At 37.9% G+C, this 72,089-nt stretch overlaps 1 protein-coding gene across 1 annotated transcript; it reads right to left on the reverse strand.

Annotated features, from left to right (window-relative positions):
- Positions 1–12,199: 12,199 nt before the first annotated feature.
- Positions 12,200–50,238, reverse strand: LOC148029424 (cytochrome P450 704B1-like). Its single transcript, XM_087688703.1, has 6 exons — positions 49,696–50,238; positions 22,113–22,328; positions 18,679–18,978; positions 18,227–18,568; positions 16,414–16,614; positions 12,200–12,443 (listed from the first exon to the last, which is right to left on the reverse strand). The coding sequence occupies exons 1-6, from the start codon at positions 50,140–50,142 to the stop codon at positions 12,267–12,269; spliced, it is 1,683 nt and encodes a 560-aa protein (XP_087544829.1). The 5' UTR covers positions 50,143–50,238; the 3' UTR covers positions 12,200–12,266.
- Positions 50,239–72,089: the final 21,851 nt, after the last annotated feature.

Raw genomic sequence — 72,089 nt, forward strand, 5'->3', positions numbered from 1 at the left:
GAATCTAGAGGAAACTATGTAAAGATACAAGGAGAAATAGGAATCCAATACTATAATAGTGTTCAATTTTAAGGTTAATGAAGACACCATGTCCAAAAGGCTGCTTCTCTTATGCATAGTACAAATGCTCATACAAACACCCAAAGACATTCATTAAAGTGGTTAGACCCCTTGGATGTCATAGTTTATGAAATTTTCTATAGAGCACAAGGAAGTAGGGGCAGATACCTAAAATTGAAGCTTAGAGAAGCGTGGCCAAGTCTATTGATGTGGCACCACCCTATCCTAGAGAATAACAATAGGACTTGGGAATCTTTTTGTTACTCTTCATGAGAAGAAGAATGAGTACATTTTCTCTATTGCATGGCGAGTACTAGGAGAATGAACATAATAGATATAGCTTCCCAAAGATTCCCAATATAAGAGCCATCCATGCTGACAAAACCTACAAGTTTCACCCCATAGAGCTAGTGCCCTTCTTTGGCTATTTTGTAAAAGAATTCACTAACTACCTCATTCCGTCCTTCATTACCTTAGAGCCCTAGTATTATTTGATATAAATGGAGGCATCAATCTAGTGGTGATGGTCTGGCTGCACCTTAGATCCCTACTACTCCCAACATTTTGTATAGATAGTTATTAGAAGACATGTTGGATAGCAATCTCACCACATGCATACACCTCTTCTATACAAAGTCATCACTTCAATTGTATGAGTCAATTAAGGAATATGTTCTCATCAAGGGATGACTTTAGTGTACACTCAGGTCATTCCCTGAGTGATGTATCTTGTATCATTAAATGACTTGTATTTAGTTTATTTATTATATCAAAAAAAGATAAAGAGGGAAAAAAAGTAAAATAGAAAAGCACATTGCACCCTCATTGTACCTAGAGAAACATCCAAGGCTACTCCACTTGCGTCACAACCTTAGTGACAGCAACCCTCCCACGAATATAATCAACCACAAAACCAAGGAGAAAGCACACAAAATTTGTATATGGCTCTGCCATTAATCTCAAAATTGAAAAGAAACCATAAATCTCTCTTTTAATAATGAACCAATTTGTCATCTTCATCATCTTCATCCATAGCTTCAATCAGTATGCAAGAGCAAAAGGGAAAAGAGGAATTTTTGCACAAAATACAGAGGAGAGAGAAGAGAGAAAGATCGGAACCGTAAAGGGAGAATGTGTGTGTCTTGGAAGAAAGGAGAGAAAGAGGCACATAATCAGTTGTGCACTCCACCCCACCTCTTCCCCAAAAGGCACACAACCCTTCATATTTTTATTATTTCTTTGATTTTTTTGATACATTTGCATCTCATGCACAGCAAGGGCAAGACATCTTGAGCATACTTGGAAACCTATCATCGTGATAATAGCACAATACCCACAACTCCACACCAAATAGATCCAATTTTATGCTCAATTCGATCCAACTTCGAGTCACACATGTACATGCACAAACCATTGTCACACAAGTAAGCTAGACAAACCTTGAAGGGAGAGCAAAAATGACTTAATAGGTGCAATGGATCCCTCACAAGACTTGCAAACATCGATGGCCTACAACCATAATGAGTCCTTAACCTCAGGGGGTTCACTATACATATATACTCTGTCTATATCATGTGTGTTCAAAGCCTATTTATAAATACCCTTATCTCTGAATTCTCCTTAAATAAAATACAACCCTTTTCTATCGAATCTATAAATAATCCCATTATATCATATCCTTTTATATGTAAAAAATATTATTTTAAAAATCCTTTATGTTGAACTCCACATGATACACATATATATATTCATAATTAAACCCCCCTAAGCCATCAAACATCAGCCAATGACTATTTCTTTTCTCTTTGAAAAAACTTCCCAAGCTTCAAGTTCTCTAGCATTACCATTTCAAGCCTACTTTCTAGCCCCTTTGTATCAACACACCATCCTTCCTCTACTACCAAGATCCTTCAATTGGTCATCCTAGTACCTCTCTCTCCCAGTACCAACATGACACCCTTGGTGTGAGTACCATGGGACTAGCACTCATCTAAGAGGGGGGATAATGTTAACTGCAAAAGAAAATGGTTTTTGTACTATTATTTTGTTAAGGGCAAAGCTTCCTCCCATGAAAATTGTATTAATAGCACTTCAAAGTTGTGTTAGCTAGATTTCTAATCAAGACTAAGATATGGGCATATAGAATAGGGGTTATGTTAAATCAAAAGGACACAAAAAGGGGTATAATGTCCCAGGGGCATGGGAAAATCCTAAACCTAAAATTTATTGGGGTTAAAGGTACCTATGCCTATCCATCATATATTACTACACTGACAGTACCCTCACACCTATATAGTGCAGGTGGGGAGTGTCCATCATTGTCACTTTATTCTTTATTATTTCAGTGACATTTGAATAAAGGGAAGGTCAGTCACACATTGTGACAATTAGAGTTCCCACAACTTGTGTCTTTCTCTCTCTTGCTCTTTCTCCCTTCACCATAGCTCTTGCTTCTACTCATGTGCTTCCACTCAAGGCTCACTTCCATCAACTAGTATCCGAGCAAGGTTTCCCAAAAGCTTGATCTTTCTATCAACCCGTCATTGCTTTAGCTTCCATTTGAATACCTACAGCTCAATATTTGTGGTAGCCATGGTCTCTTCCATTTGAGGTGATCATTGATGTCCTGCTCCTTCCTAGCTTCTCAAGGCTTATCCTGGGGCTCCTTTGGAGTGTATTGAGCATTCCTATCACCACCATAGTGCTCAACATAACCAACATGCCATCAACATCATCTCACACTATTTGCACCATTATTTTATGCAGTTTGGACAGCACAAGGACAACACAACTCACTCCTTTTGACAGCCTACTACTCATTTTGCTTGCTCTTGACACACTTGGATGATCATTGGGCAACTTCTTGGCACTCATAGCTAGTGTTTGAGCTTCATTGGATGTGGCATTGATAAGCCATTGCTAGCTAAAGTAGACATGTTTCTTGTAATACTCCATGAGAGTCTATCTTTGAATGTCTATGTCTTACACCCCTTGGGGGTCCACCTATAAGAAATCATCTATATAATGTGTGTTCAAAGGACATAAAGAAATACCCTTTCTTCACATGCTATAAGGCCTTAAAATGACCCCTTTTACTTTACTAAACTTATGGATTTTCTAAAATTATAATTAAAAACTCCTCTTATAAATATAATCATGTAGCTTTTACTAAATATACTACTCTTTCTTTTGAACTCATGTGGTATCTTATATATTCTATAAGGTAGACTCCTCGAGCTCACACCAAGCTTATGTGATATGATCTTGATGGTGGAAAGTTATGAGGATGTACTAAGGGTGACATTGGATTGATTTGAGATTATATTGGCTTGTTTATAGAAGGGTTTTCATTGATGGAATACAATGATCAACGAGCTATTTGACTATGAAGGGCCTTTTCTTCAAAACTTGAAGCTTGCTTATGCTTGTATTCATCCCTATTAGTGCTAGGATCATTGCTAGATACTTGGAAAATATATTGAGAATGTCTTGTGGATGCATTGAGCTAATTTAAATAAGATTTTAGAGGCTATTTTACTATTTTACATCATGGGTAGCAAGCACTTATCTAGAACAAGGCTATGCCTATTATGCTTTGAAGCTACACAGGTACATCACTCGGATGTATTGGTGTCTATCATTCATGTATGCATCATGATATGTCTATGGTGAGACTTGAGCCTCACATTTGAGCTTGGTTGCATATCTTGCTTGCTTTAGTGGGCTATGTAGTTACAAGCTTGAGACACATATTGAGTTTTATGCTTTCGGTTGTATGCTCTATGGATCTTCAATGTCTGGATGTCATTCACGTGATGTTTTGATATCTTCTTGCTCATTTGGCATTTGACTTTTGCTTTAGTGGGAGCTACTCAACTTTTTTTTATTGAGCCACACTGGCACTTGGATGTTCTAAAGAGCATTTGGTTTAGGCAGTTGAGCCTTGGGGAAGTTACTATATGTATATTCTCTACATCATGTGTGTTCAAGGCTTATTTATAAATATCCTTATCTATGAATTTTTCCTAAATAAAGCATAACCCTTTTCTATTCAATCTAAAAATAACACATTTGTATTATACCCTTATGCATGTAAAAAATGTATAAAAAATATATTTTTAAAATACATTTTTTTAAACCCACATGATGCACACATATATTCATGAGTAACTTACCCGAGAGTTGAGCTTGAGCAAATCATAGTGAGATAATGGGACTCACTGTGACATGCACATGCTCTCTTGATATTTATTGGATGCAGTTACCCTATCATGGGATGATTTGATCTCTTGTCTTGGACCTGGTACTTATGCATGTCAAGGTGTTTTTAGCGGTCGTTATATGCTTCTAGGTTATGTGTTAAGCTTTGCTCAATGGGCTATGCATTGGCAGTTTTGTTCATTTACATTTGAGACCTACATTGTGCATGCTGACTATGTCTATTGCATGTATGGTTTTTGACACACTACAGTTGTGATAGCCTTTGATATTGGTTGTTCTTGGCTTCTTTATTCTTTTTTATTTAAAGTTGGTTGTTGGCATATTGCTATAGTTTACTACAACATCCTATCATTTCAATTTTATACATTCTATTTGAGGGAAATCACCTAGAATTGATAATCTTTTGCTAACAAGTTGTGGATAGCTCATTACTTTGGCAATATCTCATGTCTCCCATTTGATTTAGTAGTGGTTTTAGGGCTAATTTGTAGGATATTAAAATAATTAGTCTTGCCCTTTTGTGTACTTACTTGGTCTCATTATGGCTAGTGGTTCTCATGACAATGCAATCTTCAATATTGAGAAATTGGATGGGATAAATTATAGCTATTGGAAGACCCAAATATGGCAATTTTTAGTGTAAAAATTGTAGGTTAGACTACTAAAAAATGGGAGTGCTAGATGTGAAAACATTGCGATTAAGGATTGGGATGAATTGGATGAGCTATCCAAGTCCACAATCATTTTATCACTCTCTAAGTAGGTTCACTATAATATTGTAATTGGAAATCATGAGCTTTGGATATATATTGAGAATCTTTATGACAAGTAGAGTCCTGCATCTCAAATGTATTGGTGGCTGAAATAGTTGATGGACCTTCCCATGAAGGAAGAGATCTCTATGTCTATATACTTGAATGAGTTTCACTCCATCATCAGTCATTTAGCTTCATGAGAGATTGAGTTCAAGGACACTTTGCATCCTTTATTCTTTCTTGGTACTCTATCTAAGTCATGGGACACTTTTTTTTACAACTCTCTATAGTGTTAAGGATGGGGTGAAATTGTAGGATGTTGAGAGTTCTCTCTTAATAGAAGAGGTGAATAGAAAGAATATGGATGCTTCCCTATATCACATGTATTGACAATGAGAGGCCATTAGGATGGAAATGGCCATAGTAGAGACTCTAATAGGTCTCTAGTGTAAGACATGTGGATAGTTTCACAGTAAGTGTGGTCTTACTTGCCATTATTTGGAGAAAGTAGGTCATATTCAGTCACAATGCCATAAAATGCATGAAGATAAGTGCAAGCAAAAGAAAAAGAGTAAAGTGTAGGACAAGAATGATGATTGCAACATTGTGCCTAGCAAGTCTAGTGTTAAAATTGAGGAGATTAATGTAGTATACGTGGTATATATGATTATCTTATCTTGGCAGCTTCTTCTTTGGATGCTTTATAGTTGATTGATGCTTTGTCAAGATATATGTAGTGTTGGTTGATATATTCAAGAGCTTCCTTTCAAGTAGCCCCTCATAGAGAGTGTTTTTCACTCCTATCACATATGACTAGATCTATCTATTTAGGGCTTTGCAAATAGTTGGTATTGGTGATGTCCAGCTCCATTTTGGTTTATGCAACATGTTCACTCTTCATGATGTACGTCATGTGCCGGCTCTCATGAAGAGTCTCATCTCTGTTGGCACCTTGGATGATGTAGCTTATGTTGTCTCTTTTGGCAATTCCTCATGGAAGATTACCTGTATCAATCTTGTTATTACACATGATGCTAAGCCTAGTATCCTCTATCCTTTACTTGTATATGGGTCAGTTGACCAAGTTTTGGCTATGGCTATAGTTCCACATGTATGTCTTTGGCATCATCACCTTGGGCACATGTTTTTGGAAGGAATGAAAATTCTTACCATCTTGCAACATCTTCTACCCTTACACTATAAGTGTTTTGAGCCTTTTGATCATTGTTTCTATAGCAAGCATACACATAGTATGCATAAGAATTTTGGAATGAGGGACATAGTATTTGGCTCCTTCTCATTTGTATGTATTAGGTCCCATGCCTTGTTAGTCGCTAGGTGGTGCAAAGTACTTTGCCACATTCATTGATGATTACTCACATAAGGTCTAGGCTTACCCTATTAAGTAGAAATCGGATGTCTTGTGTCTACCTTTTAGCATTGTCTTGGTCTTATTAAGAACTAGTATGGTTATAGGCTGAAATACCTAATGTTAGATGATGGAGATGAGTATGTCTCAAAAGCTTCTGAGTAGTTTGCAATGAGTGAGATTAAGTGTCAGTTGATCGCCCCTTGTACCCCTCCTCCCTAGAATGGTATTGCCAAAAACATGAATAGGGAGATTCAAGAGAGATCCTACAATATACTTAGCTAGGCAGGCTTACCCCTGTACTTTTGGGTTGAGGCTATCACAACTGTCATAATCTTAATTAACTACTCCTCTTTCACTACTATTGATTAGGTTGCAAAGGAGGTAAGGATTAGGAGACCTCCATCATATGCTTATTTGCACGTTTTTGGTTGTGAGGAATTCTGCCATGTTCCTAAGGATAAGTTCAATAAGCTAGATCCTAACTCCATGAAATACATCTTTCTTGGTTATGGGGATATAGGTCAAATGGGATATCACCTATGGGATACATAGGCTCACAAGATTATCCATAGCCATACATATGCTTAAGCAACCCGATCAGGTGGTTGACGTATGCAAGGTGATCTTTCAAGAGAAGCATCCTACTCCCATTTAGCTAGTTAGATAGAGCCTTTATGGCCTTAGAAAAGCACCTAGGAAAATGTACCACAAGTTGACACTTTTATGCATTCACATGGATATAGCTATAGTGGTATGAATCCATAAAGGCTCATGATGACAACCTTATGATTTTGGTACTCTATGTGGACAATATGCATTACTGGGAGAGCTCATGGTGAGCTAGATGCCTTGAAGACTCAGCTCAAGAAGAGCTTTGAGATGAGGGATATGGGACGAGCCTCACATATTCTTGGGATGCACATTACACATGATTGCTCTAAGAGGGAGCCTTTATTTTTCATAGAAGGAGTATATTCAAAATGTCCTTGAGTAGTTTCATGTGCAATATGGTAAGCCTATTGGTGGTTCTCCTCTACCTTCTTATGTGAAGGTTAGTCAGGCCAATTGTCTATAGTTTGATGAGCAAAATATTGAGATGACCAATATCCCTTATCACCATGGGCAATTTGATGTATGCCATGATAGCCACTCGTCTTGACATAGCATTTGCAATGGGAGTTGTGGCATGCTATAAGGCTATACCTAGCAAATGGCATTCAAATGTCGTCAAGAGCATCATGTAGTACTATACCTGAAGGTCACATCAATTATGTGCATGTATTAGGGTGGCCAGAATATAGAAGTGGTGGGGTACAAAGACTCTAATTATGCAAGACATATAGATAGTAGGTTTTGAGAATAGCAAATGATGCTTGCCCATAGAGGCTAGATGTATGCCTTGAAGAGGCTAGAAGATTGACAAATGATGTATGCTCTAGGAAGGGATATTTAGAATCCCATATGCATAGTAAGGAGAGTGGTACTATCCAAAAAGCTATAAAGACATGTACTTTTTGATACTTATAACAAGATAATAGAACTATCAGTTTGAGTCATTGTTAGTGTCATTGTCCATCTTACACAAGAATGTGTTATGAGTCCAAGCTAATCTATCTTGAACCTAATTCACTTGTGTAACAATTAGTCTATCTAAGTCTATGCCATCATGAGTTGTATATTCATCTTCCATCCTCCATAGCTCTTGCCATGCTCTAGATCCATGTTTTTGACATGGTATCAGAGCTTAGCTAAGCATGGCCTAGCTCTCTTTTCACGCCTCGCAGCTCCTCTTCATCTCAGTCCATCTCAGTTTGAGTGTATGACCCCCATTCTTCACTTGAATCTCACAGTCACCTTGTGGTAGCCATAGCCAGACTATACCTACCTCCATTAGAGCTCTCAAATCTCCCTCTACAAGGCATATCTCCACAAGATTCCTTCTAGGTATATCTTCCTCGACTTCTTACGCTCCTCTTTGGCACCTCAATCGATAACACTGCTCCGGCTTTGGCATTGATGAAATTCATCGCACTGCCCTGAACTGTGCCTACTAGTTGTTTGTACCCTTGTACTACGTGCACACTACACAATCTTTGCTACCACCATAGGGCTTTGGTAGCCCCCCAAGTGGGCTAACCTCACCCAAGAGGGTTTTCCAAAATTATTTGTCTGATGCTCACACAAAGCAAAACCCTAACTGTGATCTGTGTGGGCAGCCATAGCCAAAGCTTCAAAGCTTGACATTTTCATTGTCTCTTCTCACTGAAGCCTCTGACACTTAGATCTAATCAATTTCCAACAAGTCAAACTTGAGAAATAAGATTTGGAGCAACCCACCTGAATTCAAGTAGTCCACTTGAAGATCAAGAAGACCACCTGAAATCAAGCAACATCAAGCCTGATATCAAGCTAGTATCTATTGATACTATTTTGCATGTGTCTCTTGACACATTGAAGTATAACTCTTTTTTCTGGATATTCTTATTTATTAGAAGATTATTTTCATCATGGAAATGACAAAAATCAAGTCTTTTATGAGGATGGTTATCATGAAAAGTGACACAATCATTGTTGCTCACTTCAACTACATGGAAGACTTGTTTGACCCACTTGTAGGAAGACATGGAGCTGTCTACATAAAATAACAATCAATGATTTCATTAGAATACCTTGGTCATTAAAAAAAACTCAAAGTTGGTGGTACCTTTGCTTGAGGGGGACAAGAAGAGCAAAGTCAAGGTCAAAGAAGCTGCAAGCAAAGTAAAGAGAGACAAAGCAAGCAAAATGAAGGACAAGATGTTGTATGATCTTAGAAGAAAATCCAATGTAAAATCCCAAAATCTATGTATCCCAAGATTTATGTAATAGTTCAGCAAGTCATGTCAAGTCATAGCAATGTACCCATCTCAAACTCACTGAGAAAGAAGACCAAAAGGACCTCACAAAGAAGACTCGAGCACAAGATAATGAAGAAAAAGTCAAATATGAAGAGCATGAAGACCAAGGAGTCTAAGAAGATCAAAGACACCCAGAAGATCAAGAAAAACAAAGAATGCCAAAGAAGCATGAAGAAGATAAAGAAATTTCCACTATTAGACAACAAATAATTTTTCCCATAGTAGATCTCTATTTCCCGTAGTGGATCTTGTTTTCCCATAGTGGATCTTTATTTCCTGTAGTGGATCTTGTTTCCCATAGTGGATGTAAAAGACCCTACCAAAGATGTAAAGTTTCAAGCCTTAACTTGGCTAGCCTGCCAAAGAGCTAGTCTCTCATGCCATGTTTACATGTAGGGGGGGCAAAAGCCAGCAAGGGTAGAGACTTATCATTGGGGGGGTGTTTAGAATAGCAAATGATGCTTGCCCAGAGAGGCTAGATGTATGCCCTGAAGAGGCTAGAAGATAGACAAATGATGTATGCTCTAGGAAGGGATATTCAAAATCCCATATGCATAGTGAGAAGAGTGGTAAAAAGCTATAAAGGCTTTGACACTCATAATAAGATAATGGAACTATCAATTTGAGTCATTGTTAGTGTCATTGTCCATCTTACACAAGAATGTGTTTATGAGTCCAAGCCAATCTATCTTGGAACCTAATTCACTTGTGTAACAATTAGTCTATCTAAGTCTATGTCATCATGAGTTGTATATTCATCTTTCATCCTCCATAGCTCTTGCCATGCTCTAGATCCGTGTTTTTGACAGTAGGAAGTCCACCTCTACCTATGTCTTCACCTTTTCTAGGGGTACTATTTCTTGGATGTCCAAGGTGTAGAAATGCATGGCCCTCTCTATTATCAAGGCCGAGTATGAAGTAGCCTCTGAGGCTTTCAAGGAGGCTCTTAGGTTAGGTGATTTGGTGGCAAACCTTGGTATTATTGATGTGGTCTCTACATTATATTCAAATTCTATGAGTGTTATCAAGTTAGCCAAGAGTCTGGTCTTCCATGCGAAGACAAAACACATTAAGGTGCATTACCACTTTATCAAAGAGGTTATTGAGGACAAGTGTGTTAATCTTATCAAGATCTCAACTAAAAAAAATCCTATAGATCTGCTCATGAAAAGTCTCTCAGCAGAGCATTTTTCTTCCCTTACAAAGTTGATGGACATTGGACGAGATGGCATCTTTCCTTATCCTATTGTACTTATATATATTTTTACTTTGTCTTTTTTTCTCATTCTGTCCTCATTAGGGATGTATTTTCCTTTAAGTGGGAGGTTGTTGGGGTAAAGGTGCACGTGCCTAGCCACTTGTGTATTACTACATTGGTAGTACCTACATACTTGTGCATTGTAGGTAGCAGGTGCCCATCACTATCACTTCATTCTTTATTCTTTTAGTGGCATTTGAATAAATGAAAGGTTGGTCACACATTGTGACTATTGGAGTTTCCCACATCTTTTGTGTGTGTCTCTAGAGCTCTCTTGCTCTTGCTCCTTCTACCATAACTCTTGCTTTTGCTTGCGTGCTTCCACTCAGGCCTCTCTGCGTTCAAAATTTATATATTAAAGAAATGAAAACTAATGGAAGAACTTATTCATGTGTGTGCAAAAATTTCTATGTTGATTTCTTGCAAATATTGTGCCTCAAGAATGATAATGTCAAGGAGAGGGAGTGTGAGAGTATGTGTTGAGTGAGAGACATTTCTTGGGTGAGTTCCTTCAAGAGTAAGAGTGTGTGAGTTGAGAGTGCAAGAGGATGAGTGACATGAAAGAGAAGCATTATTGTTCTATTCATATCCTTCAGCTCATCATGGGTATCCCCTCTCCATCATGAAACAAGGAAGCAAGATCGAAGGCGAAGGAGCATGCACTTGGATTAAGAGCCAATACAAAAAATATAATGTGGTAAGTATAGGTAAGCATGTTCTCCCATTGGTCATGGATCCATTGTATGAGTAGATTTTGTGAGAGCTAGCTCCATGTTTCTTGTGTCAAAACTTTGGAAATAATAAGAGTGTGTCTATTGGTCCTAACCTCAAGGTCATAAAGCATGACACTGACATTTGTTTAGAAGGGGGAATGAGTAGAAAGGAGTCCATGGCTGCATTGAGAAAGAATAAGGAAGCTGGGTGACAAATAGTGTAGCCAACATGATTGAAGCTCTTGAGAACAATAATAGCTCCATTCAAGGTCTCATTGTTTTGCATAAGTGCCCGATAACTTTTGGTAGGTCTAAGAATATCATATTTATCTTTGTTAGGTGTTGATATTCTCTTTGAGACTTGAAGCACTTTCAAATGCTTAGTTTTGTATCTCAAAAAGAAATATCCTAGACATCACTTTCAAGACCACTTATACATACTTTCACCCACCTAGCTAACTTCAATCAAGGATATTATTGCAAAAAGAAATGTAATACATCAAATAACTTTTTCTTGACTTGAAAATTCCAATTTTCTTTCAAATTTAAGAATTGCACTAATAAACATATATATATTTTCTTTGTTTAATCACTTTCTTCATCTATGAGTCATGGCCAAAACAAATGACGAAATGACCCCTAACCACATTTCTTGCAACTGGCACAAGGCATACAAATCATGAAGAACACCTCAATCTTCAAAACTAAAGATCAAGTCTTTTTAATGTGTGGGAAAATAACCAACTTGAATCCCTCACCATATCAACCCTTCTTCCCTATCCCTATTCTAACACTTATTTTGCTCCCTTGAGATATAAAGAAGATTTTCAATTTACTTGGGGTTATGATTTATAAAAGAATAGGTTGAAGTTTTTGCATAAAATAAAATGATTTAATTCTCCATAATCACATAAGGTGCCAAAAATAAACATGAAACAAGATTGTTATATACAATTGAACCTTATCACTCCCACTAATAGTAGGAGGAACTCATCGCAAACATACATGTAGAAGAAGGCCAAATTCCATTGGCATGACTATCAATACTCGATATTGAACCACATGCCTAGGAACAAGGGAAAACTTAAAGAATTGTAATAGAAGTGCTCCAGTCATCATCATTTGCAAGTAGGCTGATTCTTTTCCCAAACATATTCGTGGACCAGCCTACATGTAAAATAAAGGTATTATACATGAAGCCATAGTGCTCCCTAGAAAAGCCTAAACCATTTCTTTTTTCCCTAAGAAATTTTCATAATTCTTGTGCTCACAATAGCAAGATTGATGCCTTATAATTGAAGATTCATATTTGCATAAGGATGTACAATCATTAACTAGTCCTTTTATTTACTAATGACTCATTTTTATGTTTGAATTGTGAAGCATTCATTGTACTTTTTAATGACATAAACACAATAATTCCCCCGTAAATGATCTAAATTGTGGCATCAAAGTACTCCTCTTATAGTTCTCTCTCATGAGTGACATGTTATATTTGGCTAGTTATACTAAATATTGTTTTGAATACACAAATAAGAGTTTCACATTCAAATAAAACCATTGTGTATTTCATTTCTATTGTAATATTTCCACGCAATTAAAAGTTAGTTGGCTAGTTCAAAAGTTAGTTAGTCAATCAATAAGTTAGTAAGATTACTAACTAAAGACTAACTAAAATAAAAACTAACTAACGTTAATAATTTAAAAACTTTTTTAATTAAAAACATAATTTTTAAAAAAATGTGAGCCATAATACGATATTTTTCTCGGATTGACAAGGACTGTAGCCACCCTTCACGGAAGTTATAACGTGAACAAGAGTTATGAGCCATATTAATCACTAATATTAATGAGTATATTATGGATGGTCCAAAAATATTAGATTTTTGGGCAAAAACTAGCATATTTTAGATGTTTTAGATATTATCCTAAAAAGATTTCTAGAACTGGATGTCATTTTTTTTCAAAAAGGCAAGTGTTGTTTTAGTTAGTTTTGGAGATGTTATAAAAAGAAAAAGAAAAAAACAGAGAGATTGGCAAAATCACGCATGTCGCGATCGCAGTTTTCAAGCAGTAGACAGCACTTCGAACAGGGGAAAAAAGAAGGAGTGTTTCTAACCAAGTGTCTTGAAGTTTTACCCCCCTTTCGAAGCCAATGGAACCATTAGATTTATGATTTGAATATTAGATCACTGATTTTTCCAAGATCCCCTCCACAAAGAGCTCTTTTTCTTAGCCACAGCCCCTCTTCTCTAATTCATTATAAATATGAGGCATGGGGAGCGACAAGGAAGCACAAGAGACTCTAAGAGGTTGCAAGAGAGAGAGAGAGAGAGAGAGAGAGAGAGAGAGAGAGAGAGAGAGAGAGAGAGAGAGAGAGAGAGAGAGAGAGAGAGAGAGAGAGAGAGAGAGAGAGAGAGGAGTTATCCCGAGAGGTTGCAAGGGAGAGAGTAAGCTCAATTCCCCCTATCCCAATCTTCGACCTAAGCCATCTTCTCTTATGCTCTTCCATCTCAAAATCCACTCCTTCCTTATCTCTTGAATCTACTTGTGAACGATGGCCCCAAAAAGTGAAGAATGTCGAGTGTTGATGGCAATCCTACAACCAGCAAAACGAAGCTTCGGGTAAAGGCATCACTATCAATCCAACTATGGTACCGATCGTAAGTAATGTATTTTCAAATTGATAGATGCTTGCTTTGATTCTCGCATGAGATACGTTATGCCTATACCATGCCACATGATAATGGGTTATTGAAAAGGATAAATTCATCACAAATATTTGAAAGATGGAGTTTGCAAAGTGCATATATCAAGGGAAGATAATTGCACCTAGTTGCATATGGCTTATTTGCTAGTAGAGCAGAGCAACTACAGGAAGAATTAGTCAAAGTTTATGAATGGTATAATCGTTTAAAGAATGACATTAAAATATTGTGCATACAAGTGCTAGGTTAAAGCATAGTCAAGGGTTAGAACTAGCATAATTGCTAAAAGAATATGACATTAAGAATCATGAATAGAAAGTACTAGTTTAAAGTTTAGATACTTTAAAAGTACTTAGCCTAAGAGCCCAAATATTAAGAAGAACTAGATTCTAGCTCAATGCAAGGCCTGTTGGAGTCTAGTTACTTGAGATAATCTTGCACTTATCTTATCAATTATTTACATGTTATGCCTATAACATGTTTGATATATGAGAATAATTTCCTATTTTCCTCATGGCTTGACTAAGAGCTAGTACAAGAAATCAATCATAAGGATTAAAACTAAGATGTCTTGAGATCCGTCGGATAACTACGATTTTTGCCAATCCAATTCAGGGTTGGGTTATCGATCAATGTAAGTGACCTATAGAACTTACGTTGTGTACAATGTTTGAACCCTTAAAATATGCCTCAGCTAAAGGAAGGGAGTGTTTAGTAAATTTTACATAGAATTTTACTCTTTGATCCCAAGGGGGAGAGCAGATATGCGATGGAAATGTTATTGCATCTATTCTTGCATTGTTCGGGAAGAATACAATTGGTTTTATTGATTGATCGAACAATATCCTAAATGCTTTTACATTCAGTTGATAGTTGAATTGTCGTTTGGATGATTATTCCAAGTGCTTGTGATTTATGGTAAATGCATGGCAAGGCTCTATGATGAAGGGTTGCCAACCATGAGAATAAAGAAATGTTTTCTGAAAGATGATATTAGGGTTGAATGACCTGTTTATGCTTGATTCTTAACTAGACTAATTAAGGAAGGATATTTTGCACGGGTGGATCGCCTCCATGATCACACTACTGATCAACTCAAGAAGGGCACTGCTCAATTCATGGACCGAAGGTCGACTGGTGAAAAGGCCAACCATGAGAATGATGTTTCACTTTTAGACAACTTGTGGATCACTTGGAGCTCTCGACACCCCTTGCTAAGTCCAGAAGGGAGTTGAAGACCTCCGTGACCTCCGATGTCTATGCACGTTAGAAGATCCTATTCTAGATAAATGATAGAATTGTGGTGCCATGTGATTTGGATGAATTACTTCTATCGGGCAGAAAGGGTACTTTTGTTGGACAGAAATGGATATATAATTCTCATGTATGGGCAGGAGACAAAGATTAACTTGAAGATAAGTTAAGAAACTTGTTTGAACTTGTTTGTCAAAGGACTACTTGCTCTGTTTTAGTGTTTGTGTTGTAAATTATGTGAACGAATCCTATTCCCTAAAAGGCTTAATTAATAATGTTGATTTTAAATGCCACACATAAATTTGATAGGACCTAATTACAAAACTAAAGCTATCAAGGGAAGAGGGTGGACGGAACCTTGACGGGTCTGTCCTATGGCATGGTGGTTCCAGAGAACTGGGAGGCTTCTTGCAAGATTTTACCATCGTTCGACCTTTAGGCATTGCTAGGTTAGAACCTGATTCACGCTATTTTAGGTGACCGGAATGGGACTATGCCCTACGGGCAAGGAGATTGAGCGGTGCATCCCTCTTGTTTCCCATTCTCTTAGAACCAAGTGTGGCATGGGTCTACTTCAACTTGGGTATCTCTACGTAAAGTAGAATTTCTAGGTCGTAACGCTAGAATGCTAACAGGAGACCTAGGCCCCTAGGAACCTAGATTTTAGGTCGATCTAGTGGGTTCAGTCGCCGCGAACGTTTCATTGCGAGGCAAACTCGAGAAACCCTAGGCGACAACCCCAGAAACATTCCATGGGAGTGTCGGGCAGCAAAGCTTAGATTCGTTTCTCAATGGATTGCTAAAACATGCTTGGATAGTCGTTAGGCGGGCACATTACATATATGGATCTAAATGTGGCATCTATGCCTAGGTTCTAAAATGCTCTCTTGTCAATCTTCTTTCATCATGACCACTTTGAGTTGATAGAAACTTTGCCAAGCATAGATGCATGTATATTAGAGGAAAGACATATTGGATAGGTCATCATGATTTCAATACATGCATATTTCCTATCTTGAAAATTGGGGTAGAGGGGCCAAAGAAGTAGGTTCTATCCAAAGACTCATTAATAAGGTCAAAGACATTGATAATATTAGCCTACTTTTTTTCCACCTCATATTAAGTTCATAAGATAAAAGAGATTGGAACTCAATTGGAAAAAGTAGATGCATCACCTGGAAAGCTGTAAACTTGAAAGGTGACTCATTTTGATATACCCCATCTTTCAACCATCGATCTGGGTTATAGTGGACTGCATCCTTTCCCCAAAGGAATTCCATGCGCCCCATTGAGTAAGGGACATATATTATTATATCTCCTCCCTTCACACATGTGCCATCTGGTAAAACATCATCCTCCACCACTGCTTTTCCATCCTAAAATTTAAGTTTTTCCAAATTGATAAGTACATTACTTTTTTTTGCACCTGTCTCTAACAAACTAAAATAACATGTGTGACATATTAGATCAAATACTATATTATAACCTATTATGACAATAATGTGTTAGAAAGAAAATGTCATCCTCAACTTAAGAAAGAACATGTCATCCTAAACTTAGATTAATAAATTATGGTTAATTTAAATAACCACTTGCATGAGGTGTTTTAACACTCCATTTTAATATGCACATGAACATTAGATGTGACTATAAAATAACATGGATTAGGAATTATTTTGGTGGCCAATATTTTTTTAAAAAATCTTTGTTAAAAAATAAGAATTTGGGTGAAACATTTAAATGGCTTAATAAAAAAGTTTTTGAAAGGAGACCTCCATACTTTGAAATTTTGTCATATATTCAAAAAGTACTACATGTGTATACACAACATATAATCCAATGTTATATTCCATATGCATATTGAAATCAAGGTATATACCCAATATCATATAGGCTATTTTCTATATCCGTTATCTAGATTTGATGAGGATTTACCAAAGATTTTATACTTTCGAAACATTTGAATTTGTTAAAATGGTCCCTAATATGAATATAGTTCTAGTGTAGTTTTAGCATATTGCTAAGCGCATTAAAAAGTGGAGAGATGGCTTTACATAATTTGAAAATTGATTTATGCTAAAATTGCACCAAAGGTTCTACAAAAACCAATAGAATGACCAAAACGTATTGAAAAGAATAAGCCATATTGACATAGAATGACAACTTATGGTTCAACATTTACACAACTAACAAGATGAGGTCTTCAACCTCCATTTTATGCACATTAACTCTTAATTAAATTAAAAGACCATGGATACTCATTCTAGAAAGAGAAATTATTGTAGTCTATTCTTTATCACATAAATAATTCCAACTTTTCAAAAACCACATTGAGTTAGTTGGGAAGCCAATGTAGATCATATAGTTGTAGCTTCTATAACAAAAAAACAAAGTATGCGATGGGTAGATCAACTTAGTAAGATATGAAAAGTGAATCTCTTTAACTTCAACAAGAACTCATGAAAGATTGTATTGGGTATGTGGAATCGGTAGGTGTAGAGCATGTACACATATATTTATTATTTAATCTACTATCCACAAGAATTTCAACAATATACAATTTTGGTCAATATCCCTTTGAAAGGATCCTAAACTTGTAAGCTCCATGGCTTTTCCTATATTTTGTTTGAAAATATACCCTACAATAGCTCCTACATTTATCTTCCACATCATAAAGTAAGGCAAGGCATAAATCTTATACCATGTATACCTTGAGCTAACTCTCGCAAAAAGCATATCATAGGCTTACATGCTTAATATGATTGGTAGGAATAGAAATGAGTATGCATATTGTGTATAAGAATCAATCTTCCACAAAAAGCATGCACATATTTTAATCAACTTCACATGTTCCATGATGAGCAAGTGCATTGTCTTTAAGTTATTGAAGAAACCCAATAACTAATAACTATTTCTTTTTAGGCCTTGAAAAGTTATCATATTAAAAAGAGTAGCACTACAAGATCGAACCTTTAAAAATATACTTACTCTTGGCACTGGTGGATATAAGCGAAGCGTCTCTGACAAGGCAGCATGTAGGTAATGCATCTTGCTCAAACTCTGGTAAGTCAAGCGACTAGCCACTTCTCTAAAGTGACAATGTTGAATGCCTTCTTGGAGACCCAATATGTTCTTTGTCTCATCATAAATTCGCTCTCCAACATGGGGGTGCTTGCAAACACAATAAAGAAACCATGACAATGTAATGGCAGTGGTATCCCGCCCTGCAATCATGAAATTTAAAATAGCATCTTGAAGCTCTTTATCAGTGTAACGCTCTCCATATAGATTGAAGGTAATTAACCTTGACAAAAGATCCTCTCCACTTGCCTATCATGTCAACCAAAACATGACCTTGTCAGTTATAAGAGATGACATATGTTGTCAATTCATTATAGAAAAGAACAAACAATATATTGTAAATTGACCTCCTAGAATACCTCTAATGAGTTGTTTACTTGAGTAGTCCTTGCTTTTATATCCAACTTCCTTTTTTGAATTACATTTGTAGTAAAGCTTTGTAGTGTGGCAATGTCTTGCTTTAATTTCTTCTCCTTCCCAACATTGAGAGCCTTGCATAAGCGCCAAAATGGATTCAACATTCTATGCATGCATATTTCATTCGCACTATCAAAGGCTTTGCCAAAAGGTGTATCTGGTAAGGAGGGACAAAGGCTACCAACATCAAGTCCAAATGCCACTTTGCAAATAGAATCCATGGTCATACGCATCAAAAGGTCCTGCAAAAAAATATCATAATAGCTTAATTACAAGCACTTTTCTAAAACTAAAATAAATATCACATAGTTAGCTAGTAAATAGAACACATTAAATGAAGAAGGAATAATGCATGTCAAAAAGAGGGCAATAATCTATATTTACAAGTACCAAATATATTAGATGAAAGTTATTTATTTATTGCATTGTGATAAGTGAGTCCTCATGCATTCTATTTCCCAAAAGATCTTATTTGTGTTTCACAAAATTATTCGCAGTTCTCTTTTTTTTTCTTGAATAGGTCTTATTTTTTGCATCACAAAATTGTCCACACTTCTCTTCCTTTTTCAATGTGGAAACTCTCTACACATGGAACCCAATGAATTCAAATATGCAAATCTAAAACAAGTGTATTCTTTATGAATCTTTGTGTATGTGGTGTGTCTGGGATTGTGCACTTCTTCATTTGGATGTGCATGCACACACATGTATGTATGTGTATGTGTGGACAGATGTGGAGTACACAAGTCATCACAAATGGAAATGTCAAGAGTACACTTAAAAGCCCTTTTTCATGATCAAATTTCCAACAATCTAGTCTAACTATACCCTTTCACACCTTATACATTTGTCCATCAATAATAAGATGAGACAACTTTATGTCTTTACTATATATAATTTATAGCTTTGCCTTGGTAATCCCAAACCAAGGAAAAAGCTCTCAAGCCCATGTAATAGTGGAAGATGATAATTATAGCTCTATAAAAGGGGAGCAAGGCAACCATAAATCATGGGTTGAAGAGGATGGAGGCAAAGAGAATTGAAGGTGGAGGTGATGTGCAACAAAATTATGTAGCACATGTGACCAATTGTGTCTTGAGCTATGCAACAAGCTTATCATAGTCTTGATCAAGAGAGCTAGCATTTTGTCAACTGGGCAAAAAAAACCCATTGTTGACTTTTGTGTGTGTGTATCCACACACACACACACACACACACACTCTCTCTCTCTCTCTCTCTCTCTCTCTCTCTCTCTCATACATGATCTTGATTGCTACATTCACAACTCTCTTTTTGTCTTCCACCAGAGGAGAAACAACGTTGAAGTGTTGAGTAAGGGAGCACACAGTAAGCCAGTAGTGTGAATGGTAGAGTTTGCAAGAGTGGAGTGGTAAGGATGCAATAGATGGTCAAGCCAATCAAGGGGGAGTGCAACTTTTGTGAGCCAAGGGTGCTCCAAGCAATGTACCTATGCATCGATAGGGTCAAATGGTGGCACTAGTAGTATTGCAACATTAGAGCCATGAGGTGGAGAGAGATAGATAGAGAGAGAAAGAGAGAGAGAGAGAGAGAGAGAGAGAGAGAGAGAGAGAGAGAGAGAGAGAATCTAAATATGACACGCTTTCTCTTTCTATATACATATACATATAGATAGATACACACGCACGCACATACGCACACACGAGCACATACACACACAAGATATGGTGCACTTTAATGTTTCCTTGAACCTCCATTTCATTTTGATGCCTTGATCTATGCTTGTGGACAACTGGCCCAAGGGAAGAAGGAAGAGGGAGCATCCATAAATATATCCATTACATAGTGGTGCATCACATGTCTCCTCCTTTTGGTTATTCATGCATGTGCTTCAAGTCTCTTTGGCATGCTTTTCACACTTAGTATTGGTGACACTTTAAGAAGCTTAACCTCAAGAGTCTCTCACTTGCACATTACCATGTTGTGATAAAAAATTGTTGCAAACATCAACATTGTCACATGATTCCAAGTACAAAGTGTATGATTGTGCCAAATTAGTTTTACAAAGGAAGGATCATTTATGATTAGGATAAAAAAGAGGTTCTAACTTATCATGATTGACTTATATGTGGGAATGGGAGGGAGTACATATATGGTTATGGAGACCTTACTACAACTTATATTACACAAAAAATGCAAAATCACATACCTAATTAGATTCTATAGTTGAATCAAAGTGATTGGGATATGTCGCTCTTAGATAGCATGATAATTACCAATGTTTGGCATGGCTTAACTGTTATGGGCATATGCTATGTAAAGTGTAAGCTATTAGTAGGAGAATATCACAAGAGCTAGAAGATCATTAATGTCTAGTAATGTCAATGGAGAAGGTAATAGGAGCTTCATTAGATATACATCCTATGGACCACTTGATTTTTAAACATATATTCATTTTCCAAGTCTTAATGGCTTGAACTAAGCTTTAATATTTGTTGGTGCAAATTTTGATAAGAGGTTACTAGCTTTTGTAGTTAGTTATAACCTAGAAGGTTAGCAAATTACAAAGTCTTTGTCTCATCCTCAATAATTTAAGTTATGTTTTGCTATAGTAGAACAAACAATAAGACATAAAAGACGATATATTAATATGCATGCACATACTAAATCAGTTGCGCTAAATGAGTTGGTGTGTGTGTGTGTGTGTGTGTGTGTGTGTGTGTGTGTGTGTGTGTGTGTGTGTGTGTGTGTGTGTGTGTGTGTGGGTGCGTGCGTGCGTGCGTGCGTGGCCTCTTTTTATTGATTAGGAGAGTAATAAAATCTGGACACACTCATTCTTTTTCTCTCTATGCATAATCAAATTCATATTATCTCATGTAGATAGGATTTTGAAAACTATAGATTTGGGTTTCTATAGAAGCACAATTCAAAATTTTAGTATGTGGGCCCTCAAAAATACATATATAGAAAGCTCTTAACCTCACAACCCTCTAACTGCACGAGCTGCATCTTAAAACATAGTGTCATGCCTATCATTTATAACACAAGCAAGAAGTCTACATAGCATGTGTTTGTAAGTCAACTAGAAAGTTAGACTCTACCCATTGCTAGTAAGAAATAGTGGAGGTGAGCGCAATGGGCACCCAATGACCAGATTGGTTTGAAAGTGAGAGGGGCCAAATAAGAAGTTGTACCCTTGAAAACATATAAGACCCTTCACTCAACTAGCTTAAGCATCAATCAGCTAAAACAAAGTGAGCAATACACCCACAACCATACGCATATGTGAACTTCATGTATGCCATGCTATACTAGAAAAAAACCATTAGAATAAGGGCATGCCAACGAGAAAGATGACCCATACAATTTTCAAAATTCATGTCCTAGACTCTAGTACCTGTATATCCACTTGTGTATTTGATGTTGCGGCAATGTGAAGAACTTCTAAAAGCTTGACCGCATCCTCTCGAAAGGTCATTGTATTAAAATCTTTAAGTTTCTTACTAGAAAATTCCAAACTTGCAATCTTTCGATGTCGCTTCCATAAGTTTCCATCCACATTGAAAATGCCATCTCCTAAGAGGTCATAGAATCTTGAACTTGTTGAGTTTCCCTGTATATAGACCTCTTTAGGCTCATGAAATCTGAAGGAAAAGAAAGTAGCATGCTAGATGGATAAAATAATTCATACATACACGTGTTTCAACAAGAGAAATGAGAAAAGACATGTGTTTGTAGACATGTAGCAATTTTAACAAGAGAATGGAGAAAAGACACTTGTGTTTGTAGACATTTGTGCTTTCAAGCAATTACATATGATATTAAGATTTATTCTACTTCTTACACATTATCAATTACTCAACTCTCTCTAGTAATGCAAAAAGGTTCACTATTGATTTTTGAATCTATGTTGTTTATTTCAATATTAATTATTTCTAAGTGGAATAGGCAAATGTTCATCATCAATAAAAGTTGACATGTTCAAGAAGACAAGAAATCACACTAGTTAATTGAAAGACGTGCCTATCAAACAACTAGTAAGCATTCATGCCTATTGAACAACTTGGATGTATTTAGTACATAAGTGTGTGACTGTGCTATTAACAAAATAGTAGCTTTAAAGTAGACACATATATGAAAACTTGGATGTAAGTGGTCTATCTTTGCCCTCTATCTCTATCTTTGTCTCTCTCAATTTTGAAGAGCACATTGTGGTAACACAAAACCTACTAAAATGCAATAGATTAGAAAATTGTGTGATTTGCAAGTTCTCATTTGAATTTCAAAAGTTCTCTTTCTTCTTGAAAAGTTCTCTCTCTTTCTCTAACATCCACCACATTGTCCTCCCCCTTGTGTGTGTGTGTGTGTGTGAAAAACACCAAAGGGGACTACTCTGATTTAGTATCAGCATCTTTGTTTTTGAGCGAGGGGCAGTCCTTGCACTAAAGCACAACACTTTGAAGAGGGGCCACTGGGGAAGCAAAAATAGCAATCAAAGAGTAAGTTTAAAAAAAGAATATGAGAGAGAGAGAGATGATAACAACGATGACGAGAGAAATAAAAAAGGGAGAGAGAGGGGGCGGGAGTGGATGGGAAAATGAGAGGAGAGAGAAGAGAGAGAGAGAATAATAAGAGAGGGAGGAAGTAGAAGGAATAAAAAAGAGATGAGAGAGTATAGAGAAAGAGGGGAAAGAGAAAGGGCATAAAAATAGGAGAGCAAAGAAAAGGGAAAAGAGAAAAAAAAAACAAAAACAAAAGGAAAGAGAGGATAAGGGAAGGAGCGACTCGCGAGAGAAGCTTTCTTTGTAAGGCCGCTTCACGATAACTTTGCACTTTCTGTTGTGAAGTGGGCTAGAGCGTTAGTTATATTAGGCCCGCGCAAACTAATTAAGGCGGAGTGAGTGCACCTTTTACAAAAAGGTATTGGAGGCTTTCACACGCTCTGGATGAATTTTATGTATGGTCCTAATGTCTTATGAAAAGTTGATTGGCCGGTTGGGAATAACTGGGCCATGCCTCACACAGGTCAGGGCTGAGGGGACCAAAGCTTCGTTAGCACAAAATTTGATTTACACTTGAGTCGGCGGGCGGCCCAAAAGTGCCGGACATTTTTCTTCTCATACGGACGATCTCTTGCACGCCTCAAATTCTCACACCAGGATGAACTCCTGTGCACTGTGCAGGAAAATAGTCCGTTGAATGTGAAACGTACCTTAATTTAGGGACAATCTTCGCTGCACGCCGTCAACAGCCTATCATCATTACTATTTGCCTTAGACCTTATAACCTTTATCTCAGTATCGTATCAATCGCCCACGGCGGCCAACACGTCGACACGTGGTCGATGGACCTCTCACTACCATGGAGTCATTGACTCAACTGGACTCTCTCACAGCCATGCACTCCATTTGATGCCGGGTCCGTTCACCCATGTGGCACTCGGCCCTTCCCCCACCCCGCCCCACACACTCCCCTGTAACGCATACTATCAATCCGTCAATATCGACACGTCACACAATTAGCAGCCACCATAGCTGCCCTGCGCGACCGACAATCACTGCCATAGCTAGTACACAACCATATGTCCGACACGACAGGAAGAGAAGGAGAGAACTTGTGTGAGCTTGTCGGAAGGGGCCGAAGGATAGCAAAAGGGACAAGAAAAGCAGTCGGAGGTACTCAGAGGGAGGGGATCATCGCCGTGAGCTCGCGCTTGGTGCTCGAGAGCTTCGAGGCAACGAATTCTTCCCCTTCCGAACCCTAGATATACCACACTTTAGGCAACAACACACCTTGATACGAACCCTTGTTCTCGCGTAAGTATGTGAACCTTACAACAGTAACACCTTACACTCGATACGAACCCTTGTTCTCTCTGTAAGTATGTGAACCTTAAAACAGTAACACCTTACACTCGATGAATGTTAGTTAGCCAAAAACCTTGAAGGTACGGGGGCCGATAGATGACGGATCCCTGCCCAATAGATTGATGCTTTCTGGTTCAATTTCAGAAAGTTGATTGGTGGAATTCGAAAATGAATGCCATCGATTGGTTGAACAGCCTGAAGCAATTTGCCCTTCTTCTGGCCCTCGACTCTCAACTTTTTTTTTGGTGTGAAGGATCCCCCATTGAGAAGATAAGAGAAATTTCCTAGCTTCCTCGTATGTTTGCGAAGCCCATTCAATTATAAAATCATGCAATGGCTCAGCTGCGTAAGCCGTTCCAACAGGGCTATTTTTTACTAAAAATCTACTGGCTCCTAAACCCTAGGACACATGCAATTGACCGATTGATCACTCCATTGGCACTTAGACTATGGATTCTTCAAACCACATAAATTTAGGAAATACAACACCCACATAAATTTAGGAAATACACCCACATCTTACCTTAGCCGCACACCACATCCCACTCATAGACACCCCATTTGTGCCCTTAGATGCTTAGTCCCTGACTCCTAGCTTAGAAACTGAGCTATAAAACACAAAAATTGTAAAGATAGGGAGAAACACACGAGTGCACAATGTCATAAGAAATCACAATGAAATCACATCTACTTAGAAACTAGAAAGAAAATTCAAAGAGAGAAAAGACACAAGAAGACCCAAAGAAAGACATTGACAAACCCTAGAGTTCCAAGAGTAAAACACACCTCGAAAACACACACTACCTACACTTGCCAAGATGAAACATATTTCCAAGATCTAGAAGAAAACAAACCCCTTAAGACATAAACAAAGATTATATCTTGCAATAAGCTTGAAACAGAGACTATCTAGAGCCAAACCATTGATACACTTATGTAGTAAACTCCAAATCCCAACCCTGGTATCTCTTAGTCCTAAATGCTTAGACCAACAACTAGAGACTGAAACTACTCCCATCTAAGTGCTCATCAACAAAATAGCTCAGCTGGCCAATCAAGAAATGAACCAAGGACTAGTCAATAGGATGGCAAAAAACACATCCCAAATCTACATGTGGTCACATAGAAAGAATGAGAGGAAATGTAAAGCAAGACTAATGACATCAAGATGTTGGAGCAATGGGATCCTTGAGTAACTCTCTATTAGTTTATTATATATGGCTTTGACTTCATGACAACTCCAGCATGCTCCGAGTAGGAATATATATAGGCAATAATTTGTTTACATGAATGGATAGAACCCCTAAAACTGAAGAGCAAGCCAAGATCCCCCTTGTTGCCAAACAAATGGAGAAATATAAAACCGAAGACAATCCCTACAGTTTCATAGAGTAATTTGAGCATGTATGTGTGAGGCCAATAGTTTGACATGAGACCCAAGAAGTGTGCAAGGCTTTGGATGGTGCATATGTAAAAAAAGGGTAAACTTGATTCATTGGCTTGGATGTTGTGGAGAACATTTTCTGCACTAAAATACTTCTTTATAATTTGCTTCACTAAAGCTAGTTGTGGACACAATCTCATAGTATAACTAATGAATATAGATTAGCAAGAAGGACATTATATGCTAAACTGTGAAGCCTATATAAGTCAATCCTCCTCATACAATGAGCAAGAAAGAAGGTTGTAAATAAGGTCTTCACAAAGGGCATCTGGAATGAGAAAGTATATGAGGCCATGGTCAACACATGAATCATAGATCAATCTAGTATCAATAAGATACTTAATAAGGGTAATTCAAGTTGACAATCTCTTTAAAGAGAGAAGCAAAGTTCTAAAGTGCCAATGGGATACTTAATGAGGCGATTTGAATTAATGATCTCTTTAAAGAGAAGCAAAGGCTGAAAATACCAATGAGATACTTAAGGGAGGTGATTGGATTTGATAATTGCTTCAATGCGATGTGAGAACTCCTTATTACCCTTAGTAACAACGAGAGTAACAACTAATAGATGTTAATGTAAAGTAGCCAATAGCTTACCAACCCAATGTACATTGCATATAAAGTGTGACAAAGACTATTGATGTTCAGAATAACCTATATCCAACAATCAAGTATGCTCCAATTGAGGCCATTTTGTATATGATGCAATTTATCGCCAATCCCATAGAAGACCTTGATACCTCATGCCCCATGAAGATATTGGATTAAAGTTATCTCAAATAACCCCTACTTAACATTTCTAGCCTTATCAAATCAAGGGCTAACTGATCCAAGGGCTAAGTTTAATCCATTAGAGATCACCAAACTATTAGGGCTAATCGTGAAATATCTTTCTAGCAATCTCCTTATGCATCTTATCGAGGAAGAGTATGATGAGAAAAAATATGCAAGTCCTTATGCTATTTAAGATGAAGAGGGAACGTGATCCCCATGGACCAACATTCTATTTCAATCATGTTACTAGGAAGTAGAAAAGGACAAGATCTCAATTCAAATGTTAAGAGCACAAATATCAACCTTGAAGACAAAGAGATAATACCACTAGTATACCTCAGGCTCAAACATATTGCAAAGAGAGCACATAATTGATACTCTCATTGATGAAGGAGAAAAATAATATCTTAATTGTTGGAATAAAGGCTAATGGCCAATATATAGGCTAGCATCTCTTATACAAGTACACACTATACATTCATATATAGGTGAATATAACAAGGAATAAGGATATTATTCATTTTATCCACTAAACTCTCTTGTGTGCTTCTCTCTCTCAACCCTCTTGCACTCCATAGCTTCTACCTCACATCCCACCATTGCTTCCCTCTCAACTAGTATCAGAGCATCATTTTGCATTCATGAAAGCTCGTGCTTTGATCAAGGAGTGTGAGGAGTAAAGATTTATTGTGAAGCTTGAGGATTTGAGCTTCTTCTTTGACATTAGTGCTTGTTGTGCATATCTTGATAGAGGTACTATTCTCACTTTCCAACTCTACATCTAAGGCTAATAAGTGTTTTGGCTCGAGGAGCCATTAAGACTTGATTTGGGACCTAATAGCTTAATTTGTTTGCATTTAGGTCACCATTAGTGGTTGGATTTGAAGAAAAATATGTTGATTTTGGATGCCTAGAAAGAGGTTTTGATACATGGTTTTGATATATGCAAGCATAAGGCTAGCTTAAGTAAGGGATATCTTGTCATTTACAAGCAAGGGGTTTGCTTTATTGTAAGGTGGGGGTTTAAGTAGGGGGATCAAGTAGGTCCCTTAAGTAGGGGGTCTTCCATATGTGTTTACAAAGAAAGAAAAGAGAGCAAATCTTCATTGTTTAGAAGCTTGAAGCCTTTGATAAGAGGAGGTAGAGGATGCAAATCCTTGCCAGATTGAATGCTTTTGATGCATGCTACAAGCTCAAATGATTGGCACCATTTCACTAAAATTTTAGCCACCATCTCTTTATTTTAGGCTTTTTTTTCACATTGGGTGATCTTTGAATTGTGTTTCAAGATTTGTACAAATTTGACATTAGAAAATAGAATATTTTTGAAGATATTTTCACCGTACCATGCTCAAATGACAATGACTATGATAGCTGCACCAGATATATAAAGGCAGTTTACATGCATTTGGTCTTTGATCGCTATTAATTGCTTGGAAAATAGATAGGGAATTTTGAAAATTTTGTAAAAAATCACATGCATTTAGGAGTGCTAAAATATTAGTTTTGTATCAATTTTATGTTTCTATAACGTAGATTTGCAATTGCTTAGCTTTGTGAGGCACTTGGATTGTAGTAAATTAGTCTCTTTTGACTTAATCACATATTCAAGATTTTGGGAATTTTCATAAAGTTTGGGAATTCCTAATGTGATTAATATTTGGACACATGGTCAAATCTTATCCCCTTACTTGAAGGCATAATTTTTCCTAAATACCATATAAGCAATCACCCCCAAGTCCCACTCTTAAATATGGGGTTAAGATTTAGCCACTTGGTCAAATCTTTACTCCTTATTTGAAAGTGAAACTTGGAAGATTCCCAAAATCTCTAACATGGTATTACTTGCAATTGAGCATATTTTGGTCATTTTGGTGTACATGAATATTACAATTATTATGGTTTCTTAATCCACTTTTAAAAATACATTATTGAATATTGAAAATAAAATTTTCTAATCGAAAAGGGAAAATCTATAATGTATTGGTTTAGAAGAAGTAATTAAAGCCAATTAAATGTAGGGGTGTTAAGCTTGAGGGCATGGATACTCGTGTATGGAAAGAAATGGATGAGTTAGCATGTTCCATTATCATGCTGGCCCTTTCAAAGTTGGTGTATTTTAATGTTGAAGGAAAAGGAATGGTCAAACACCTTTTGTCTCATGCTAAAATGAAAGGGTCTTTAGACCTTAGCCAAAATGTATGCAATATCAATTTTATAATATTAAGAAAGGAAAAGGAAGAGGCTTGTCAGGTGATCTCAGGAGGTGGGAGGTTGAGGTGGTTACAACCTCTCTCTTCATTTATCTTCTCTTTTCATGTTTCATTTCTCTCTCTCATTTTGGCACAACACTTGCCTTCTTGGTCTTACTTCTTTCTCTTGTGCTTCATTGCCTAATCTAATGGAGAGTGAGGATGGAAGGATTTACCAATTTATTGTGTGTTGAGTACATGGGTTCTTAGTGAGAAGAAGAGACTTCTTGTAAGTTTTTGTGGCCAACAAATGTGTACTTGCACCCTCTATTGGCCGGTTTGTGGTTCCTTTGGTTCCGTGGTAGGGTGTTGTTCAAGAGGCCGACAAAGAAAGGGGAAAGAGAGAGAAAAGAAAGGTGGGGAGAGAAATAGAGAGATAGAGAGATAAAGATAAAGAGAGGGGGAGAGAAAAGGAATGGACAAAGAGAGATAAAGGGAGGTAAACAAAGAAAGAGAGAGAGAGAGAGAAAGAGAGGTGAGGAGAGAAATAGAGAGGGGGATAGATAAAGGTAAAGAGAGGGGATAGAAAATGAATGGAGAGAAGTAGAGAGATGGGGGAGAGAGAGAAACAATGAGAGAGGGAGGGAGAGAAACAAAGAGAGATGAAGGGAGGCAGATAAAGAAAGGGAAAGATAGAGAGAAAGAGGGGTGGGGAGAGAAATAAAGAGGGGGAGAGAAAATGAATGAAGGGAAATATAAGAATAGAGAGTGAGAAAGATAAGTAGAGTCTAAAATATAGGAAGAGAAAAAATGAGGGAGATAAAAAAATATTGTCTCTCATAATATAGGCCAAATAATGGACAAGGATGATGGTCATGACATCCAAGATCGTCAGGCCTATCTTAATTAGCATGCCATGTCCTTGCACTTGGTGCAAGCTAGCAATTAGATAAAAGCATCTCTTGTCTATAGACCATGTGTGATGCTTTGGCAAGTTTCAATCAAAGATAATTGAAAAGGAAATCTCAGACTTTGAGAAAATGGTAAGAAAGGTGCATACTAAGCATGATTTACATTCAAAAAGTGATTGAATATTACATGCAATAATATTAGATGTGCCATGGAAATGTCTATAGAGAGGTGATGTTCCATCCCAAGGAATGAACCTATTGTGGCCCGTTAGAAGAGTTTGTGGGTGTGCAATGGATGGAATGCCTAAGCCGATAAGCCCATTGGAGAGAATACCGCTAACTATTCCCTCGATACCAAAAGAGATACTGGACCTTTCAGACCTTCCTCCAATCTTGGAGCATGAGATGGAGGCAATGACTGATGCATTACTGCCTATGGATGCCAAGTCATTTGATCCATTGAGAGAGGAAGCATCCATATCATTGTATGATAAGTGTCGATTATCTCACTTAAAGACGCTACTTGTGCTCCTTAGTATACATCCAAAGTATAAATGGAGCCATGCAAGTGTGACTGAGTTGTTCAGGTACATGCTATGCTCCTTGTTTTTGAATCCATTATAAAAATGCTTTTTATGCTCTTCAAAGATGCTTGGTTTTTTTAAAGAGGTTGCTAAAATATTAAATATTGCAACATAGAAACACGATATTTGTCTTGTGATGATATATGATTTGTGTTACGAAAGCTTAGCATGGACTACAATAGCATCCATACATGTGTCAATGATTGTGTGCTGTTTTGAGGAGAGTATGGGACAATGGAGACATGTCCAAAGTGTGGTGCTTACAGGTATCAACACGACTTGTAATGGCAAATTATCACTTAGAAGGTTCTCAGATACTTTCCACTTATACTGTGTATACAGAGCTTACGCACATCACATGTTTTATTCATCAAGCATGGCGAGCTTGACAACGTATCATGCACAAAACAGATTTGTAGATAGAGTCCAACAAATATTAGTAGATTCATGTGCATGGAGTCACATTGACTCCACCTTTTTAGGCTTTGCACAAGAGCTAATGAATCTTCGGCTTGGTCTTGATATGGATGGTGTGAATCCATTTGGTCTCCACTCAACTTCTTACATTGTGTGGCCTGTAGTCCTTGTAAACTACAACATCATGCCATCACTTTGTATGAAGAAAGGACACTTGATCCTTATAGCTTGCTCATTCTTGGGTGCTACAAAGTCAAGAACATGGACGTCTACCTCCATCCATTATGAGCTCAAGATTTTGTGGGAGGAGGGGGTCGTTGTGCAAGACACGAGCAAGCATGATGGTCGATGGTCTACTAATATATAAGCTAGTCTCATGTGGACCATGCATGACTTTTCAAGATTCGAGGAGTGCTCAGGCAAGTCGAGTTATGTTCTCATTATTGATATCTAACATGGTTCATTTAAGTTTGTGTTGACTAGATAGGTATATTGTGACAGGTTTGATTACCTCAGGTTACCATGCATGTCCATTGTTGTGTGGATCACAATTAGACTCGCGAAGGTCATGGACCATGAAGTCTTAGATGGTATATTAGAGATACGCCACTTTCTTGTCGAAGGTTCATGAACTGAGTAAAGGTTTTCTTGGATGACCTCCAACACAAATGAATGCCCAAAGCTAGTACGAGTGAAAATGGTCCATGAGGAGTCATATCCAATAGAATGTGATGGTTCTCAGTTTTCTATGAGTTGTGAATCCACTTATGGATCAAATTTTTTTTGGATCCCATGTATATTTTCAAGAATGTTGGCAACTTATTATGAAACCATATCACAAGAAAGAGAGACATTGTAGGGGCACGAATGGATTTGGAGGAGGTAGGTAAGATGGAGGCACTTTGGCTATGATGAGCTTTAATGGTTACTTGCAACTACCTCGTGCTCCTTGGGTCTGTTTACTAAAGAAAAGCACATGGTGAAGAAAATTATTAGGTCTATCCACACAAAATGATGCATTCCCTCAGGTTTTCTTTTTCTAAAGATGACCAATTATTAGGATTGAAACCCCATGATTGGCATAAGATATGCTAGGTTTATCCCAGCCTTGAACCTTAGTATTTTGCTATTTTTTTTGATTCAATGTTCATAATGCTTTAAATTTTGACAGTTCATATTAGCGATCACAATTGCAGGATGTCTCAGTCTAGAAATAGGCTCGGCAATTTCTAAGTTGTTGAATTCAGTATAATGGATCTCATAAAAGCTCTATTGAATCTCCAAGGCTGGAACTGGTGGAGATGGTTTGTCTCTTTGAGAAGTACCTGTCCACAAGCATATTCACAGTACAAACTCACCTCCTGGTACATCTTATGGATGAAGTGGAGATTGCGGGACCCATCTATATATGATGGATGTTCTTCATAGAGCACTTCATGAAAATCCTAAATAACTTTGTGCAATAATGAGCTCAGCCATGGTAGCATGGTTGAAGGTTGGCTAGTGTCAGAGGCATTAGTGCATATTTCGAAGTGGTTATCGATGATGGATTAAGACAATAGTATACTATGGATGATGAAGAACGATGATAGATTGACCAAAGTTGTGGTGGTTAGAAATGGGGTAGAAAAAGGAATGGATGGTTCCATGGACGAGAAAGTGAATCATTTTTGTATGTTGTATCATGCATTCATGGAGAAGTGTCTTGGTAGGTACGAGCAAGCAAGAAGAGAGTGGGAGGGAGCACGATCAGAATTTCAACATAGTACATGCCATCGACCAATTTGATATCTCGACGGCATGGAGAAGATATCGTGGTTTATGTTTATGCAATGGTTGCATGAAGCTTTGATCGTAGCTTCACACGAAGGGGTAGAGGTTTACACAGAGGAGTGGGAATTCTCGAGGGGATATAGTTCAAAGGTGAGTGCATGATTTCTTTGTTATCATATCTAGATTTTATGCACAACAACTAACCTCATTGTTTCAGTATACAATGCAAAATCTATAGCGTGGTGTGATTGCGTGGGTGACATTTTTGAGTTGAGCGCATCAATAAAATGCGCTTCACAATAGATTGTGGTGTCATAGCAAAGTTTGAGCAAGAGAGTCGATGGTGGATCATGGATCTGAATACTATAGTAGATGAGATGGAGTATTTTGGCAACTTGCAAAGTGTTATCTCAATAGATTACCATAGTTTCTCCATGATCATATTTGATATACCATGGTTTAAAGTGGTATTAAAAGGAGCTAGGGTAACTATTCAGCAAGGTCCATCTAGATTTCTAGAGGTAGATTATGAGAAAAGATAGAGCAATCTATGTGGCACGTTTGTCTTGTTAGATCATTGTGAATAAGTGCACAATCTTTCTTACTGTAAGAAGCTGGGAATAAGGACTTAGTGTAAATAATATTGATATTATGCCATGTCACACTAACATTGGTATAAAAGGAGAGGACATGTAATTTTTCATATCTTTTTGACACATTAATACAATTACTATATTTCTCTCCCATCTTGCTCACAGCTTCCATGGCTTCTCTCTCTTTCTTGTCTTTCTCTCTCCTCGTCACTCTTCTCTCTCTTCTCGTAGTCTTTTTCTCTTCTGCAATCTTCTCTCTCCTCTTTCTCTCTCCCTAGTTCACTCTCTGACAAGTGGTGTCAGAGCATTGGTCTTTGATCCATTTTTCCTTCTATTTTTTAGTCGTATTTTTCTCCATCAAAATGAATTGCAGACAAGTATTGTATAAGACAATGACTAGTGGAGTGCTGTAGACCATCTATAGTTAGTAAGAGACTACATCTGGAGATATCCAAGGTCAAATATGGCAGAGGATGGCTAAAGTGGCAAGTCGTCATCAAATTTCATGCAAAACTGGAGGTAACTAGGGTAAAGGAGAGTTAACCGGGCTTAGTTTGAGGTTAAACTCTAGTTACTTTTCAAAAGGGAGCTTCTCTTCTCTCTCTTCCAAGATTTTGGCTAAAGCTTCAATGGTGGCTGCCAAGAAATCTTCCAAGTTCTCTCTCTATTGATCATTTCTCACAGCCAAACCATGGGGCAATGATTCCTTATCATCTGAGCTTCAAGTTGAGTATCCTGGTCAAGTAGTTGAGGCAAAAGATGGAGCAACATGCAGCCCGAAATTTGCGCTGAAAATGCGTTGATTTTCCTGCTCTCAACCTCTTCCTGGTCTGCTCTAGATCTCCTATAGATTGGTTGCATGCTTTGAAGCACTTCATCAGGCATCATTTCAGCAATTTCCAATTGGAGGGGAACTCTAATCTTCATCTCCTTTGTTTAAAATCCTAAAACACACAAGGGGAGCTATAGCCACAGACCTAGAAGCTCAAATTTCTTCAATTTTTGGACTTCTCCGACCTCCAAGGCTTCTCTAGTACTATGTACAAGTCCGATAGACTTCAAGATTGAAGACATTGTAGAGATTTCAGCTCATGGAGGACATTGGAGCTCAAATGGAAGGATTATTTTGGGGCTTTTTTTCAAGAAGCTTGAATCTTTGGTATTCAAGTGTTCAAGCAAACCCAGGGCATTGATTCTTCACAAATTTGATCATATTGGAGCTTGTATGGACTGATTCTATGGATATTTCAAGCTTTATGATGGATTTATGGTGGATTTTGAAGAATTCTTCCATCAATGGGATTGAAGCTAACATCTATCATCTTCTTCAAGCTTAATTGAGGTATTTCTTTTACTTAATCTCTAAAATCTCTCAATAATCCACTTGCTAATGCTTTTACACTTGTTGATGGGAGATTATTGATCAATTAATTCTTTGAATTGATCAATAGATCAGAGATTAGTGTTATTCCTCATTAATCTCAGTCTATTCCATTGAATTTCAGTCTTGATTCAATCATTACTTCATCATAGATATCATTTGCCAAGTTTGATGCATAACCTTGACTTGTTTTGGTTGAATTCTTTTGCCCAAGCTCAAATATTGTACAAGGGTAAGTACTAAAGCAATCGGTGAGTCACTGAATTGCATTGGTAAGACCCTTTCCCTATCCAAACTTTCAAGATTTCATTTAATTGCATCTCATGAAAGGGGCTGAATGAATATTTCAAAAATTCATTTCATGCTAATTGATTAGATTAGCAAGCTACTGCCATGTTGATATACCCACCGAAGAAAAAGGTGGATGCTGAGGGAGATAGTGGGTTAAAAGAGAGGTAACCCTCCGTCACTATCAAAGATCCTGAAGGGGTGCAACCAATCGACCCGGGGGAACTTTGCCCACCTCTCGATGATTCGGAGCCCATGTAGGGAGCCTGTCATGCTATTTTATCCCTCACATAGGTACAACGAGTAGAGAATTGAAGATTGAAGACTTTTCAAAGGTTCAACTATCTTCAAGATCAAAATAGGGTAAAACAGGGATTTTACAGGGCACTACAGGGCATTTACAGGTTGTTACAGGTACACCCTTCATTACTGAAGTATAGATGTAGGTACTACAGGGTACCCACAGGTCCTATTCAGCCTTCTATAGGGTTTGGTAACCATTTGGGGTTACTATCTTGCCTTACAGGGTCAAAACAGGACACTTACAGGTTAAAACAGGGTGCAGACCTGGACAGTTCAGACTCAAAAATCGAGTTACAGAATTTTCTGTCCTAAATCTGTTATAGTATACTATAGCTCATCTCGAAGAGGGCATTCTTGGCTTCGATTTTAACTACAAAAATTTGAAATCGGAGTTCCCTAGAAAAATTTATAGCCATTTTTCTGGCAGGGGGTATTGCAGGACTGCACTATTATTGCAGGACATAAGGGTAAAAATAAGGTCCAGGAAGATTATGCTCAACAAATCAGAGATTCCATGTTGGATAATGCACCTCAAGAGAGCCCTGAAGAGCCTCAACAAAAAGGGGAAGTTAGTATACCCAATAATACCTTGTGCGTACATGAACAAAGACATAGGAAACGTCATGAGGCCATATTATCAAGAATGGAGCGAATGGTTTTGTCTACTGATCAAACGAAGTCTTCCATTGAGAAGTTAGTAGATTCAAAGACTCAAACAAAGGCTTCTATTGATAAGTTGGTGGAATCTAATGCTCAAATTATGGCATAATTCTCCCAATGGATGCAAATGCAAATGGGATCGGAAGAAGTTAAGGAGAAAGCTTATTCAAATAGTGAGCCTTCAGTCCCACTTTAGCCGTCTAACCAAAATGGTCATGGTCATGGCATTATTGGAAGAAGAGGCATCCCAAATACTTCAGCTGATGTCATGGCACAAAACCCTACTTTCCTCTGAAGGCTATTGAGCTTGCGGAGTGCTATGGAAGAAATTGTAGAAGATAATCTTCATTTCAGCCTGGTTTTGGACAAACAAGGACTATTTTTAAACAGGGGCAAGTTGGTAACACTTATGACAGCAATCATGTGCCAAATGTGAGCTTACAGGTACCAACTTATCCACCATTCCATGCTTCTAGACCTCAGAGTAATTTCAAGGCAGCAAATAGTCCTAGAGTTGACTTCAAACAAGGGGACAGCAAGCCTATATCCATTTCAGCCAACATGAATCCCAAGTCTATTCCTATGGATCTTTACAAAGAAAGAAAGGAGAAAGGCTTATGTTTCAAGTGTGGGGAAAAGTATACACCTGATCATGCCTCAAAGTGTGTATACAAAAATGTCAAACCCAAGCTTCAGAGTATGTTAGTCTTTGAGGATTTTGAATATGAGATGGCTGAAGCTAATGCAATTGCACTTAATGCTGAAAATGAAGATCTTGAGGAAGAAGTTGGGCACGAGTATTTCTATGATCCAGCCGACTCTTTTCCTTTTGATCCAGGTGGAAGTGTTCATTTTGATCTAGGTGGGACTCGTCATGAGCCATTTGCTACCACTAATTGTTCTATTTCCATGGATGCTTGGATAGGATCTAAGAGCCCTAATACACTCGGTATGAAGGGAAACATTTGTGAAAAGCCAGTGTTCATTCTGATAGACAGTGGCAGTACTCATAGTTTTGTGAATAAGTCCATCATGGACAAGCTGAATTGTATTCTCATAGATTTACAACAGTCCATTAGAGTTCAAGTGGCCAATGGTGAAGAGGAAATCAGCACACAGATATGCCCACAGGTTCCTTTACAGCTGGCTGAAAATTTTGAAGCAAAAGTAAACCTGATCACTTTGAAAATGGGGCATATAGACATTGTACTCGGTTGTGATTGGTTGATGACATTAGGCATGATTATTATGGATTTCTCACAACTGTATATGCAGTTTATCTTCAATGGACAACTTATCCATTTACATGGAATTCCTAGTAGATAATATTTTCAGCTTATTACCATTCAACAACTCAAAAGGGAGTACAAGAGGGGCTCACAAATATTTGTTTTGCATTTGAATAAAGAGATGCAAGATCAGCCCAATAATTCAGCAAACCATCCAGCCTTGACAGCTCTTCTTGAGGAGTATAGGGATTTGTTTGAGGTACCTACTTCATTGCCTCCCAATAGAGTAGTAGATCACCCCATTGATTTAGAGCCCAACTCAAAGACGATCAATAAGCTACCTTACATATTATCAAAGTGTGAACAAGAGGAAGCAGCCAAGCAAATCAAGGAACTTCTGGAGATGGGATTCATTGAACCAAGTCCTTCACCTTATGTATCTCCAGTTCTGTTAGTAAGAAAGAAAGATGGATCTTTCAGAATGTGCATTGACTACAGGGATCTTAATAAGATCACAGTGAAGAACAGGTATCCGATACCTTGGATTGATGATTTACTTGGTGATCTCAAGGGGGCTTGATTCTTTACGAAGATTGATTTGAGGTCAGGGTATCATTAGATTCGCATGTGAGAGGGTGACGAAGTCAAGACTGCTTTCAGGGCTGATCGAGGGCTCTATCATTTCGTACTGATGCCATTTGGGCTTACAAATGCTCCAGCTACCTTCCAAAGCATGATGGATAAGATTTTACAGCCTTTCCTCTTTCAATTTGTCTTGGTGTTCTTTGATGACATACTAATCTACAGTAAGACTTTACAGGATTACTTGGCACATATGAGGAGGGTTTTTGATGTATTGAGACATCACAGGATTTTTGCTAAGGAAAAGAAGTGTTCTTTCATGCAGATTGAAGTGGAATACTTGGGACATATTTTCAGTGAAAAAGGAATACAGGCTGATCCCAAGAAGGTACAATGTATAAAAATGTATAAAAGATTAGCCAACACCTACTACTACTACTTCTCTTAGAGGATTCCTTGGTTTATCTTCATTCTATAGCTGATTCATCAAGCATTATGCAGCCATTGCAGCTCCTTTGACTAATATGTTGAAGAAGGAGGATTTCTTTTGGGATGCTCTTGCAGATAGCAGCTTCAACTAGTTAAAGGGACTCCTTACCTCTACTCCTATCTTGGTATGCCCAGACTTCTCCAAAGAATTTACTATGCAGTGTGATGCTAGTGGCCATGGCATTGGGGCTGTTTTGTTACAGGAGCATGGAGTGATTGCTTTTGAGAGCCGTAAGCTTACAGATAAAGAAATGGCCATGAATATTTATGACCAGGAGATGTTGGCTATCTTACATGCAATTAAGAAGTGGCACCATTACTTGTATGGCAGCCGATTCAGAGTACACATTGATCATAGGGTTCTTAAGTATTTCCTTACTCAGTCCAATCTTACTCCTAAGCAGCGTCGGTGGGTTGCTACACTACAAAATTATGATTTTGACATCACTCATATGAGGGGCAAAGACAATATAGCGGCAGATTCTCTTTCTCGTATGTGGGCTTGCAAAGTTTCAGCTATGACATAATTGCATAATGATTGGATTGAAGAATTACAGGAGGCTTATCTTCTGGATGAAGAATTTGGCCATATTTTTCAGAAATTACAACAAGGTCTTATGGAAGAAAACTTGCATTATCAGTTCAAAAATGGCCTTATTTGGTTGAAAGGCAAGATTGTTATTCCTTCTACCTCTTCTTTTACACGGAAAATTATGGAGGAAGTACATTCTTTGCCTTTAGCTGGACATTTAGGAGTTTTCAAGACCTATGACAGGATCAGCAAAAGTTTCTATTGGAAAGGACTGTGGAAAGATGTCAAGGACTTTGTCATAAAGTGTATGCCTTGTCAGCAAAATAAGGACAACACCCATAAGCTAGGAGGTTTGTTACAGCCATTACCTATTCCTACAGGTAAATGGACTCATATTACTATGGATTTCATTACTGGCTTGCCTACTACCAAGAAGGGATGTAATAGCATATATGTGGTGGTAGATAGACTCACCAAGGCAGCCCATTTTATTCCAACCAAGATTCAGTTTACTGCCTCTCAAGTGGCCAGTTAGTTTATGGAGCAGATTTTTAGACTACATGGATTACCGCAGGTGATTGTTCATGATAGAGACTCAAAGTTTATGAGTAACTTTTGGCAGGCGGTATTTATATCTATGGCACTAAATTGGCTCCATCTATGGCCTATCATCCACAAACTGACGGACAGACAGAAAGAGTCAATAAATGGTTGGAGACTTATCTTCACCATTTCTGCTATGACGTCCAAACCTCATGGGATTCTTGGTTACACTTGGCTGAGTTTGCTTAAAACAATTTTACCCACGCTAGTATTGGAGTTTCACCCTTTGAGGCTTTGTATGGTTACAAGGTGCCCTTACCCACAGTCATCTTTAATGAAAGGATCAATCCTCATGGAAAGGAAGAGTTAGAAAGAATGCAAACCCTTCTTTAGCCTATTGATTATGGAGCTAGTGATGATGCAGATAGGATCAGGACAGCGCGCTATTTTAGAACAGTTTTTATCGTGTCTAATTTTCAGAATTAAGCTATCTACATGGCTTAAAATACTCTTCAAGAGCTCCGTTTTGATATATGACATGCCTCATTTGGACACTTTTACTATAAGTTATGACAGATTTGGTCCAACAGGGTCTGTTTACACGTCTGTTTACACAACAAGCTGTCTACTTCATTTTGAGATTATTTGTTGAAGATTTTATGGCTCCATATACTTTCGAAGTATTTCAGATCATGAATATAGCTGAGGCCTACTCTTGTTCTTCAATTTTAGTCCATATAGTTGGTCAAACTTCATTCATTTCCCCATTTGTAAAGTTGTAAAAACAAAGTAGTACTCTATTCTATCCATCCTTTTCTAGTCTTTCAGGTTTGTTTTTTAGGACAAAAACTTTTGGGAAGGGATGGATTGTAAGAAGTTGGGAATAAGGACTTAGTGTAAATAATATTGATATTATGACATGTCACACTGACATTGGTATAAAAGGAGAGGACATGTAATTTTTCATATCTGTTTGACATATTAATACAATTACTGTCTTTCTCTCCCATCTTGCTCACAACTTCCATGGCTTCTCTCTCTTTCCTATATTTCTCTCTCCAAATCTAGTCTTTCTCTCTCCTCTTCACTCTTCTTCTCTCTCTTCTGCAATCTCTCCTCTCCTCTTTCTCTCTCCCTAGTTCACTCTCTGATACTTACTAATTTTTTCATGACATGAAATAGTCACAAATGTTGATTCACTCTTTGCGACAAACTTATATGTGACATTGAACAGGTAATCTTCTATCCAAATCCTCGGCAATCTCAATGGTGGTATATTGTGCCATCTCAACACCTTGCAACATACAAGTATATGATGAAAGAAATATCCCCAACGTGGAGATGAGGAGAGTATGCAAGTAGAGGGGTCGAGGTTCCAGGGGGTGGATGGTTTGGAGTGTGCAAAGAAGACATGCATGGGTGACGTAGAGAAAGAGATAGAATGCCAAGGATTTTTCGAGAATGAAGTGGACTGCTCTTTCTATGGAGACCTATGTATAAACCTTCAACATACACTGAGCTATACCAAGAGCTTGATATGGAGTCATAGGCCAAGTCGTATTTGTGTTCGTTTACTCAATTCATTGTGATAATTCTCTTTTAAGATACCTTAGTATATATGTTTTAACTAGCATACTTTTTTGCAAAGTTATATTGTCGTGATTTACCTAAATCCTTATATTGATTATGCTAACATTGTTTTCTGTTTGTGCACAGGTTACCTTTGATGATACCCAGAGAGTAGGATGAGTTGAGGGATGATAGATGAGGAGCTACACGAGATCTTCACATGTATATCTACGGATCAGATGGCTAGCTTTAGAGATATGGTAGACTAGGAGTTGTTACGGTCATTGTTTGGCCATTCTACAAGGTCTACTATAGTATGCTTTGATACTTCGATTTCTAGTTTAGGCGGAGTCAATGCTCTAAACTAGCCCCAAATAGAGGGAGTGGTCTATCTTGTTGGTGTAGTGGGCACTTGTCACCTCTAGGGTTTGTTACACCTATAGAGATGTCTAATCCTGTGACTCCATGTTTTTCTCAATCGTCCATAGGTGGCATCCCTATGGATGCTACTCTGAGAGATATCGCCCATAGGTATGCCAGATATACAGGGGTCTCCTGGTTATGCCTAGAAGTTTAGTCGTTGCAAGTGGGAGTGGCCGCACCTTCGACATATCCTAGTAGGGTATGGATACCTTGTAGATGAGAAAACAAGTGTTGTGATCATGAATGATAAAGAGAGAAGAGTGATGGCTCACATGAGAGAGTTGTGTCAACAAGTATTTAGGCACAACATTTTAGACCATTGGAAGAATATACCACAGGGGAGCAATGAGTATATACTAGTGTCTTTGCACGAGGAGTTGTAGAGAGCTTTTTCATTGGGTGGATGATGGATTGTATGCATGCATAGATGTCATATAGATGATTAAACACACACAAGGTAATAGAAAATAGTGCCTCAAAGCTCAAGTGGTTGGATGTAGAGGATTGGTGGAGACTTAGGGAGGAGGCTATAGACTCTCCAAGATGATGGTAGCAGTAGCATGAGCAGTGAGGGCACAATTGAAGGTAGGGGCCATGCATCATCTAGCGAGTGACGACCATAGGACTTATTTAGATGACTTTGTAAGTTTTCTTTTGGTTTTTCTCCCTTTTTTATTTGGAATATCACTTATACTAGCAATATTATTTCTAACAATGCTACTCTGTTTCTTTGCAACACTCCATAAAAAACTGTGATTCTATAGGTTTGGAGACTTGATATGTAGGGAGACATGGTCTCATTGCACTTATCGATAGATTGTATGTGCATGGTGGCCCAATAAGCCAATCATCTTTCTTATTTGCAGTCATTATTTTTTGGTGAAGCATTATGTATTGTGGACTAATATCTAGTTGTTTATTTTGTAGAGTCCATTCGATGCTCCATTACATCAAGTTGAGTTATCAGATGAAAAGGAGCTATAGCATGCACTTGGATTCATGGAATACACATCATTTCCTTTTTTGGTCATGTGGTCCATATAGACCTCTTCCATGTAGCATTCCTTAGATATATTTCTCAGTCCTTTATATAAAATCACATTTTGCTTTATTTATAGATACATTTTCATGTTTATTTTGGACTCTGCTCTTCATGGTTCCATGTAGTTTTATGAGTTGTCATCATCACTCTTGTACTTATTTTATGAGTTATCAGTCTTGTAGTTTTATGTAGCTTTTGTGTCTATCTTGATGATGATTGTGTATTCAATATGTAATTACTTTATAGAATATTATTCAACACATGGTATTGGGGGGTGGTAGGGTATCTTGCTATCCTGCTATCAAATTTTTTCTTTATAATCGTTGCTATTTTCGTTACTAATTTATTGCACACATCACTATCTAAGTCGATATATAAGTCAAAAAGCATCACTATTTGTATCGCATTTGCAACGCGAATAGCAATGCAAATAGCGACACAAATAGAAAAAATGTAACATGAATAGCAATGCAAATAGCAACGGATCTACAGAGACCTATACTGGTGCTTTTACGACGAGGGTAAAATTTTAAATGAATATATGTGTCACTTTAAATGTTAGTGTGTGGCATGTATCTTGTAGTGATGATACCTCTTCTAAAGAAAATGATGAGTGAAGATTTCAAATTTGCTGGGCTTGTGGACTCCATAATGACTGAGGTGAAAGGTACATACATTTTGTAATTAATGTATTTGTTGTGATCTAGATATTATAATAATAGGTGTTTCAATTTAATATGTCATTTATAATTCATTTCTTTGTTTTCTCAAAATTTTATAGTCTCTTATAATATTAAATTATGATTAATTATGTGCAAATATAGAAGAAATTATTACTCGAGATTATACAAGAGAAAATACACGAAGAAAGAAAGATGAGGAGATCACTTGACTTGATGTTTTTCAAGTCTAGAAATAGGTACCATATGATTTTATAAATAATGATTAATTATCATAAATAGCTATCTATTTAGAGATATTTGATAATTGAATTTTTAATAGGTCTAATCCGTCTATCGTCTTATGACGAAATCTTTTAACCACCCATCTTGAAAAAGAGAGAAAAGGGTAGATTTTATGGTTAAAAACTCTTGGTTGAATGCTTTAAAAGACAACACGCAATCGTGCTTGAAAATTATTGATGAGCGCAAATATGGTTTAACTCCTCAAGATCAAATGATCTACTCTTAAAGGCTAAAAAATAATATATTGAATTAATAATATCTCAAAATCATCAGAAAATTTTACCATTGAAGTTTCATGGATGTGAGTACTTGTGGAGAGTGTGTGATACTTATGATTGGTGGAAACATACAAGGCAAGAAGGTAAGTTAGGTAAGAAGGACATTCTAATGAAGGTAAGTTAGTCATTTTTTTTTCATTAACTTTTCTAATATTTGAGATAAAGAAGTCTAGTTGGTGAATCCATTAATTTTCTAGCATATAAAAAGAGTTGTCAGTCTTTCTTAAAGTGAAAAATTTGGATAAGGTTGAACTTACATCTGAACAAATTCTAATACAATAACATTACAAGTAAGATAACTCGGGGAAGTTACTATATGTGTATCCTCTACATCACGTGCGTTCAAGGCCTATTTATAAATATCTTTATCTATGAATTTTTCATGAACAAAGCATAACCCTTTTCTATTCAATCTATAAATAACCCCTTCATATTACACCCTTCTGTATATAAAAAATGTATAAAAATGGTATTTTAAAAATACCTTATTTTGAATCCACGTGATGCACACATATATTCATGAGTAACTTACCCGAGTAAGATAATATGATTTATGTGTTTACTTTTATGATTATCTTATTGATCCTTTTGTTCCATACTCATATATAGATATCTTTTGATGGTAGTGTGAAGTATATACTCCTATTGTTGACTCTCAAAAGCTAGATGTACACATTCTGACTATGGATGATGTTCCAGTTGATCAAGCCTTAGATAATGTATCTTATGGAAGTGTGTGTTTATCTTTTAATGCATAGTTTTTGTGTTTTTAAGGTATTTCATGCATTTAATATATATGCGTGACATTATCTTAACCTTTTGACGAAGAATGTGATAAGATAAAGAAACATATTTTTCATCACTGGTAATGATTTTAATTAAATATTTAGCAATATTCTTGAATAATATATATTTTATAAATGTTTAGAGTTATTTGTCCTAAATGAATATGTTTATCGAAGGAAAAGAAAGCTTTCAAGAATTTCAAGATCATACAATCAATCATGTTTTGATGCTTACGCCAAAATTTAGTTTAATTCTATGTTTGTATTCTTAATATTTTATTTTATTATTTATTGTATTAAAATATATTATTACTAAAGGGTGTTGAAAATGAAAATGAGGATCTTGATATGGAAAATTGTGTAATTTTTTTTAAATTTATTATTACATGGTTTAACAAAAAGAGTATATTTTAAAGAAACCATGTAACAAAACATCAACAACTTAAGCAAAGATAAGGTATATGTTTCGTTTTCTTGTCGTTATAAGTATCTCAAATTTTTTGAGAAAGAAAAATGTAAATATTAATATTTATGTGATAATAAGATTTGTATAATTTGATAGAATGTTAACTATAAATTAATATTTATATATTTATTTCATCCATAAAAATGATAAATCATTTATAACAAACTGACGAGAAAGAAAGTAACATCAAAGATAAAAGATTAGAAGTATTCTACATGAATTTTGCAATTTTTAAAGTTTACACATTAGAAGAATAATCGTATTTCATTATTTTATTTGGATTAGAAATGTAATGATCTTTCAAACCCAAGCATTGAAATTGATATTTTCAATGAAATTCAAAAGGTAACTTTCTAGTAACTTGTTTTTAATTTGTATATGGTTATTGTTTAAAACTATAATCATATAAATACGTATTTTAAATATTATATTTTACTTCGTTTGAAATATATTATATTAGTTGAATATTTTATTATTTATTTTTAAATGCAAGTTGATATAATGAAAGAAAATATGGAGATGATACAATATGATTAGTTTAGATGATGTAAAGATTGTAGCATAATGCTATTATATACTTCTCATTCATGAACTCATTACTATTTTGATTTTTTTTTTCTTATCTCTTTTATTGGCACTATGTATTAATGTCTTCATTTGTTAAATTTATCGTAATCAATTAGATGCGTACTATTATGTCCTATTTGAAATTAACTAAACAATCTATATATAATTTTCTAGTTGAAAATTTACTATATAATATCCTACTTAGAGTAGAAATGTGCAAACTAGGAAAAATGAAATATCTCAAAGTTGGAGAAAAATCAGAATCACATAAGAAAATTATATAGGAAAACTATCATATGTAGGAAAATTTCTCTATGTAGAGAAACATAAGAAAATTTTCGTATGTAGGAAAATCCCCATATATGAAAATTTTTCTACATAGGAAGGAAAAAAAGGAAATTCTCGATCAATTTCCAAGTTAAAAATATACATAAGTAAGGAAAGTAAATCATAGGGAAAATAAATTCCCTACCATTTCCCTAGTTAAAAATACACATTATAAGTAAGGAAAGTAAATTATAGGGAAAGTCTTTTTACTTATGTGTATTTTTAACTAGGGAATTTCCTCTTTTTTTTTTCCTATGTAGGGAATGATTAAAAGTTCCTTGTGGAAGTGAGACTAACTACTTCTCTATATACCAAGGATGGCAGCCTTAGGATTTTGATTCTCTTTGGGGATGGCATGTTGATTGCTTGAAAGTTGGCCATAGATGTGGATGCATTGAAGAAGAGATTGTAATCCAAAAAATAAATAAATTCCAAAATGATTTTAACACTTGCATTTACACACACATTGATAGTATTGTCTTACTTGCCTCCCTTTAGGCAGCGTAGGAGCCCTTGTAACTCTTGAGTCAAAGCATTGGGTTTATGAGCTCTTTTGTTAAAAACTAGATTCTATGGCACTATAAAAGTGCCACACATGAACAATCACTTAAAAAGAGAGAAGTTGCAAGATAGAGTGGACATGGGAATAAAGGCCATAACGTCCATTTAAAACGCAATTAAAATGTGGCAAGTGGGCTCTATCATATGGCTCTACTTGCCTAAGCAATTGCATAGTCATGGAAAGAGGTTTGCTTAGGGTGGCAATTAGTCCGAACAAGTGCAAAAGGTAGGTAGGAATGGTGAAGATATGGAACTTGACTACTTTATTGTAGTGAAAAATGACATAGTCAATATGGATGAGATTTGAGATGGAGGTGCAAGGTGAACTCAAAGCCATTCTTGAAGAAACACAAAAGCCAAATCCAAGATTTTAAGAAGGTATTCAAAGCACTTGTGGTTTTCTTAACCCAAAAACTCAAGCAAATGTTTGCAGATTTTTCTATTTTTGGTGTTTTTTTCTTCTTCATGGGCAAACCACCATAGAGGATGAATTTGATTGAGGGTTTCTATAAACCTACTTAGCCGAAGTGACTCTATTACAATACATGCACTTTTGATTGTGTGCCTATAGAATTGACTTGTAAAGTGCTTTCTAGTTAATCTATAGATCATGGTAGCCACTTTTAAGCTCAACTTATCCTAGATGAATAGCAACAAAGTTTATTCTAACCCTTTCTAAAGAATTGTTAACTACATTAATGATGTAGTGGAATGCTTTAAGGAATTCGGTAGAAGTAGAGTGAAAATTGCTAGGGCTCTCATGGATTCTTTCACTCACTATTGTATTGCTTTACTCAAACCTACTACTCTCTAGCCTAACAATACTCGAGACATTGATGTGCTTCTTTGGCTTATACAAGATGTTAGGGATTATGCTAAAACTAAAGAAAGATATAGAAAGGTATTAAAGGAAAATTTGGACATTGAAGGGGAATCTAATTACATGGATTTTTTCTAGACATTGCAAGTCAAAGGAAGGAAACGATAGTGGCTATACAAGCTAATCACCTCTCATCTATTTTAGGCTAATAAGAAAATAGGACTAAAGGGTATAATGAAGCCTCATACAATATTCATTGGCAAAGTCACTCCAAATGTAGCCTCCCTAATTGCCAAGCCTTGCTCTATTCAAGAGTTGGCGTTTGTGTTTCAAAAATTGAGGGACCTTAAGTCTCTTGGATTGGATGGACTCTCAATAGAATTTACAAAGCACTTTGGGAGGTGTGGGGCAAGGGTAATTGTGATTATGCTAACCATTTCACAAAAGTGGGCCATCTACTTGAATATGCCAATTATGAAATGATAAAGCTCATTCCTAAGTCAGCAAATAGACTCCTAAAAGGTTAATGCAAAAGTAATTTCTTTAAGTATGAAGCATCTTTTGCCTAGAATCTTACACCAAGATCAATATGGATCTCTTCATGGGAGACATATTAATAGTGCCATTATTAATTTGATATGCATAGTGGATCTTGCCTTGGAAAGAGATGGTCAGTTTGTCCTTGTCAGCATCTTTTGCCTAGAATCTTACACCAAGATCAATATGGATCTCTTCATGGGAGACATATTAATAGTGCCATTATTAATTTGATATGCATAGTGGATCTTGCCTTGGAAAGAGATGGTCAGTTTGTCCTTGTCAACGTGAACAAGGATAATGCATATGATAGAATCATGTAGGATTTTATTATTGCAACATTAGAATGTATGGGATTTAGTTCCGCATTGTGTAGAATGGCTTTTGGACACATGAATGCTATAGTAATAGTTAATATCCATGGCATGATTTCTAACCCTTTCCCATTGAAGAGATTAGTGAGACAAGGTTGTCCTTCAACACCTCTATTCTTTGTTGTGATTACTAATCCTTTGCTTAGAATGATAGATTGTGGCTTATAGCCAAAGTGGAGATAAAGATAGCAATGTTTCAAAAGCTTTCAATCGGATTGGGTGAAATGATTGTTGTGCTCAACATTGTCATTAATCATGCCTCATCATTTGTAGTAAGAGTAAATACATTTTCTAAATCTTGCTAAGATAGGATAGACAAATTAGGCCAATATTTCAACTAGAGTTATGTAGGTAAATAGATTTAGCATGCAATCTCATGGAATATAATGTATTGCTTATCAAGGGCAAATGGGGGACTAGGGATGCAGGTAATGAAGGGAAAGGTGAGTCACATAGTTCTCAAACTAGCATTTCAACTAGTGAGTGACCTCCCTCGGCTAGTAATTATGACTAGCTAAACATTCTCACCCTAATAAATATAAATATTTGCAAGGGAAAGGTGTCATGTGATGATGTGGAGTTCAAGTCCAAGTAATTAGCTACTACGACTAAAGCATTACTTAAGTGCTTAAAAACCAATAATAATAACCTCCATAGATTTAACTAATGGAAGAGGGGAGGACAACTCACTTTCGCACCAAATCTAGCTTTCCTCGTATGCTTACAAAGATAAAGTTGCACTTGTTTGAGCAAATACTTGAAGAAGCGTAAGGCTCTTGAGAAGAAAGGGATCCAAAGATAGAGAGATGTTTGGGACCCTCATAGAGGAGAGTTTTCAATGAAAAGAAGGAATACTTGCCCATGGCAAGAGTATAAGATTTCTCTAGCTAGGTGGAAAGAAAGACTTTGATGGGGAAAAGAATAAAGTTCTATACATAATGTTACAAGGGGAATGGAAGGCCTACTCCCCTTGTGAACATTGGAAAATCAACACCATGTAACAAGTTTAACACTCTCTTCTAGACGATATGTGCAAAGAAATTGACCACCAATAATAGGTTGGCAAAGTTTATGAAGGTGGAGAAACTTTGTCTAATGTGCTTCAAAGCAAAGAAATTGAGTCCTCATATCTTGTGGCATTGTCCTACAACTTAGGCAATATAGAAAAGGGTGAAGGAGTAGATGCATCTAGTAGGCCTCAATGTGGGCATTAAAATGAAAATACCTTTGTTTGGGGACAAAGGAAAGGTTGAGAAGGAGATGTTGAAGTTTTGGAATTTCACTAGAGCTATGGTACTGAGGGGTTTGTGGTCAAGTACAAACACAATAATTGTTGCCAAGTCCAATAGATTGTCTACTCAAGTTACCTTTGGTAAGTTAGCTAGAGAAGTGATGAGACTTCTCGTAGGAGACTTAGAAAGAAAGAATGTGTTTACAAAATTTGTTTAGAGCTCTTGAAGTGAGTTGTAGTGTCCGAAGTTATGGGGTTTAAAATCGTGTATCCTACCCTAGTGGCATCTCCTCACATGGAGATGTAGATATTTACCTTGATAGTAGTATCATCATTTGTTCTCATGACAAGGAAAGAAAGTGTGTTGTAGATCTTTCAACTTTTTGTTTAAAAAGTTTAATACAACATTACGGCATTAGTTAAGGAAAAATTGAGAGGGTTGATATGTGGGGAGAAAAAGTGATATTTATTACCTTGGGGTAATTGTGGAAGCGGGTCTTGAGGATGTGCTCGACGTTGAGGGGGTCGACGGTGAGGAAAACGGAGGGGGAGAAGAGGAAGTAGCGGAGGCGATAAGTTCTGTTGTGGCTGCTGAAGAAGGACAGGGTCCAGTCGTGCAGGCGATGGAAGTTCCGGCGGGCCTCGAAGTAGCACCCCACCAGAGGCCATAGCTTCGGCCCCGCCGGCTTCATCCTCATCTCCTCCGGCTCCTTCTTTTGCATATCTATGATGCTCTTCCATCTCAATATACAAGCAAATGGTAAGGCTATGGCTAATATAGCCATGGCCGCTATGGCTATGGACATGGCCAATATGGACGTGGGCGTGCCTGTCACAGCACCCCATGCGCCCAGTCCCAGGATTAGCTGCTGCATATCATAATACCTGTATGAGAGAGTTGATACCTCTCCTCCCTCCATCGTAGCTCTCCTATCAATTCTTCTTCTTCTTCTTCTTCTTCTTCTTCTTACTCTTGAAGACTAATCACTCAGCTCGCTCTGCGGTTCATACGTGAGTCGTGACTATGCAGTCAAGACCTGTTACAGCCAGCGGCTTTTGGAACTATGTATGATGAGGTTACAGAAGCATCTCTAGCTCCTGTCCGGAGTTTGGCAAGACCCGCATCCCTACACCACATGACAAAGCAGCTGCCGCCATGAATCAATATTTATTTGAGCCGGAAATTCGAGCCACTTGATGTTTCTTTTTAAAAAGACGTCCAACGTTCATAAATAGTTTTCGCATTGCAATAATCGCCCGGCTTCACAGTCCAACTAACTAATGAGATATCGCAGCTCGTATTTGAATCATCTGTGTCACGACTCACCATTCAGATTTGTTTAGTTTAGGGCCCACTCGAGATCGACATCCGTCCAGCGATGTAACGTCGCCATTGATGTGATCTGTAGGCTCCAATCGTAGGATGATGCCAGAAATATCTTCAAAAAAATCCTCAATGGAGTCTATCAATGATTCCACATGAAGTAGTAAAACAAAACCATTGGTGAAGGTGCCCTAGGTCATGCATGATTATTGAGCCTTAACATTATTTTGTGACAAAAGCATACAATATAATCATGTGTTAGCCAATGGGGTTATAGCTTAGTGGTTTTGATCGTGGGTTGAGTATTGTGGAGTGTGAGTTCAAACCTTAGGTTCTACATTTCAAACGCAACAAGTCATTTTGCATCTAATATCCTTGTGTTTTAAACTTATGTCTTTCTCTTTGAAGGGAATATTATCATATTTATAATTTATACATTCTTCTTTCTGAAGTATTTGTTGGTTGGGGGACTTCAGCCTTACTTCAACATCACCTACAACGGTACCACACATTGAGCTACCCAAGGTGAGCCTTCACAATGTTTAGTCCTACCAATGGAGATGTTACTTGCTTGTGAAGTTTGGTGCATTCTTATATCACCTATCCCTATGTTTAACCTCATACTGAGATATATAACAACAACAATAAATTGAATAAGATATGAATGCCAGGTGATTGAGTGTCTCGCTTTGGGACGCATTATATTTGCATGTCCTTCTATGCTTTATCCAACCTTTTCATTTTGAGTTTTAGCTTTTCATCCATTTTTTGGCTCATGCCACCATTAGAATCGAGCTATAACAATGGGAAGAGATAAGAGAAAAAATAGGAGGTGTCACATAAGTGACTATAAGCATTGATTATGCAATGCCTTTGATTTAAAACAAACTTGGCTTGGCATATTCTATGATTATTGGCATCACTACAAGCATCAGTATAAATTACGAATAAGTAGACATATATGTAGTGACACTTGCAAACTAGAATGTGTCGCTTAAACTATGCAAAGTTAAATTGTAGTGCATAAGCAACATAAGGGCTAATCATGTCTTCTTTGTTTGTACCTACTAAAAAATCTCTACGTAAGTCCATGACTAAAGCCAATAAGGCCATGAACATAAAGGCTTTAGCAACTATAAGTATCTACTCAACAATAGTCTATAATGAAGAGGACTGAGGAGGGAGAAGAGAGGAGATAAGAGATTGTAGAAAGGAGAGAAAGAACGAGAGAAACGGAGAGAGAAAGACAAGGAAAAGAGAGAGGAGAGAAAGAGAGAAGAGAAGCCGTGAAAGTTGAAGAGAAGCTTAAGAGACTTTATTATTCATGAACTCATATCCTAACTATGTCTCTCTACACCTTGTATACCCCATTGGTGTGACTAGGTATTTCCCCTTGTGCTAACCACTTATCTATCCCACCCTTAAAGTTTTTGTTCTCAATAACAAAAAATGGGACTTATTGGTATGGCTCACGATGGGATTGTATTAAGCATTACAAATGGTAAAATATATGTGGGAAAGCTCAAATCCATGTGGAATTGGGGAGTATAGATATGTATACAATATTCACATCATGTGAGAGTTAGCAAATTATGGGTTTGGCCACTAAATCTTGATAGTTGGAATGCTATAAATAGTGGAAAGTATGCTATCCATAACACGCCTGTTGTAGAAAATAGGCCATAACTATCTATGGGTTGCTTCAAATGGGACATATGACATGTCAAACAAAGCTCTTGAAATGTACTTTTCCTTGATAGTGGGTATACTCACCTATCAATAATGCAAGATAATAGCTATTTCAAAAAGGTATGTTGTCTACAAGCTATTTACATTCCAAATTGGGCCAAAGTGAGCTAGTCTTTAGTCAATAGTATACCTTTGAGATAAGGAAACTCTTCCACAATAGATACCGGCCTACAAGCTTCTTGGAAGCGTAAACCTTGACAGTACTTAATCAAATATTATTTGACTGATCAAGTTCTAAAGCTTCTTTTCTCGCTATCTAATGACTTCCTCAAGAGTGTATTGAATAATGCTCTCTTCATCCATGGATGGCAACTCTTTCACATAGCTCTTGGAGGATCTAATAAAAGGTTTCAGTTGACTCATATTAAAAAAATCATGAATCTTAGTGGTGGGAGGGAGTTGGATTCAATAAGCCAAGTCACCCACTCTCTTGACTATCTTTTATGGCCCATAATAGTGGTGTCATGCTTGAGTGTGGAGTAGCAGGACTTGGATACATTTAGGAGTACCAACTACTCTTCTTGAAACTCAAGGGATCTCATTTTCTCATCTCAACATAGAACTTCATGGATCTTGGGCTTTCTTGAGATTCACCTTACATTGGTGAAGTAGAGCCTGCATGCGGTCCAATTCTTCTCTCCCATGAGGATTCTATAGCCATACAAGGCCTCAAAGGGGAACAATCCAATGCTAGCATGAGTGGAGCTATTATCGGTAAACTCATCCAAATGGAGCAATAGATCCCACACATGACATGCATCATGACAAAAATATCTCAAGTAGGTCTCAAGCCACTTGTTGACCCTCCTAGTTTGGCCATCAATTTGGGGGTGATATGTTGTAGATGGAGCTAATTGTATCACCATGGAGCTAAAAATTGACTGCTAAAAATGACTCATAAATTTAGTATCCCGATCATACACAATAACATATTAAAGCCCATGCAACTAAAAGACATGCTCCATAAACAAACTAGCCACTTGAGATGCTATATATTGTGTCTTTATTGGGATGCACATTAGGGCCAAAAAGCTTCAAACATTAGGAAAAAAATGAACTCATAAATGGGCCTTTTAGGCCCCCCCCTCTCTCCTCCTTAAAACAAGGAAAATAGGAGAGAATAGTAGTAAAATAATTCTCTTTTCTCTCCACTTTTGCAATCTCATTTTGCCTTTTTTATATTAACCACAAAGGATATAATCAGATTCATTTTCTCTCCTCATTCAAGAAGTATTTTTCAACCAAATTTTATATTAAAAAATGAGTTAGTTACGAGAGTGTGGTGCCTCGTTTTCAATGCAAAATGATGCTAACTGCGGGAAAGAAACCCTCCTAGGAAGACCCTTCAAAAGGGCGACCAAGTGTGAGGCCGACTATGTAGCACAGAGGATACACCTGACACTACCGGGTGTGAGGATAGTCACAACCTTTAGCAAGGGTGACCTCATCAAACCTCGAGGGAAAGGCAAGGAAGGTGCTGACGTAACAGTCAAAAGCCTACTAACGAGAGCAAGGACTTGTTGGAAAATTTGATACAAGCACAGGTCGAACAACGAGAACCAGTGAGTAAGGCCATGCCTAAAACAAGAAGGTCAAGAGACAATGCCAAGGACGGGCTTTGGACTTACAAATATCGTAGAAGACCCTAAAAGAAGCCCAAGCCTTATAGACGCAGGCATTGATGGAGGGTCAGCACAACGCCGTGATGGATATCCAAAGCATTGCTACGTGCTCAAGGGTACTACGCAGGTAATCGATGGATTTGGGTACCAAAATCCCCTACTAAACCGCCTCTATCAGCTGAAGGCCAGAGTGCATCAAAAGCAATGAAGCACAGGAGGAAATCTAAGAGAAACTCTAGGTCTCGAGGCAAGGAACCAGACATGATTGTTCGAAAGAAAGAGCCTCAGCCTAGCATGCTAAATAGACAGATGTCATATGTAGCCATTGAGCATGCACAAAAATCATTAGTGCCCAAAGAGCCTTTGATTTCCCAAGGGGAGAACAAGCATCATAGGCACAACATCGCTCATGGCAAGGCTGCTCGCTCAACGAAGCAAATGGCACAATTGTCTAATAGCCTTGAGCAAATCATTCAGCTAGTACCATATTCACCTATGAGTCCTAGATCTCCTACGCCCTCTTTTCCCAAACAAACACAGGAACCACTACAGCAGTTTTGTCAAGGGCGACTGCTCAATTCCAATCTCTATCTCCATTTAAGCTTCCAAATGTCTAAGAGGTGGGACATGACGCCATCTGTAGCTCTCGACCCAAGGATATGCTTGAGCAACCTAATGTGACTATATCAACTCATGCTCGATCTACACAGATGAGTGCTCAAAGGGCAACAAAAGACACGACCACTTTTGATCACCCTAGGGACCTGACACCGCAATCCACCAAGGGTAGCCAGCCCACAAAACTAGCTGCCACTACTTCCAATCAGGGATCACAGTAGTCACAGCCTTGGCCATGACAATGCCCCTTGCGAAACATGTCCTTAGTAGTTTACCTGTGGAGGAGGTGTCACAACCAACTTCATTAACAACTCCAGCACTTCCAAAGCGCCTAAAGCCTAGACTAGAGGAGTTAAACAGAAGGGAAGACCTAGACTCTCCAAAAAGAGAGGTAGTTGTACCCTCACAATCTAGCAAGGCTATTCAGTAGGCCACGACTATGTCCCATGAGTACACACTAGAGCAGGGGAAAGTTGAGGCCCAACCAAGCACATCAACAGCTGACCTAGTTCAGGGTCTTGAGTCATTAAGTTATGCACCTTCACTGACCAAGAAAAAGAGGAGAAAACAATGAAAATAAGAGTAGCTATAGGTGGTTGTGGATCCCAAGAGCATTGAGACCAAGAGCATTGGAGAGCTGGGGAATAAAGCATCAAGTCCATCTACCATTGAGCCCATTGATGTCTCTCCTAATAGTGGTGAAACCTTAGACACATCTGTGTGCTTTGAAAAATCAAAGCAACAATTACCGTCAACTGTTGCTTGCAATACTCAATCCACCGATAGAGAAACTCACATTGATAAATCAAGAGTGGATACAACAATGTCACGACAGGACGCTAAGACCACGCCGGTCACATCCAAGGAGAACCATAACACAACTACCATAAAGCCTCAAGAGAAACATGAAAACCTCGAAGGCATAAGCAATCCTGGCATTGATCAATCTTGCTCATCTAGGCATGAGCCCCCAGCTATGCTAAAGCCTAAGGAAACCCTTAGAACTTTGCATGAGATAGCAACCGAGCAAGCCCTCATAGAACATAGAGATGTCGCAGAGTGCTTGACCGAGTGGGACACTAAACTGAAATTATTCGCACGTGTCTATGTTCATGCAGACATGGGCACATTCCCTAGGGAGTAGCTTGAGGAATATTTGCCTTATCCACTATCGTGGGAAGAGCAAGAATATCTTGATGGACATTATGACAAGATCTTACATGAACGCATGTGACTCATCTCTGATGAGGAGGCTGACGAACTACGCTTAACCATGACATTTAATGAAATGCTCTGCCAGCCAAATCTCTTAGAGATAGAGCAACTAAAGCGACAATCAGAGGGTAGAAGCCAATTTGAAAAACGTTGATTTGAAAACTGTGCTACAATGACCGAACTTGGAGCCCAAATCATGACAGTATCAGAGAAGCAACTGGCCAAATGGCAGTCCCAAAGAGACCCGAACTACGTGGCACCAACTTCATTTCGAGTTTTAGCTACAGTTCGAGGTATGGACCTAGCTGGAACTAGCCGAGAGAGCCCTTTGATTGATAAAGTTCTCACTGAGGAGGAGCTACATGTTTCCAGTAGACTCGGACAAGGCACCGTGCTACTCGATGTTGCCAAATATTTATTATTGCTAAGTAGGATACCACAGAAGCTAGATATGTGTGCCACACTCAAGTACAATCCCGAGTTCTACAATTGGTTTTTGTCCTCACAGAGTGACATGGTTTCATGAACATGTACATAAATAAACAACATGGTTTGTGACTGTGTAAATAATACCAAAAGAAGCAAAGGCCAACACACCCCATGAGCAATGATGACCAAGTGCAGGTGATACACATCAAGTCAAAACTAAGGGATTCAGGTTGGCGATGTCTTGTTTAGTTGGACATTTTCATTATGGTTGAAGCATGTGACTTGCATGTACTCTCACACATTTCCAAGTGAATGCAAAATGGCATAGGTCAATGTCTAGAAGTGTTTAATATCCAAGTCACCACAAGACCACCAACCCCACAAAGAACCATTATGGAGGAAGTGACAAGAATACCAAGAAACAAAAGCCATGACGGAAACACCACTAGATGAGAACCCAAGGATACCTCTGTAGAAAGCACATATTGCAACTGCGCATGGCCAAAGCATAATCATCTATTACCTCCTCCTTCTTAGCCAAACTCTATGTTCGGGCAAGAGCCATGCTCTCAACAAGGGCGAACGTCTCTTCATCATCCAGGATTCAATTCGCAAGATGCTCTGCCCTTGTCCATGCACAGCTCACTCCAAGTGCTACCTCAATTGTTCGATGTCTCACATGTTACAAAGAGGTTTGCAAAATCTCAAGTGTATCTCTTCATCTCAACAACAGTTTCTCTAGCATCAAGGCTGGCGAGACAGAATCATCTCTATAATATCCATTCTTCATAGCCTTTGGATCCCAACATTTCTCAATCCAAATGAAAGGATAACAGCCTCAATGTATGGCATTGATTGCATTCATTTTTTCCACAAAAAAAAGAGAGAGAGAGAAAAGAAAAGAAAAAAAAAGCACACACGATCACAGCACCGCACCTAGGGGTCCTCAAATTCGGTACGTCTAGTGACCTTAGTCGGCTGGCTCCGTCCCTAATTCCCTAGCTCTTTCTACATCCCCCACAATTGTTCAGGGCACATTAAGGGCAGGACATACCTAGGGAGCTCACCTTGCCTATGGTTAGACCTATCACCCTAAACCACTTGCACAATTCTTTTGCACTCCATCTCAATGCCATTACAATCAACAGTGGTAATCAAGGCATGAAAGACCATGAAAAAGTACACCATACTTTTCAAGCACTACAAGTAGCCATTAGCTACCAAAAGCTAAGACATCAAGTAGCTCAATTATGCTACATTGCCTTGACAAGACCATAATGATGTCTCAAGCAATCTTCAAGTGTACTCCCCATCTTCATCGACAAATTTTTCCATCAACTTAGCCCCTTGCTTCACTGACCTCTTGCTATACAAGGAACCACGCCGACAGTCTTCTAACTAAGTAATACCTAAATACGCATGTGTACTCACTTAATATTCACACTATAACCTATACACGGTTTGGGTCCTCAAGTGCAAGACAATACTCCAGGCTTGCTTAGAGTCGACCTGTCTCCCAAACTAATCAAAATATGCCTTGTGCACGATAAGAAGACTAGCACTACCCCTTAAGGAGAGACCACATGAGAGGTTTTCCAATTGCAAGTATTGAAGGCTCCAATGAAGGTTTCGTTCGCTCTTCATCAACACTCAACTTTGAATTCCTATCCTTATTACCATGTAAGCCTACCAAGAATCATCTCGTACATAATCCCCAACAAATCGCCACTTGTACTCCATCAGTGCAACCCCCCCAAAGAACAACCTACCACCAACTCCCATTGCCCTACCACCTACCACTTAACCCACCAACGTGCCCCCAACAACCTTCCTCCCCACCACTACCAATACTCTGCCATGGCAACCACAGACGTCCTTGCCACCCACATCTTTGGTGCATGCTAATGCCTGCTACCTACGACGGTGAGTGCCATGGGACTGGCACTCATCTAGGCGGGGGGTAATGTTAACCCCAACATAATGAAAGCAAAAGGAAATAAAAAAGACACAGGGAAAAGGCACAAAAAAGGTAGCCTGACTGAAGAAAGAAGAGGAGAAAATGCCAAAAGTGCAAGGGCAACCTTAAAAGTCCAAGGCAAATGCAAAAGGGGAAAGGTGCATTTTAAAATAAAAAGGCACACCCTGAAATCTTGTAAATGAGCGCCGGGCTCTCACCCGTGCAATTTGTAAATGTAGACGGGCGGTGGAAAGAAAGCTAGGAAGATAGAAGGACAATGGGAAAAAGGGCCTAGGCTACGGCCGGCCATGTAAAAAAGGAAAAAGGGGATGACCACCCAAAAGGGATTTAGGGTTTTGTATATAAAGTTGAAAAGTGAATGAGAAGCTCATTCTTGTGTGTGGCCAAAAGTAGCTCTCCTCTTCCTCTTCTTCTTCTTGTTCTTGCTTGCTTAAGCTTGTGCTTGAGAGAGAGTGTGTTAGAGTGTGAGGGAGTGAGTGTGTGAGGGTGAGGGACCGTGGGGTGGAGAAGCTCTCCATCTTCTCCTCTCTTCTTCTCTTCTCTTCTCTTGCTCGCGATGATGGAGCTTGGAGCGTGGAGCCCGAGGATGGAGCTTGCTTGAAGCTTGCACTTGGATTGTGGAGCTACCAGAGTGCGCAGGAGAGGAGGCAACTCGAACGGCATGGAGGTAAGCTCACTACACCCATAGATATAGATGGCGCGTCGGCTATGTGAGAGGTATCCATTAGTGCTCGACTTGGAATGCTTGAAGCAATAAGTGGTCCATGGGTCTTGGCGGTTGAGAGAAAGCTCCCACAACTACAAAGCAAAGGAAGTGAAAAACAAGGCATCAAGAGGAAAAGCACAAGGTGAAAAAAAGGAAAAGGTGCCCTACAAGAGAGTGGACCTGAAAAAATCTAAAAGCATGGGAACAACTACCAGGAGTCCAAGATGCAACCATGGAAGCTACAAGAAGCCAAAAGCAAGAAGGTGCATCTTTAAATATAAAGGCACAACCAAAACCTCTATAAAAGAGCACCAGGCTCCCTCCTGTGTAATTTGTAACCATGAATGGATGGTAGGACTAAGCTAGGAAGTTAGGGCAAAGGGGAAAAGGGCCTAGACTATGGCCGGCCATGTAAAAGGGGATGGATGCCTATGGGATTTTAGGGCATGTATATAAAGTTCAAAAAGTGAATGACAGCTCATTCTTTGGTGTGTGACAAAGCGGACTCTTCTTCTTCTCTTATCTTCTCTTGTCTTCCTTGCTTGCTTGAGTGTGTGCTTGAGAGAGGGAGAGTGAGAGTGTGAGGGAGTGTGTATGAGGGTGAGGGATCAAGGAGGTGAAGCTCTCCACCATCTTCTCTCTTCTTCTTCTCTTCTCTTCTCTTGTCTCACGTGCGGCTATGGAGGATGGAGCATTGAGGTGGAGGCTTGAGAATGCTTGAGCTTGCATCAAGAATCATGGAGCTACCGGTGTACTTGAGAGAGGAGGCAACTCATTCAAGCATCAAGGTAAGCTCACTACACTTGTAGAGAGAGAAAATGTGTCAACTATGTGAGAGGTAGCCATTAGTGCTCACTTGAAACACTTAACCAATAAGCGGTCCATGGGTCTTGGTGGTTGCGTCTCTAGAAGAGATATCAAAGAACTTAAAAGACCTACAAATCAAGATGACTAGAATGGAGTAGCAACCGCTTAGTCTAGCTCCAGTTTTAGTCCCAACTTCTTCTACTCATGCAAATTCTTCCAGGAATGATTGTGTCCATCGTTGAGTGTGGTGTGATAGTCCAGATCATGAGCGGAAGGACTGTCAAGATTTTGAAGAGGTGAGAATGCTAATGTTGGTAATCTAGAAAGACAAAATGATATATTTTGGAGATATAGAGAAATCGATCAAACCAAATTTCAATAAGGGTGGTATGAAGAAATTGTTCGAGGAGTCCCTTTTGTGCTTTTCTTATGTGATGTGAGAGGTGGCAAGACAAGCTGTTGCTTATGGCCTTACAATTAGAGCTTTTGCCGAAGGACAAATCTCCTTTATTGTCCGATGCACTGCATGCAAAGAAAAATGGGAAAGCTTCAACATCCAAACTTTCAGTCATAGGTGATGTGATTAGGAAAGGGATTGGATGGGATGATCAAGTTGATGTCTTTTCTATCTATGCCTATGTGGTGAAATCTCAAGGATTTGAAGTGCTTGTTGAGGAGAAGCGGAAAAGAGATGATGATCAACCTGAAGGTTCAAAGAGGGTGACTAGGTGGAGTGATCCAATTTTTCAACCTTCTTCTTCAAGTCCAGAGCAGAGTACGACTAATGTTCAGAAGTTGAAAGTACAAGAAGATCAAAAAGCCCCGAAGATGAAGGATTTGAAGCCAAAAAAGCATCCTGGATTCAAGCTGCTTTCTGACATTGAGATGACTATGGATTTAAAGAAAGTGCTTGAGGATTGAATTCTTAATTGCAAAATTGAATTCACTCTTAGAGAAGTCTTGGGGATCGCCAAAAGATAATTTCATGCTATTGTCATTGACATCATTAAAAGAAAATGATAAATTATTGAAGAGTTGACATAGGATATGATCCATCGAGAGGCTTTAGCAATTGTGTTGAGGATATTATCTATGACTTGCAGATTGAGGAGATTGATTTTGATGAGGAGATTACTAAGGAGTTTACAAATGGAGCTTTATGTATACATTTGAAGAAGACTCTTCAGCCTTTATTTCAGCCCATACAGTATGCAGGGAGTGATGACACACCTAGATTGGCGCATCGTAACCATTTTTCTTGCACTAGGCTCGTGCGACTATGAAGATGGTAGTTAAGCTTGGTGAGATAGAGACCCCTTGTGTTGCTCTTTTGGATCATGGCTCCGAGATTAATGTCATAGTGTGTGGATTGTATGATACTGGTAGATGGCCAGTTGATGTGGATCATGGTTGGCACATGTGTGCGGCCAACAACACTGTATGAGATTTGTAGATTGCTTGTCCAAACTTGAAGATTTCTATTGGAGATGTAGATGAGACTTATCATTTCTTTGTGCAAAACTCTTGTTCTTATGCTATTATTTTGGGACAGTCATTCATTGCAGAGTCTCGAATGGAGACTAAGATTCTGGACGATGGGTCTGTCTACGCGCGGTTCCAAAGCAAGGGTGGAAAGAGGGCTAACCAGTTCATGATAGCTTGTGTCAACCATCACTATCTTGCAAGATGATGGCAGTACGAGAGACAGGGAAAGCTCTTGCCTCTTGGTAGCGGCAGTTTTTCATCAGCAGTTTATGGTGTGTCTGCTGAAAGTGCTTTGTGTTTTCAACATATCATGGATATGCCTAGAGCTGCCAAGTAGTATTTGAAGAGTAAAGAAAAAGAATTGAAGCTTACAGGCCTTTTAGATAGTTTCTATGATGGGCTGTCATGCGCTCGGGTACTATGGAGGATATTTCAACATGCTAAAAACTAAAAATCGAGTTGTCATATGTCTTACAAGTTCATTCTCTGGCGATGTATTGTAAAATTGCTGCTTTCACACTGCAAGAAAATTTGGATGTTGAGGATTCTCAATGAAAAGTGTTATTTGTTGAAATATTTTAGCAAAAAGTTTCATAGGGTGCTATTTATACACAACAAAATTTGTGTTTACTAGGGTATTTACAACAAGGGCTAAAATTTGCAAGCTGTAGCAAAGAAGCCAGAGTATATACAAAATATAAGACATTTGACAAGAAGGCTAGACCAGTTGTAGGACTGCTACCTTTTTGAACAGTGATGAGATGATTAAAAGAGCAGCTATGTGGCCTCCTTTACAAGATCCTGTAGGTATTGGACACATGTTTTCAGTCGAGACACTGAAAGAGATGAAGATTGGGACTGAAGATTTTTTGCTTCCAGCAGAGGTGAGATGTTTTGAGGAGATGTTGAGCAAACATGGGAGAGCCTTTGCTTTTTTCCCTCATGAGATTGGATGCATTGATCCTAGGGTTGTGATGCCTATGCTTATTTTTACCATTCCACATATCCCTTGGAATCTACGGCCTATTCCTATGCCTAGGGCTCACTTGTCTAAATTGGTGGAGCTTTTGAATGAGAGGATTAGGATGGGGATTCTAGAATCATCTTTAACTTTGTATTCTAATAGATGGTTCACAATTCCTAAGAAGAATGGGATAGTCAAATTCATACAAGACTTATAACCGGTGAACAAGGTTACTATACAGAATGTTGGTGCAGGACCTATTGTGGATGAGTTCATTGAGACTTTTGCTGGACGTGTTATCTATTCGCTTGGTAATATTTATTCTGGCTATGACCAGTTCTAGCTTGCCCTTGAGAGCAAAGATTTGACCACGATGAAGACACCTTTAGGCCTTGTCCGAATGTGTACAAATCCACAGAGGGAGCTACTAATTTAGTTGCCCATATGATGAATGGGATGAACAAGGTCTTACGCGATTTTATTCTAGAGCTTACCATGCCTTTCATTGATAATCTGCCTATTAAGGGTTTTTTGGAGAAAGAGAAGAATGAGACTTTAGATTATCATCGATGCAGGTACTTTGTGGCCGTACATATTAGAGATGTAGAGAGGATTTTTTGCAGGCTAGAGAAAGTGAATTTGACTTGTTGGGGGTTGAAGTCTATTTTTGGTGCCAGAGAGGTTTTGATTGTTGGACATATGTGTGGTTATTATGGTAGGAGGCCTTCCCTTGTGAAGATTGATGCCATAGAGAAGATTGCGGGGACTTGCTCTTCTACTTCGGAGGTTTGTAGGTTTTTTGGAGGTTGTGCATTTTATATTATTTGGATTTCTCATTTCGCACATATTGGAGATGATTTCTACTAGTTCTTGAGGAAAGTAAATTTTTTTTCTTAGGACATGAAACACACTAGAGCTATGGAGAAGCTAAAGGAATTATTGAGAGCTACTCCAACTCTTCGAAAAGTAAATTATGAGTGTGGGAGACCTAATATACTCACTCTTGATATACTACTCATATCGGCATTGAATGGTTGTTGGCCAAGATGATGTAGATGGGAAAAGTTATGCCATTCGATTTGGGGTGAAATTTCTAAACGAGCGGCAACGTAGGTATTCACAAATTAAGAGGGAGCTCTTAGGATTTGTCATGGCTCTCAAGAATGATAAAGAGTCCTTCATTGGTGTTGCTGTGGTAGTCGAGACTGATTGTTTGCCTCTTCTAGATATAATCACAAGTTGTTCTACTCCAAACATTGCCATGCTTAGGTGGATTGGGTATATAAAATCCATGAATCTTGAGTTTAGGCACATAAAAGGTAAAGACAACCCAGTAGCCGATATGCTTTCACGAGCGAGGTATGATGATATGGATTCTTCTTGCACTGATGATGTTCATGATGAGACTCAGCTTTTAGCCCTACATGCTGATCATACTTATCATGTATCTACTTTGGAAAGCTTTGATGAGTCTCTGTATACAGTTCTCTATATACAGGAGAGTATTTGCAGATTGGCCGTTATTTGAGTACCATTTCACGATAGGATGGATGGACTGATGTGGACTTCAAGAAGATCACGAGGAAAGCTTATGGTTTCTTCTTGTGGAGTGGGCTACTTTTAAAGCATCTATGGAAGCAAGGAGGACAACCATTGAGAGTTGTATGTGACAGTGCTTCACAGGTGCGAATTATGAAAGAGTTTCATGAAAGCATTTGGGCAAGACATAGAGCTATTTTCGCAACCTATGAGAACATTAGAGAGTGCTATTGGTAGAGAGGCATGTACAGAGATATCTCACAGTTTGTTGAGACATGCACTAATTGTTAGTTGTTTTCTTTAGTGAGGCATAAAGATGAGCTTCACCCTACTTACCCGTTATGTATTCATTGCAAGTGGGTTCTTGATTTGATTACTCTGACTATTGGATTGTGGCACATGTATTACATTGTTTTGACATGAGAGGATCTTATGAATCGGGTGGAAGGAAGAGCATTGAGGATGAAGACTGCTTCAGTTGTCTGTATGTTTTTGCTGGATGATGTTATTTGCAGGTATGGCTGCATTGGAAAAATTAAAGTAGATAGAGGTGACTTGGATGCTGATGAGGATAGGGAGTTTTTCTCTCGCCTTGGCATTAAACTTATTTTGACTTCAGCATATAATTGATGCTAAGAGGTATATTCCATGGTGGATTCCGTGAGGTTTTGCAGTGGATTCCATAAAATTATATTTGTTACCGGGGCTCATACACAAGGTGGATTCCTCGTGCGAAAAGTCGATGGGGATGCCTGTCCTTTTCGGGTGTCTTGTTAATTTAATGTGCAAGTGGGTGATTCCATATGGGTGATTCCGCAAAATACATATTTAAATCAATGGACATTTATGAGTTTAGAGTGCGCACTCGTAATAAATTAAGGTTAGGATTGAGTTCTAATCAATTTATTTATTTTGTAGCTGAAGACTGCTAGGCATTCACTTTTGTTGGTTTAATTTTATTATTTTCTAACAATTGTGAATGCTTCAGTTGATGTGTAGAGCAGGCAGCAGTGTTGTTGGAAAGCACTGGGCAATAGCGTGTATTCAAGTTATTTAGAAGAAATTATCATTTTGATGGGCGCGCATCTTAGGCGTGGAGCCAATATTTATTTTGACACGCTTATTTATTGAAGCATCTGACATTTATTTACTATTTTATATGCGCATAGGTGCACGATTTAAATATTTGTTATTAAACATTGTATTTGGGCACAGCCCAACTCTTTGGGTGCCCAATCACTTTAATTCTTTAGTGGGACAAAAAGCAAACACAAAAGCTAAAGCGTGCTAATGGTAAATTGGGCTATTTTTTGAGCTTGGAGATGAATAATATATCAAATACATGCATTGTGGAGCACTCACATAAGGCATGGGGAGAGATTGTACCCAATTAGTCTTTTGCTTCATACCGTGCAAGTCTTCTCTCTTGTTTTTTGTGCAAAAGTAGATTTTTTTTGTTCTTGGGGACCTTCTGGCGCTCGCTACGCACGCATACAACATCCGATCTATGCATCAGTGGTATCAGAGCGAAGCTGAGATCGAGGGCTTCCAATCGCTTACCATCTCACGCGAAGGCGGAGCTTGTGGAAAGATCAAGCTCTACAGTTAGACTCACAGCAATCCGTCAATACCAGCGTGTTCCTGGGGGGTAAAGAACCCCCTGCTACGCTGTTAGATTGCGAAGGACCAGCCTCTACAGATAGAGGACTACTCGGAAAGTTTCTTTGCACAATGTTTTTTCTCAAAGAGAAGCAGATAAGTAACTTCTATTAAGTTGAGATTAGAAATCTTATTAAGCTTTATAAAAAGTTTAAAGCCCATAATTTCTTCGTCCGTGGTGGCAGTATGTACTCCCTGACGATGATGTCGACGTCAACAACCTTTTGTCCCAGCGCAGTTCAAATCGTTGTTAAAGCTTTCTTTTCAAAAAGCTAAAGCATCAAGGTTTAAGCTATTACTAAAGTTTCAAAAAAACCAAGCTTAAATCTTATCCATAGCCGGCATTCACACTAGTCAATCAAGAGCTTATTTTCAACCTCTTTGCAAGCCCCTGTTCATATCTGTGGACTGATAGAGTTCAATTCCAGCAAACAAATTGCTACACGTAGACTACACGCACGAATTATCTTCTTGGAAGGAGACTGTGACATCAATTTCAGCGTCCGCAAAGAAGAAATATTGCAAAAAGCCATTTAAAAAAAAATAAGCCTTGTAAACCCGACTTTGAGCTATGCTCATCCCGCTAATAAGATTTTGAGTGTGTGAGGTCTTTTGGAATTTTGCAGGATGTCTGATCAAACCATGGAAGATTTTATGGCCAAAGGTGATTTACCGGAACCAACAATGGAGCAAAAACTTGATTTGATTATGATGCAGCTTCAAGAGGAATGAAGAGCAATCTGAAGATCTCATATGACATACGATCTACCGCTGACCAAGATAGACCAAAATTTGAAGATCTTATACAACGTACAATCGGTGTGACACTTGAAGCGCAATCTATTCGGAAAGAAACAAAGATAAGTAAAAGAAATTTCAAATTTCGTACTTTCAATGGGTCACGTGATGGAAAGACTGTACTTGCTTTTATAATTTAATGTAATGATTATTTCCATGAAGAAAAGTATGCTGAGAAAGACAAAATTAAGTGTGTCACTAATCATCTAGTGGACAGAGCATCCCTATGGTGGACTGTTGTCCGCAAAAGCATTGATTGTCCTACTACTTGGGAGACTTTCCAAAAGAAATTTTTGCAGAATTTCATTCCACCCCAATTCCATAAAAAAGCAATTAAACAATGGGATATTCTACAACAGAGGAATCGTGAGCCTATTTCACAATATACCAAGCGTTTTTTGAATGCTTTACTGCAACTTCGAATGCTCGAAGATGTACTTGAGGCAACCCATAAACCCAAGTTTATGTCTGGCTTACTTGGACATTTTTATGTGGAGGTGAACATGTTCAAGCCAACGACTCTTGAAGATGCAATTTCCTTGGTCCATGACACTAAAGACAAAATTCGATGACCAGAGAAGCGACCACAACAATTTCAAACTAATGGTAACTTTGGTTCAAAACAATGCAATTCAAATTTTCGAAGATTCAATCAAAACCGTTTCCTTCCATCTTCATTCCGTAAATGATCTTGGACACGACCCTTGCTTTACCACATCAAACACAAATCCAAATCCTAAGCCATCTTTCCAGCCAAATCCTAACATTCCTAAGCTTCCAGCTATTACCAATAATGTGTCTAAAGCCAAACCCATAGTCTGTTACAAATGTCATCAACCTGGATATCGAGCGACGAATTGTCAAACCAAAAAGCCAACTGTTCACATCAACTATTTGGGAGCGACAGAAGATGAAGAACATGAAGAAATGCCAGATTTCACGGAAGACGATGACGATATGGGTACTACTTCAAATACTTTACCAGGTATGCCAAATCCCCATTCTTTATTAATGATGAAATGTCTTGTGTATGGTAAAGAAAAGACTGTTTTACATGATGATGGAAGCACACATGACTTTATTTCTGAAAAATTGGTCAAAGAATTGAATTTACATACTGTTTCTACTCATTATCACATCAAGGCTGCATTCTCAGGCACTAGATACAATGGAACACAATAAGTGCATGACTTAGAAATTAAAATTGGTGATTATGTTGAACGTAGAAATTTCTTAGTTGTGCCTTTACAATCTAGTGACATTATCTTAAGAATGCCTTGGCGTCATCAGTGCAATCCCAATATAGATTATTCCACGCATTCAATGAAGATTCATTCTAATAGGAAACAAATCACATTGCATGATATGCACACTTTCGATATTTAGAACACAATTTGGACATTATGAATTCCTTGTTATGCCTTTTGGTTTAACTAATGCACCAACCACATTCAGTCATATGATGAATCGCATATTTTTGCAGCATCAGCATTGTGCCACTGTTTTCTTTGATGACATATTGGTTTTCAGTAAGAATGAAAATGAGCATTATGAACATTTATATTTGGTTTTCAAATTATTGAAAGAGAATCAACTATATGCTAATCCTGAAAAGAGTGAATTTTTCCAAACACAAATTGAATACCTAGGACATATTGTTTCATCTGAAGGTATTAAAGTTGACCCTAAAAATATAGAAGCAATTTTGAACCGTCCCATACCTAAAAATGTGCACGAATTACGTTCTCTCTTAGGTCTTGCTAGCTTTTACAGAAAATTTGTGAGAAATTTTTCATTGCTTGCATTACATTTGACCAAATTATTAAAGAAATGCATTGTATATCATTGGTCCAAAAATCAATAAAAGTCCTTCGATTTACTGAAACATGCTTTAACTCATGCTCCTGTATTGCAATTACCTGACTTCAATAGACCATTTTTTCTAGTAGTCATCACTGATGCAAGTGGATCTGGAATAGGAGCAGTCCTTATGCAAGATTCCCATCCCATACCCTACTCTAGTTGTAAACTTAAACCCTCTGAACTTAAGTATTCTACTTATGATAAGGAATTGCTAGCTATAGTACAAGCTTTACGTCAATGGAAACACTATTTAATGGGATCTGAATTCATGATCAAAACTGACCAACAAAGCATTAAACATCTCCTTAGTCAACCACAAATATCTAACTGACACATTAAATGGGCTACCTTTATTCAAAGTTTTCGTCCACTCATACAATATCAACCCGGAAAAGAGAATGTTGTTACCAATGCTTTAAGTAGAAGATTGACTATTCATAATATCTCTGTGATATCTTTTGACTCTCTTCTCCTTATGAAAGATACCTACAGCCAAGACCCTAGTTTTCAAGCTGATTGTAATAAATTAGTTGCAAATAACTGGATTCCCATTGATTCATTGTCTTACGCTGATAGATTTATGTTCTATGAAAAAAGATTATGTGTAACTGTTCTATTTCAATCATTTTTTTTGCATGGATTCACTATCCCCCATACCAAGGCCATAAAGGAATTATTTCTACTTTGCATAGACTAATTGAAGATTTTTATTGGCCACACATGGAGTTTGATGTATCTAACTTTATATTTGAATGCTTAATTTGCCAAAGAGTTAAACGACACCATGGTAAACAATATGGTTTATTAATGCCTTTATCAATTCCAGAGCGACCATGGGAATAGATCTCAATGGATTTTATCACTGGTTTGCCTAACACTAAAAATAATCATGATATGATTTGGACTATTTTTGATAGGTTTAGCAAACAAGCATATTTTATTTCATGTAAGAAAATGTTAACTGCATCTCAAGCTGCTCAATTGTTCTTGAAAACAGTTTTCACTTATCATGGTTTGCCAAAAGTTATTATTTTTTACCGTGATTCTAGATTCTATTTGCTAATTTATGAACAAAGATTGATTTTTCATCTGCATTTCATTCTGAAACAAATGGGTAAACAGAAGCTACTAATAGTACCATTTTAGATCTTTTGCGTGCATACACAATTTCAAAACCACAAACATGAGACATACATTTACATTTACTTAAATTTGCATACAATAACACACCACATATAGCTACACAGAAAGCACCATTTGAAATTATTTATGGATATAGATTACCTACCCCAGTTACATCATTGTCAAACAAAGTTTAAGCTGTTGATGATATTGCTAATATGCATGCTACTATTTTTTATGAAGTTAAAGATATGATTGCAAAAAGCCCAGCAATCATATACAAAACAAGCTAACAAGAAAAGAAAAGCCATGAGTTTCAAAATTGATGATTATGTTTGGATACGTATTGAAAAGCGAAGATTACAAAGTGTTGACAAATACCCTGTTGTAAAGTTAGCTCCTAGATTTTATGGACCTTTCAAGATCATTCACAAAATCAATGACAATCCATTTAAACTAGAATTACCACAACACTAGAAAATCCACAACACTTTTCATATTAGTTTATTATGACCTTTTAAAGGCCAATTACCTATACATCCTATCTATGAAAACCCTCCTTTGCTAGAAGAATAAACTGAAATCCTTGAACCTGAAACTATTCTAGATACTCACTTTATGACCACTAGAACTGGTCGTAGATATTCTAGATATTTGGTTAAGTTTAAAAATCATCCTATTGAAGAGGCCCAATGGATGCACACTCGAGACCTAAGTGCTTACCCTTGACTGTTGGCTCCACATTCACCTAATAGCAATTGAGGACAATTGCTATCCCACCCTAGGGGTATGATGCCACGAGGCATATTCCATAGTGGATTCCGTGAGATTTTGCGGTGGATTCCGTAAAATTATATTTGTTGCCGGGCTCATACACAAGGTAGATTCCTTGTGCGAAAAGTCGATGGGGACGCCTGTCCTTTTCGGGTGTCTTGTTAACTTAATGTGCAAGTGGACGATTCCATAGCAGGTGATTCCACAAAATACATATTTAAATTAATGGACGTTTATGAGTTTAGAGTGCACACTCGTAATAAATTAAGGTTAGGATTGAGTTCTAATCAATTTATTTATTTTGTAGATGAAGACTGCTAGGTATTCACTTTTATCGGTTTAATTTTATTATTTTCTAACAATTGTGAATGCTTCAGTTGATGAGTAGAGCAGGTAGCGGTGGCTTTGGGAAGCACTGGGTGATAGTGTGTATTCAAGTTATTTAGAAGAAATTATCATTTTGATGGGCGCGCATCTTAGGCGTGGCGCCAATATTTATTTTGACGTGCTTATTTATTAAAGCACCTGATATTTATTTACTATTTTATATACGCATGGGTGCACGATTTAAATATTTATTATTGGATATTTTATTTGAGCACAACCCGACTCTTTGGGCGCCCAATCGCTTTAATTCTTTAGTGGGACAAAAGCAAACACAAAAGCTAAAGCATGCTAATTGTAAATTGGGCTATTTTTTGAGCTTGGAGATGAATAATATATCAAATACATGCTTTGTGGAGTGCTCACACAAGGCATGGGGGGAGATTATACCCAATTAGTCTTTTGTTTCATGTCGTGCAAGTCTTCTCTCTTGTTTTTTGTGCAAAAGTAGAGTTCTTTTGTTCTTGGGGACCTTCCAATGCTTGCTACACATGCATACAACATCGAATTTGTTCACCAATAATCGAAAAGGCAATGGGAAAAACGAAAGAGGCCATCCGTCAATTTTGTGAAAGCCTTGGCTAAAGCATACAGTGGACGGGTCAGGGAGTGGCCTAGATTTTTGCCTTACGCTTTATGGACTGATCGCACTACCCACAGTGTGACCATAGGCTATATGCCAACTGAGTTGATGTATGGACAGAAACCAATCATGCCTACAGAGACTTTCACACTTACTTAGAGTGCTTTACCATGGTAATAGGATGAGATGACTAGAGAGGATCCTTTGGCCCTTTGTATTCATTAGTTGGAGAGGAGATCTGAGGATATTGAAAAAGCTATCCTAAAGCTCAAAGAGGCCAGAATTTGCAGCAAGGACTGATTTGATAGCAGAAATAGATTGAGACATAGAGAGATTGAGGAGGGAGATTGAGTGTCGGTGTAGGACAACAGTCTAGACAACCAGTACAGTGCTATCCGCAAGGTTTCAAGATGATGGTTTGGGCCTTATTTGGTGCAATATGTCCATGATAATGCTATGCATTCCTTAGCATAGCTTGATGGTACGGCCTTGCAAATTTCAATTTTGTAGAAAACAGAATCAAACTGTTCAAGAGAAAAGATTATGCAACCTATGCAGTTGAGGAGTTGGATGATGAGTGTTATGATGGACTTGAGATAGGAGATGATGTAGATGAGGATGTGGATATTACAGATGATTTTGTAGAAGATAAGGAGATCGTGTTGACCATCGAGCTTGGTGGTGATGAGGATGGGTAGCTGTGGCCAGAGGATGTGCAGGTTTGGAGGGGGCAGATGTCATGACGCTGCGCGTCCACCACTATGAACCTGAGAATGGAGTTTTTCACTAGGAATTTGAACTCATTAGTCAGCATCATTAGGAATTTGTTTTCTTCTCTGTGTGTCTTTTTATTTGCCGTTCAATTTGAACTATGAATTGGATGTGTTTTAAAGAACAACACTATTGCTAATTGGTCTTGGATTCTGAGAATCACAAACAGAGTTTTGAGATAGATTATGTGATGATTATTATGAGGCCTACATGAATTGATTATTGGCAGTGTGTTGGAAGTCTAGCATGCTTCGTCAAAGTTGACATCAGATGTTATTAAGAGGACACCGACAGCAGATAGCAAGGTTCCTTCTCATCCATCTTATCGCGCGTGCAAACTTCTTGGTTTGCTTGCCACATCATCTATGTATACCATGGCAATGCACCATGGCTTAGCATATGTAGGAAAATTTGGAAAAGGTTTTGGCTTATGGCGGAACCCGATGTGACCTGTGGCCACCAATAGCAAACTTTTGT

The sequence above is a fragment of the Lygodium microphyllum genome, chromosome 11 (assembly GCF_053477565.2).
Source record: "Lygodium microphyllum isolate KBCC chromosome 11, Lygodium_microphyllum_v1.1.10, whole genome shotgun sequence".
Taxonomy (NCBI): domain Eukaryota; kingdom Viridiplantae; phylum Streptophyta; class Polypodiopsida; order Schizaeales; family Lygodiaceae; genus Lygodium; species Lygodium microphyllum.

Excerpts from the sequence above, each read along its gene's own strand:
- LOC148029424 (XM_087688703.1), bottom strand. The coding sequence starts at position 50,142 with ATGGAGGGAGGAGAGGTATCAACTCTCTCATACAGGTATTATGATATG. Across the intron at positions 18,979-22,112 it reads ATACACAAGTGGATATACAG|GACCTTTTGATGCGTATGAC; the intron begins GTACTAGAGTCT and ends ATTTTTTTGCAG. Across the intron at positions 16,615-18,226 it reads TATATCCACCAGTGCCAAGA|GATGGAAAAGCAGTGGTGGA; the intron begins GTAAGTATATTT and ends CTTAAATTTTAG.